Raw genomic sequence first — 72089 nt, forward strand, 5'->3', positions numbered from 1 at the left:
TGGGAAGAGTAGAGTGGATGGGGTTGTGGCGGAGCATCACATCTAGAGAGTGAGTGCCTATGGAGCCCCAGCCGTGCTGCTGGGGTGAGAGAAAAGCTCAATAGACCCCCCCTCACCCTCACTGCTGTACCCTGCAGCCCCAGCTCTTTGCCAAGCCTCAAGTACAAGGACTCGCATTCAACACCGTAAGGAAGGGGCTTGGTGAAAGTCAGGGCCTATTATTTTGCTCTTCTTTAGTTCCCTGTCCATTTATCCTCATTTATTTCATTTGACCAGTAGATGCAACAACTTCTTAGCTACTCTTGGGCAAGAAAAAAAAAACTACACCACAATTTGAAAATAGACAAGCATACCTCTAATTTGCTCATTTGAAAATAGACAAGCATACCTCTAATTTGCTCATTTGTTTTTGTTCAACCTGTTCCCTCCTCTTTTTTTACCTGAACTCTTCTAAACCCATTCACCTCTCTTTCTCTCTCTCTCTCGCTCCCTTTCTCACACTCACACACTCTCCCTCCCCCTGTTCTCTCCCCCTCCCCCTAGCTTGGCTTACTTGTTAACTCGGTCTCTCTCGCTGCCTATTGTCTCACATACAGTATGCCGGCTGGGAAGATGCTGCTGCTGCTCTCTCCGGCTGCGGCGCGACTCCGGCGGGGGCGCGGGCTGAAGACGGCCAGGATGCGGTGAGTGAGAAATTCAGCCTGATACTATATGACATGTGGACGCGGCAGACGAGGCAGCTGCATGGCGCTGAGAAACGGTCTGGTGGCGTGATGGCGTGGTGGCGTGATGGCGTGATGGCGTGCTCTAGGCTACAATGGGGATCCCCAACACACACACACACGGACTAGCATAGTGACGGAATCTGTAGCAGGAGTGGAGAGGTGTGTGTGTGTGCGTGTGTGTGGACAAGAGAGGAATGTGTAGTTTAGTGCACTCTGTCTCTCTGACTGTCCAAGCACTAACAATGTCAGGGTGGCAGGGACAAGTGCTCTGGTCTTTATAGTGACATCTGAATTGACCACATGCATGCACGCCGTTTGCCCTGTCTCCCCCATGTCCAATTAGGACAAAGAGTATAGAAGCAACAAGAGGCGAAACTCTGTTGCAGTTTTGACAACAATCGCTAGTTGGCGCTGCTGTCGCGCTTTCGCCATTTTGGACTGATCATGCCACTATGGCCGTTGACTTCAATCAGAACATGCCAACATAAACCAGCAAGATGGGTCACTATATTGTGCTCAATTTCGAACCACTAGTTCACTTTTAAACACTACAGGTCATATGTAAGAAAAAAAAATATTTGAATATCACACCGCTCAAATTAAACGGCAATAATATTATGTAGGGCTACATACAATACATGGGCTACAGATCATGTCCATTCACTGGGCAGAACAAGTTTGACAGAAAGACTTTACAATGGATTTTTAATCTACAACATGACAGAAAGTTTACTTTCCATCACTGTTCCCTCTGGACTGTAAGTCTACTTGAAAATACAGTAGGACTATGTTTAAACTGCAAATAAAATAGACGGCCATCACTTGTCAACTGGAATGACTAGAGAAGCTAACTAACTAGCATACATGACATACGTTGGATGAAAAGGTAAATAGGCTAATCTTACATAGCCTACCAACTTCATTTCTCGTAGAAATCGATCCATTTTCTTAACAGTAGGCTACTTTACAATCAGTGCCCCTGATCAGCTTCGTAAATCAAAGCACCAATTACCACCCCTTTCGTTCGGAAATGCTAAAACAACGATGTTTTTTAATACCTCAAAATAACATTTGATAAATGAACCTTACATTTTTCAGTAGCCATAGGTGTGTAGATTTGAACCAAATCTGGTTTGGTTCTTACCTGGGCCTGAAATATCCGATTTTGTTTACCACGCTCGGAGTTTAGTGCTGGGCTGGTGGGTGCCTATTTCCATCTGTCAAATCTGTTGGAAGCTAAATTATTATGAATAAATGTATAGCCTTACTCATCATATTTTGCATTTCTCAACACAATTTATGACAGTTGGGGAATTCAGGGTATGAGAAAAGGTTAGATATATTTTTTTTTATACTGTAAGAATCTTTTTAATCTGGACCGATATCATTAAGTTCTATGACAGTTGTGTTGCGTTCAGTCCAAGATGGCGGAGCTGCAGCTCGGTTATGGGTGCGTTTGTTGCAATGGGACGTTCTATTGAGTTTCGCCTCTTGTTACTTCTATACTGTTTGATTAGGATGCTAGGACTGGGAGAGGACTGGAGTATTCTAGAGTGGACTGGAGTATTCTAGAGTGGACTAAGGGGGATTCTGGGAGTGGACTGGAGTATTCTAGAGTGGACGAGCTGAGGATGGAAGGGTTCAGCCTACCTGGAAAAAAACACGTTTGTGTTAAATAAAGGCTCATTGCAGTTTTGATAAGAGTTACACAAAAGAAGCTTTGAGCTATCTCCTAACGGTAGGAAGAGGGCGGGGGGGGGGGGGCACCAAGGCTTTCAGTGCAATGCAGTGAGCGCTTATGATCTCGTGCTAATTATACATCTCTGGGTTTACAATGTTTACACATAATCCTACACAAGTGGACACCTGCTGTTTGATGATGAATAATACTCAGACTTGGTCTACTCCCCCCCCCCCCCTCTCTCTCCCCCCTGTGCACCTCTCTTTCTCTTTCTCCCCCCTGTGCACCTCTCTCTTTCTCTCTCTCTCTCCCCCCTGTGCACCTCTCTCTTTCTCTCTCTCTCTCGTTCACACATGAACATCTGGTATGTGGCACTTACTCAGCTGGGCTCCCGGTGGAGGAAGTTGGGGATTAGTCTAATCTTCATGCCGCCTGTGATTCACTTCTTTTGTTTGGACCAAGTGGAATATTTTTTGCTCTTAGAATTTATGCCCGGACATGCATGAGTGATCTGGCTGAGGGTTAGTACCCCAGTAGGGTTCTGTTGCCCCCAGACAGTCTGAAGCAGTGGATGGAGGCCTGATGGAGCAGAGGGCTGGCTCCTCTCCTCTGGTGAGCAGAGTTGTCCTGTCACTCAAAGGCGCTCTATGTTCCTCACCTGCCCAGGACCAGGAAGCCCTAGGGTCACGGGGGGAATTGTGGGTAGGGACCAGGGGGAATTGTGGGTAGGGACCAGGGTGAGCTAGGGAGGAGCTTGGTCCATGGCCAACCTAACACACTCATGTTCTAGACTACTTTACCAAATGCAGGGTAGGACCTTAGTCAGATAAGGCATTTTGTAGCAGGTTCACCATTGGCATGTTATCTCCACTGTGCCGATCGTGCTAATAGTCACACAAAGGATAATGACAAATTGTTTTGATTTTAAAGCCCATTACGTGGATCTAATAAATCTTGATTACATTTAATTATTGATACGTCTATTTTTATGTACAAAGGGTTTGGAACTAATGAGAGCTTGTGAAAATATTTCAGTGTTTATTGACGAAAATAACGAGCTCTGCTCCTGCGCTTGCTGCCGAAGCTGCCTGAACAAACCTGGCGTTCGGCTTTTCTCTTTCTGCTGCTGCGCTAAATCAAACACGCTGGAGCAAACATGCGCTAACAGCACTGAGAATGTCCATCTATCCAGCGCACAGACTCCAGCACACCGACTCGGCCACACCATCCATCTCTCTTGTTATTGTCTCAGGACGATAGATCAATATTTTGGTTTCTCAAAACAGAAGCGTCAGTACTGGTAGAGAGCATTGTGATTTATTTTCACACTTTCACACTCGGTTTTGCTTTTCCCACACTGATGCGAGCTGATCCAACCATAGATAGACCTAGATTACTACCTCATGTTTTGTCTACATCATTCCTTGTAGTTCTGGTTGATTTTCTATTATTTGCCAAAAGAAAAAGGGAGAGATATGGATTGCCAAATAGAAAAAAAAACATTTTAAAAATGCTTTAAAAAAACAACAACAAACATAATGACTTATCATCCAAATGGATCATATTTATGGCAACTAGTGACTGATCATTCAAATGGATCATATTTATGGCAACTAATGACTGATCATTCAAATGGATCATATTTATGGCAACTAATGACTGATCATTCAAATGGATCATATTTGTGGTTGGATGAGCATCCAAATCATATTTGTGGTTGGATGAGCATCCAAATGGATCATATTTGTGGTTGGATGAGCATCCAAATGGATCATATTTGTGGTTGGATGAGCATCCAAATGGATCATATTTGTGGTTGGATGAGGATTCCCTCGGGGCTCAGGCAGCCATCTGGAAATCCACTTGTGCAGTTTGAGCATGTTATGGTCATTTTACACCAGTACAATATCAATAGCCATATTCACAGATAGATGTGGACACACACACACAGCTCATCAGACCAGTGCTCAGACCAGAGACTGTAGAAAAGAGACGCAGACAGCACAGCAAGATGGAGGAGCAGCCTGCCGGCTGTGTTCTGTCATTTCCACAGAGTCAGCTGACACACAGGGATGGGGGGGGGGCATTGATTACGTAGACGGACACCTCTGGTAATGCAGACACACTGATTTTTATTTCAATAAAGACCTCCACGAAGAGTGGTCACAACATGTCATGCCAAAAGCAACAAAACTACTGCAAACAGTGAGGGATGGGAGCATGTGAACGCATCAGACCCCTGAGTGGAACGCATCAGACCCCTACTCCAGATAGACTGTGTGATTATAACGCATCAGACCCCTACTCCAGATAGACTGTGTGATTATAACGCATCAGACCCCTACTCCAGATAGACTGTGTGATTATAACGCATCAGACCCCTACTCCAGATAGACTGTGTGATTATAACGCATCAGACCCCTACTCCAGATAGACTGTGTGATTATAACGCATCAGACCCCTACTCCAGATAGACTGTGTGATTATAACGCATCAGACCCCTACTCCAGATAGACTGTGTGTGATTATAACGCATCAGACCCCTACTCCAGACAGACTGTGTGTGACTGGAACGCATCGGTCTGCAGCTTAATAACAGTGGCTGCTAAAGTCATGGCCAGGCATCGCCTAAGAGCCCCACTGGTGCCTTTGTGTTGGCAGGGGGGGAAATGGGGCTTTTGTAGTGAACCAATACCTGCTAGTCCCCCCTTTCGCTCTCATCTCTCTTTCCTCCTCTCCAGCCCTGTTACCGTTCAGCTAAATAAATAAATAAATAAATACATAAATAAATTGCAACAACAATGGAGAAGCATATAATTGTACAATAGAGTTCAATTTGGAGTTAAAGTGCATCCAGCGTCATCCACAGAGTTGTCCACATCTACACATGAACTCGTTTGATGAGGTAAAGTTCTACTTCATCTCCTATTGGGTTTGATGAGGTAAAGTTCTACTTCATCTCCTATTGGGTTTGATGAGGTAAAGTTCTACTTCATCTCCCTATTGTGTTTGATGAGGTAAAGTTCTACTTCATCTCCTATTGGGTTTGGCAAGTTTGATCTACCAACTCTGCACTGTTGTGATCTCTGCTTGTGGCATAAGATGCTGTAGGGGTCCACTCACTTTTAATATAATTTAAACCAATGCTCGCTAGCTATGCTTGTTAGCTATTCTCGTTAGCTACGTTCGTTAGCTATGCTCGTTAGCTATTTTTGTTAGCTATGTTCGTTAGCTATTCTTGTTATGCTCGTTAGCTATGCTCGTTATGCTCGTTAGCTATGCTCCTTTTGAATGAAGTGGATCTGTGGGAATTGTGCCAGGCCACAGTGAAGACAGTGAACTAACAAGATCCATTATATTCCAGGTGTATCATCCCTTCGAATAAAAAAAACTCATTTTCAAACCACAGTGAGTGTGATACAGTGTGTGTGTGTGGCAATCTCAGGCTGGTTGAGAAGTGTAGGCTTTTCACACCTTTAAGAGTTAATGCATCTACAGGAAGGCACAGGGAGCTCTGTCCCAAATGGAACAGTTCCTTGAGGCAAAGCCCACACAGCTCTCTGAAGTACTTCCCCCTGAGCTGTTAGTACAAAGATTCTGTTAATTACCCAAATCTGCCCTGTTCCCAGGGCACCGGTAACGATCACTGGGGTCATTCTCAAATCTTTTATCTAAAGATCAGAAAGTCAGGAAGAAGCCTGGCAATGAATAGAAACTCATGTTTACGTAATCCGTATGCCGTAGCCGTGGCAACCACAAGCCCTTTTCATCAACATCCTACCTTTTGCTTTTGCATAGTTACCAGTGTTTCATTAAAAGACTACTCCTTTAATGCTCAACACTACTCCTTTAATGCCTGTTGGGACTGAACGGCTTGCAGACGGATCTTTAGAGTTCAAAACCAAATAGAGCTCAGCGGTGCTTGGGGGGGGGGGGGGGGGGGGGGGGGGGTGGGCTATGGACGCTAAGGAGTTACTTAAAAAAGAATAATGAGATACAAACGCTTCATCCCTCACAGGCTTGGAAAAGCTGAATAATACTCATTCTTTTGTTTAATTATTCATGTTGATGTGAGTTTTTATCTTTTGCTCTGCCTGCAACTTTGCCCAAATGTTGTTTTTTTCTACCTTGTGGCTCCCGCAAAGAAAATGATCTAGTGCAGTAGACAAACGAAAAAGCATTTAGCTCTGTTGGTGTTTTGAGACAAGTCATCAAAATACGTGAGCGAGAAGGCAGTTGAGAGTATTTCTGCTCACTGGTGTTCTATGGCTTTCTATTCCTACGTGATGCTATCCAGACTCTCATGTAGGGTTGAAAGCCATTGGATGCTGTGTGAGACAAATCAACAAGCGCGCGAGAGAACGCAGCCACAAACAGAGAGGATCAAACAGCCAGAATGTATTTAAACATGCGCAGCAGCACCAGCGGGCCGAGCCCAGCTCCGTGGGGTAGCAGCGCATTTGAGGGGGAGTCTTCAAAGGTCTGAGAGATGAAGGCAGCAGTGACAAACTCATACAATTATGGCAGGATATCTGAAGGGGAGACACAGGAATGTGGTAAGCTGCTGCATTGTTGTGCAGGGGAGTTTAGCTGAAAAGGGGCCTGCTGGTAGCACACAGAACTCCCACTGTCGCACATGGGGAGGCTCTTCAATGGAGTTCAACCTGCTGTGTAGGAGAATCCCTAACAAAACTGACAGATAAATCTAAAATCCTGATTCTTTAAACAAAATGAGGACCTGTGCTGGCTGAGAACTAGGGGCAGCCGTGGTCTACTGGTTAGCGCTCTGGACTTGTAACCGGAGGGTTGCCGGTTCGAACCCCGACCAGTAGGAACGGCTGAAGTGCCCTTGAGCTAGGCACCTAACCCCTCACTGCTCCCCGAGCGCCACTGTAGCAGGCAGCTCACTACGCCGGGATTAGTGTTTTTCACCTCATTGTGTGTACACTGTGTGCTGAGTGTATTTCACTAATTCACGGATTGGGATAAATGCAGAGACCAAATTTCCCTCACGGGATCAAAAGAGTATATATACTTATACAGTACTCCTACTTAGCCAACAGGCCAATAGAATTGCCTTGCAAACACCAACACCAGAGATATGGATACATGCTGCCTTCGTCTGATGTATTGTAGGTTGCAGCAGGCAGCATCTTGCTGTAAAAGCTCTTCCTACGTATTGTAGGTTGCAGTGAGAGTATTCAGGATTGGAATGGAGGTAGCGTAGTGATTACAGAGCTGGGCTAGCATGCAGTAGCCTACAAAGTTGTGGGTTCAATTGCCGACTTACACCGTTGTGCCCTTGAGCAAGTTGCTCCGGGGACAGTGGCCCTTGTAATATAAATGACATGTGTAAGTCGCGTCTGCTAAATGAATACATGTGAATGTTGCTACTGGGGTGTTAATCGCTTCTTTACCTGAAGATCATCTAAATGAACTTGAGGATATCATATGATGTCTGCATAATGGCACGTTAATAATATACTTTTCCTGCATGGTTAATCCTTAAACGTTGCTGACAGTTACAAAACAACTTTAAATCAAGTCTATTCATGTCTGGGTCGGGCCATATGGCTCAGGGTCCAAATAGATCCATATTTCGCTTTTCACACTCAGGCAGAATAACTGTGCCTCTAGGGCTAAACAATGATCAATATGCTAACATTGCTAACATTTTCTCAGCTGACACAATGCTGAAAAGCCCTGCTTTGCTTTGTGTGATAAGGAGTGTCAAGAGGACTGACAGGCATTTCTTTTATAATGAGCAGAGCTTCACAACAACCTGCCTTGTTTTGAACTGATGTGGCCACAATCAGTCCTTCTCCTGACAGTCTACCACATGTTCCAGCACAATTTTCTTAAAATAAGACACTGTCGCTGTCTATGATTGTCATAGGCAAGTAACACAAAATACACACACACACACACACACACACACACACACACACACACACAAATAAACAATGTTTGCTTGTCTACATATCTGCCTCTAAAGGTAGAGCCAATTCTGCTCCTCCAGCCAGCTCAGCCCAGCGGCTTCTCTTTAGCGTGTACCCTGGGTTCCCCCAGCTCAATACTATTCCATTCATTTTCATTATTCATTATTCCATCAACAAGAACAGACCAGAACAGAACAGAACAACGTTCTCTTCATATAGTCCAGTAGTAATAGAGTTACAGCCGGAGCACATGAGGAACAAGCTGAATGTGTCAGGATCTGTTCAGAATACCTTTAGGAATGCCATACTAAAATAGGAATGACATGCTAAAATAGGAATGCCATGCTAAAATAGGAATGCTAAAATAGGAATGACATGCTAAAATAGGAATTACATGCTAAAATAGGAATGCCATGCTAAAATAGGAATTACATGCTAAAATAGGAATGCCATGCTAAAATAGGAATGACATACTAAAATAGGAATGACATGCTAAAATAGGAATGACATGCTAATGACATGCTAAAATAGGAATGCCATACTAAAATAGGAATGACATACTAAAATAGGAATGCCATGCTAAAATAGGAATTACATGCTAAAATAGGAATGCCATGCTAAAATAGACATGCCATGCTAAAATAGGAATGCTAAAATAGGAATGCCATGCTAAAATAGGAATGCTAAAATAGGAATGACATGCTAAAATAGGAATGCCATGCTAAAATAGGAATGACATGCTAATGACATGCTAAAATAGGAATGACATGCTAAAATAGGAATGCCATGCTAAAATAGGAATGACATGCTAAAATAGGAATGCCATGCTAAAATAGGAATGCTAAAATAGGAATGACATGCTAAAATAGGAATGCCATGCTAAAATAGGAATGACATGCTAATGACATGCTAAAATAGGAATGACATGCTAAAATAGGAATGCCATGCTAAAATAGGAATGACATGACATGCTAAAATAGGAATGCCATGCTAAAATAGGAATGCCATACTAAAATAGGAATGACATACTAAAATAGGAATGCCATGCTAAAATAGGAATGCCATGCTAAAATAGGAATGACATACTAAAATAGGAATGACATGCTAAAATAGGAATGCCATGCTAAAATAGGAATTACATGCTAAAATAGGAATGCCATGCTAAAATAGGAATTACATGCTAAAATAGGAATGCCATGCTAAAATAGGAATGCTAAAATAGGAATGCCATGCTAAAATAGGAATGACATGCTAAAATAGGAATTACATGCTAAAATAGGAATGCCATGCTAAAATAGGAATGCCATGCTAAAATAGGAATTACATGCTAAAATAGGAATGCCATGCTAAAATAGGAATGACATACTAAAAGTCCCTGTGAATCCCCCTTGTGCTCTCTGAGATATTCAAGATGGCTTCCAAAATGGCCGCCATTTGGAGATTTTTCCGTATCTCAGGCTTAAAACCTGATACAAATGCAATTAAAGGGTCAAAATATATGTTTTTAGGGTAAGTGAGTCAATTTCATCATTAGTTTCTTGAATAGAGACATTTCATAATAATAAATCACTTCAGTCATCATCAGAAATTGGTGTTGGTATGTTGGCATTGGTGCTGCATTTTTGCATGTTTGACCACTGCACTTTGTACGCAAGGCAGAGCAGTGTAGGCCACATGATACTCCACAGCCATCTGCTCTGCAGCCACAAGAGATCATGTTGAGCAGAGTGTCTGGAGCAATGGGGCGGTCAGTTTCAACTGGAGTCAAGATATCCTATATCCTAAGATATAAGTCGCTCACGACATGAGAGATTTGAACCTTCTAAGTTCACATATTTTTCATAGACACTAAGATGGTTTATAAACATGGTCAAATGTATACAGAAATGCCTGTAGCCTAAATATGCTTTAAAACTTGCCATCATAGTTATTCCTCTTTTGCCAAACTCTCTGAATTAACAAGGAATTCTTATTCAAAGTTAGCTTACGCTAGCTGTTTTTTGGGTCACTATACCATTTAAGCCCACCTTGGAAAAAGCAATTTTTTACACATATTTCACATTTAGAAAACATTTAGTTTGTATACTCAACATTTTTAATCCTTAAGCAGTGTATCTATCAGTAGGGCTACATGTATTGACTAACGGTTTACTCACTACGCTAACTAGCATAACTCATCTTTCTACATAAAGCCAAATGGCAACAAATGACAATGAACTACCTGTTTATACACAAAAAACAATAAACAATAATCTCCCAATTTACATAATATGAATCTACGTACTAAGTCAGTGGCTGAAAATAATTGAAAAGGCTCTATCTGAGGGGTTCAAAAACACCAAAGTTTTGAAGCGACTTTATCTGAGCCTCCTTGAGACTGCACAGATGTAAGCGAGCCTTATTCAATATTGACAAATTAAAGACATTGTGTGATTACACAAAATAATCAATAGCATTAGAGAGGCCCCTCTTTTTCTAAAAAATGGTGCCTGGGCTTAATGGGTACACTATGTGAATTTTGTGTTATTGTCACATTAATGACCTTGTAATCTTGGTTAACTTTAATTTTAGCAGTGTGTCAATGGTGAGTTTGGATTCCTTGTATGAGAAAACATATTATTATTATTATTGCATTTGTATTATGTTTTAAGCCTGAGATATGGAAAAATCTCCAAATAGTGGCAATTTTGGACGCCATCTTGAATATCTCAGAAAGCACAAGGGGGATTCACAGGGACTTTTAGTATGTTATTCCTAAAGGTATTCTGAACATATCCTGAAAAATTCAGCTTGTTACTAATTTGTTCCGGGTTTGACTCAATTTTGAGCTAATGCTCTTGGACTAATATGCAACAAATGTTTGGAATGAACTCCAAAACACCTTAAATCTAGAATCACTTCCACCTTTCAATACTTTTAAAAACCTTTTAAAGTCAACTCTGACTGAACAGTGTAATTGCTTTTAACTATGTGCCCTTTAAGTTGTATGTCTGCATTAGCTTAAGTTAAGTGTAATGTCTTGTTTGTGTTCTAGTACATATAGTGTACTCTCCCCTTTAACAGCATGTACCCCGTGTTACCCCCGTTAAACCCACTCTCCCCTTTAACAGCACCCAGCTACCCCAGTTAAACCCACTCTCCCCTTTAACAGCACCCAGCTGCCCCAGTTAAACCCACTCTCCCCTTTAAAGGAACACGCCACCCAATGTCAGTAGTAATATATGTTCTTACCTTAACTTTCACGAGTTGAGTCATACCTCTCCCGTGTCGGTACTGTACGTGCAATGAAACGCTCTGGTGCGCGGCGCGAATGTGTTAGCATGTTGCTATGCTAGCGGGCTCAGACGTAGCCATAGAGGGAGGAAGATAGCAGTAATTAAAAACATCCACGTTTTCCCTACTTAAATACAGTTGCACGAGTAGTTGATAAAAATGTGTAAGGTCACACAACATGAAACGTGGCGATTTTCTAAGCGAATAAAAAGGAGAACTACAATGTCTGGCGCAATAGCACTTGGGAGTACTTCGACCTAGCGTAGTAATATTAATTAACACCTAATTGTAGATCCTATCCACCACAGAGTTTAGAATCCATGCTTGATCGACCCCTCAGCCTCCCCCTCCCCTCTGAGCGAGAGAGAGAGAGAGGCACACACACTAGAGATGCGCGGATAGGCCGATATGTAATCATCCCACCTCTTGTAACTTTCTGCTCAAGTGCTTTTTAACACCATGTCTTATTCTCTACACCCGACTATCATATGCATTTGTCATGTATACAGACCTTACTGTCCTGTATTGACCCTAGGCAGATGGGTCAGGCCCTTGAGTCGTGGATCTGCTCGAGGAATCCATGCTTGATCGACCCCTCAGCCTCCCCCTCCCCTCTGAGCGAGAGAGAGAGAGAGAGGCACACACACTAGAGATGTGCGGATGGGCTATTATTTCAACCATAACTGCATAACTTATCATCCATCCGCCTTCCATCTGCACCAAAGTTTTTTGACCAATTTTCAAAACCGCACCCCCCAGCCATCCGCTGGTTGTTTTAATGTATATGGGTGATGCGGCGCTGCTGACGTGAGGCTAGAAAGCTCTTGCCTGTTCTTCCTAGAAAGACTGATCCAATGCAGCAAATATATTAAAAGGATAAAGTCCTACATTGGCTATGTTGTAGCCTATCCCCAGAATATCAGCAGCAAACTCAGTCTCTGTCTCGCAAAACAGTCTCCAAATAAAACGCACATCGGCCTGTTGCCTACAATTTTATCATTGTAATAAAAAACGCAATTTGGCACATAATTTCAACATGCTGCTATCTGGCCTACTAATTAATGCCTATTGTACTTTCCTTAATAAAATAACAAGTCATTCACATTATAGGCTACTTTACGCACTGTCATGTCAGGGTGACACTGACAAGCCTGTTCTGAAGACTCCCATTCATTTTGACTGCATGGGAAGAGAGTGTGTCTTTTTCAGACAGACAGGGCAATTCATTTTATACAAGCAGACCGATCGGACAAACTGTATGGCGCCTCGATATTAAAGAAACGCCGACTCCATTCATTCCGAAAGTCCACCGCACAACAGTGCAACGTGCATGTTCACATTTTTAGTAACAACCGCCAAACTTGCTTGCTTGCCTTACACATCTAAGTTTTCCGACTATTTTTCTTACCTTCTTTTTTCCGCTGTGGATGTTATTGAGCTTGTAGAAGTTTTAGCTCATACGTTCTGAACATCTCGCACTGCCATCGCCCGATGTCATTTCTGAGTCATGTCACTCCATAATCTGTCTCTTTTTTAAATGCCTATTCCCTGAATGGTATGCTACAATTACTATGTGTTTTATATATAATATCGAAACAAAATAACCCAGGCAGTCTCATCTACGAGATGTTTACACACACACACACACACACACACACATTCACCTCCGTAAATAGAACCAACTTGACGTTGACTTCAACCTGTGCTATATCCTAGATTCAATTTCAATTTATTGTGCTTACAGAGCGCCAAAACATTACACATGTATCATGGCGCTTTACAGAATGTAGGCAATCAGAGAAAGAAGGGAAGAAAGGAAGAAAAGGAAAGAAAGGAAGAAAAGACAGAGAGAGGCCCCTGGGTAACCGGGGTAACAGGGGCGAGGAAGAAACCTCGAGCAGATCCACGACTCAAGGGCCTGACCCATCTGCCTAGGGTCAATACAGGACAGTAAGGTCTGTATACATGACAAATGCATATGATAGTCGGGTGTAGAGAATAAGACATGGTGTTAAAAAGCACTTGAGCAGAAAGTTACAAGAGGTGGGATGATTACATATCGGCCTATCCGCGCATCTCTAGTGTGTGTGCCTCTCTCTCTCTCTCGCTCAGAGGGGAGGGGGAGGCTGAGGGGTCGATCAAGCATGGATTCTAAACTCTGTGGTGGATAGGATCTACAATTAGGTGTTAATTAATATTACTACGCTAGGTCGAAGTACTCCCAAGTGCTATTGCGCCAGACATTGTAGTTCTCCTTTTTATTCGCTTAGAAAATCGCCACGTTTCATGTTGTGTGACCTTACACATTTTTATCAACTACTCGTGCAACTGTATTTAAGTAGGGAAAACGTGGATGTTTTTAATTACTGCTATCTTCCTCCCTCTACTGCTCACGCTGCGTGCCAGAGCGTTTGAGTGCACGTACAGACACGGGAGAGGTATGACTCAACTCGTGAAAGTTAAGGCAAGAACATATATTAATACTGACATTGGGTGGCGTGTTCCTTTAACAGCATGTACCCTGTGTTACCCCAGTTAAACCCACTCTCCCCTTTAACAGCACCCAGCTGCCCCAGTTAAACCCACTCTCCCCTTTAACAGCATGTACCCCGTGTTACCCCAGTTAAACCCTATTTTGAGTTGTCGTTTGAAAAAAAGACGTCCTCACCCAAACGTTGCATTCTATGGAATTAGAATGCAATACTGGGGCAGCGTAATGAATTAGAATGCAATACTGTGGCAGCGTAATGTCCGCACAGCGTATTACTCTGCTGACTGACCAGCGCTTGATGTTCAGCATCTACTGCATCTCTGACTGCAAAAATGAAAAACAGCAGGAGAGCTCAAGTTTCCCCCCTTTTTGCCTCAACGTGGCCAGTTTCTCAGCGGCATGAGAAGAGCAGAGCGAAGCCGAGCGGGCCAGGAGGAGGATGAAGCGGAGGAGCTGACACTGTGGGCTCATGCACGCCACGGCGTACGCATATTGATGAGTGAACAAGAGCGCAGCGCGCTAATCTGGGCAGCAAGCGAAGCATTTCCAGAATGGAACCAATCACAGCACGTTCGCTTTTCCTTTGTAGCACCAGAAGATGCCCCCACGAGCCAGCCAGCGCAGAGAGCGTCCGCAGCCAGCGCAGAACAGAGAGCGTCTGCAGCCAGCGCAGAACAGAGAGCGTCTGCAGCCAGCGCAGAACAGAGAGCGTCTGCAGCCAGAGCAGAGCAGAGCAGAGAGCGTCTGCAGCCAGAGCAGAGCAGAGCAGAGAGCGTCCGCAGCCAGCGCAGAGCAGAGAGCGTCCGCAGCCAGAGCAGAGCAGAGCAGAGAGCGTCTGCAGCCAGAGCAGAACAGAGCAGAGCAGAGAGCGTCTGCAGCCAGAGCAGAGCAGAGCAGAGCAGAGAGCGTCTGCAGCCAGAGCAGAGCAGAGCAGAGCAGAGCAGAGAGCGTCTGCAGCCAGTGCAGAGCAGAGCAGAGCAGAGAGCGTCTGCAGCCAGCGCAGAGCAGAGCAGAGCAGAGAGCGTCTGCAGCCAGCGCAGAGCAGAGCAGAGCAGAGCAGAGCAGAGCAGAGAGCGTCTGCAGCCAGTGCAGAGCAGAGCAGAGAGCGTCTGCAGCCAGCGCAGCGCAGAGCAGAGCAGAGAGCGTCTGCAGCCAGTGCAGAGCAGAGCAGAGCAGAGAGCGTCTGCAGCCAGCGCAGCGCAGAGCAGAGCAGAGCAGAGCGTCCGCAGCCAGCGCAGAGCAGAGAGCGTCCGCAGCCAGAGCAGAGCAGAGCAGAGCAGAGCAGAGAGCGTCTGCAGCCAGCGCAGAGCAGAGCAGAGCAGAGAGCGTCTGCAGCCAGTGCAGAGCAGAGCAGAGAGCGTCTGCAGCCAGCGCAGAGCAGAGCAGAGCAGAGAGCGTCTGCAGCCAGTGCAGAGCAGAGCAGAGCAGAGAGCGTCTGCAGCCAGCGCAGCGCAGAGCAGAGCAGAGCAGAGCGTCCGCAGCCAGCGCAGAGCAGAGAGCGTCCGCAGCCAGCGCAGAGCAGAGAGCGTCCGCAGCCAGAGCAGAGCAGAGCAGAGCAGAGAGCGTCTGCAGCCAGCGCAGAGCAGAGCAGAGCAGAGAGCGTCTGCAGCCAGTGCAGAGCAGAGCAGAGAGCGTCTGCAGCCAGAGCAGAGAGCGTCTGCAGCCAGCGCAGAGCAGAGAGCGTCCGCAGCCAGAGCAGAGCAGAGCAGAGAGCGTCCGCAGCCAGAGCAGAGCAGAGCAGAGAGCGTCCGCAGCCAGAGCAGAGCAGAGCAGAGAGCGTCTGCAGCCAGAGCAGAGCAGAGCAGAGAGCGTCTGCAGCCAGAGCAGAGAGCGTCCGCAGCCAGCGCAGAGCAGAGCAGAGCAGCGCAGAGCAGAGAGCGTCCGCAGCCAGAGCAGAGAGCGTCTGCAGCCAGAGCAGAGCAGAGCAGAGCAGAGCAGAGAGCGTCCGCAGCCAGAGCAGAGAGCGTCCGCAGCCAGAGCAGAGAGCGTCCGCAGCCAGAGCAGAGAGCGTCCGCAGCCAGAGCAGAGAGCGTCCGCAGCCAGAGCAGAGCAGAGAGCGTCCGCAGCCAGCGCAGAGCAGAGAGCGTCCGCAGCCAGAGCAGAGCAGAGCAGAGAGCGTCTGCAGCCAGAGCAGAGCAGAGCAGAGCAGAGAGCGTCTGCAGCCAGAGCAGAGCAGAGCAGAGAGCGTCTGCAGCCAGAGCAGAGCAGAGCAGAGCAGAGCAGAGCAGAGAGCGTCTGCAGCCAGCGCAGAGCAGAGCAGAGAGCGTCTGCATCCAGAGCAGAGCAGAGCAGAGCAGAGAGCGTCTGCAGCCAGCGCAGAGCAGAGCAGAGCAGAGCAGAGAGCGTCTGCAGCCAGCGCAGAGCAGAGCAGAGCAGAGCAGAGAGCGTCTGCAGCCAGCGCAGAGCAGAGCAGAGCAGAGCAGAGAGCGTCTGCAGCCAGCGCAGAGCAGAGCAGAGAGCGTCTGCAGCCAGCGCAGAGCAGAGAGCGTCTTTACAGAATCTGCACTTCATGCGAGTATCTTTCTGTCTTTTGTGTAGTGGAAATATTGTAGGGATACTTTTAACTCCACTATGCTAAAAAGGTTCTTTTAACTCCACTATTCTAAGCTCCACTAAGAAGGTTCTTTTAACTCCACTATTCTAAGAAGGTTCCATTATTTGTTACTTTGAAACATAACTTTGAACTCAGTGATCCTTTTCAAAAATGTGATGGGCCGTGGGCACACACACACACACACACTGTTCTGTAGTGATGTAATCCAAGTGAAGATTGTGAATCTAAAATACTTTTTGTAAATTAGCAGAACATTAGCATCTGTCCAGGAATATCAATGTTGTTATATTTGGCTTTCACATTATTGAACTTTCGGTGCTGTTTGCTGTGACCCCACTTCTTAAAAGTGCACTATTGTCACATTTATTTTTGGATTTTGTCTCTGCAGGATCTTGCAAGGGTTTATTAAGATTGATTGAGATTTTTTAAAAATACAGTAGGCCTATATAAATCCCTGCATAAATTCCTACAAATTGTGATCCCACAAGGATCTTACAACTGGGTTCATCATGACGGGCCAAAAGTTATTGTAGTATTTCCCAACATCAATGCATGTAACACTGCAGTGTTTTTGAGTATAATCAGAGACGGGCTCTGGCATAGACATAATATACATAGACGCCGCATCGACCGCTGCTCCCTACTAGCGCTGACGAGATTTGGAGCCGCCATCTTGGACCGGTCATCCACTCCACTCAGTGTAATCTGTTTGGCCGGTGCAATGAGCTGTCAGCACACTTAATTAATCATATCTCACTGAATACCGAACAGATTTTCACGCGGTTTTTTTTGCTGCAAAGGTCATACATGTAGCTATGATACAGGCCACATTGTTCGAAAATACAAAATACAACCAATAGTACGGTAATGTTAAATCTTACTTGTGAAAAGTAAATCCCCCGAGTATGGTCCGCCGATTTGAGCAGGAACATGCTGCACAGTGCTGTCATCTTGTGTTTTCTGCTGCAACGCAATGAGGAGTATGACCGGTCCAAGATGGCGGCCGCATTTCTTGTTTCCAGCAGCCAATGCGGCGTCTATGTATATTATGTCTATGGGCTCTGGTATAATTAGTGTCTACACGGACCTGGTTGGGTGTGGCACCTGGTGAATCAGCACGTTACGTGTAGACACTAATTACATTCACACCTGGCTCCACAGGAGCAACTTTCGTGCAACTAGTCCATCTTATTTTGTGAGTATATGAAATGGGGTCCTAAAACTAACCCTGAAGCAGAATACCCTGAAAATGACGATTAAATCTAGAAAGGTCACGTATAAAATATTAACATGTAGGAAATATTTGCATATTGTTAAACTAGCTAAGTTTTTTTTTTTTAGCTAACGTTACCTTGACCCTTATCCAGAGGGAGATGCCAGTAAATAACTTCTCACTTACAAAATGCCTTAAATACATTAATCTCACCTTAAACACGTTTTACAATTTTACAACTTAAATAAAACAGGAATCGTTCGATTATCTGCCCCAAGCCAGCAATGTAGCTAGTATTGGCATTATCCAACGTTAACATTAGTTAGTGAAATTGGTTGGTTAGCTTTTGTGTTCGGCACGCCATCAAGTGGAATGTCTGAACATTGTGGAGAGAAAAATACATATTAAAATATAGGTATATCTCGTTTTGCAGTGGTTAGTTTTTTATATATATATATATATATATTGTGCAAGGGCAATCTCCCCTGTGCCTTCATAAAACAATCTATACCCAAACACAAACAGCCCTCATGCTGCTACAGCTGTCACGGCAGGCAGCTGCTTACTCCTAGCAGTAAGTTACCGTGAGTATTTTTAAATTTTGGGTGTCGGGCTGTGCTATGCCTCGTTGGTAGAGGCCAAGTTTGTCTCGTCATGCCGGTGTTTTTGGAGGATCCTTCTCAGTTCTCGAAAGAGAGGCTGAAGTCAGAATTAATTGCGCACAATATAGCTTTGCCTCCGGGTGAAAGTAAGAAACAGGAGTATTTGGAACTTTACCTGAAAAACGTCGACGCAAAAAACGCTGCAGATTTCTCCAGCGATGAGGAGGAAGACCAGCCTGCCCAGGTTGACGGCGTGAGTTTACGGTCACAAGTCAGTCTATGTCTAAATGTCTCTGTAACCGATTAACAATTGGTAATTTGTAATTAGCAAATAACTTGAGCTTACAGTTCGTCTTTACTGCCAAATTATTCTATCTGTCCTGGCAATTACGAGTTTACAAAGGCCCGAACCACATTTCATGTCTTTACAAAGCCAGATTTTATTTCCTTGTGCAACTTTAGTCCTTGGCATGGCTCCTCCAATTAACAAGTCATTGTGCATGCGCAAAGTACTACTTTTGTCATAAAAAATAATGCCCTAACTTATCATAATATGTAAAGCAATGTTATTGTTTTCTCCAAAGTGTAATTCCATTCAAAACCTTTAATATGTCATATAAAAGCACCAGACAGCATGAATGACATTGTATACCCAGCAAAGGGATTTGTAGTTATTTTTTGCCCTGTGAAATAACACGTATTCAGCGTCTCCCCCAGTCTCGGGCTAAGTGTAGCGCTGCAGCTGTTGCAGACCAGCAGTGCAACCGATACTCTCGGCCCTTCTGTCAGGTCAGAGCGGCTCGTCTCGTGCAGGCGGCAGGCGCTGCTGAACTGGGCCACTGGATTGGTGCCTCCCAAATGTGGGTCACCCCATAACATACCGCGAGGTGTGAGATTTAAAGTGTCAGCTATGCATGGCATAGTTACCGTACCTTTTAAACTAGGAATTTATTTCTAACAGTTTGCCCCTGTTAAGTAAACCATGGTTGGGGTTTACTTGTTTTAAAGCCATTTTGCTCCATTATGAGCTCTCGATGTCCTTGGTGGTTCTTGGCCAACAATCTGAATTGTCAAGACGTTCCTCTCGGGCTCACTGCCCCCGTAAACGGCTGCTTGATTGACTGTGCGCGCTGCCTTTCCCTCGTCCTTCTCTCAGCAGGAGCAGAGGCCAGAGGAGCCAGACATGTGGGACCTGACTGGCCTAACGGATGAGGACCTCAAAGCACGTCTGCTGCAGCATGGCTTCCAGGCCGGACCCATCACTGGTGAGCACCCTCGGCCAGCCAGAGCATGGACCACAGTGTCTCTCTCTCTCTCTCTCTCTCTCTCTCTCTCTCTCTCTCTCTCTCTCTCTCTCTCTCTCTCTCTCTCTCTCTCTTGCAGCCAGAGCATGGACCACAGTCTCTCTCTCTCTCTCTCTCTCTCCACTGCTCCCCGAGCGCCGCCGTTGTAGCAGGCAGCTCACTGCACCGGGAATAGTGTGTGCTTCACCTCACTGTGTGCTGTTTGTGTTTCACTAACGATTAACGATCATTAACAACGATTGGGTTAAATGCAGAGACCAAATTTCCCTCACGGGATCAAAAAAAGTATATATACTTATATATATATATATATATATATATATATATATATATATATATAGAGAGAGGAAGTGTGTGTGTGTGTGTGTATATATATATATATATATATATTACACACACTTCCTCTCTCTCTCTCTTGCAGCCAGAGCAGTGGACCACAGTGTCTCTCAAATTCAAATTCAACTTCAAATGTGCTTTATTGGCATGACTCAGAAAATAGTGTTGCCAAAGCAGTAACATGACAATACAAACAGATACAATATTTGTTTTAAGGGGGGTCAAAGAAAGGAAACTTATAATACTAAACTAAAAGAAAGAAAACTTATGTTTAAGAAAAATACTAACTAAATCCAAGTTTAAAGGAAACTTAAACATGTATTCTTAAATCTAAATCTAAAGGAAACTTATTTAAAAAAAAAAAAAAAAACTGTATCTAAAGTAATTTGCGATTTGTAACAGAAAGGAAACTTAGAAAACTTTAAAAACTTTAGAGTTATGTAAGATTAATCTCTCTCTCTCTCTCTCTCTCTCTCTCTCTCTCTCTCTCTCTCTCTCCCTTCTCACTTCCTCGCTTTCTCTCTCTCTTGCAGCCAAATCAGTGGACCAGTCTCTCTCTCTCTCTCTCTCTCTCTCTCTCTCCCTTCTCACTTCCTCGCTTTCTCTCTCTCTTGCAGCCAAATCAGTGGACCAGTCTCTCTCTCTCTCTCTCTCTCTCTCTCTCTCTCTCTCTCTCTCTCTCTCTCTCTCTCTCTCTCTCCTCGCTTTCTCTCTCTCTTGCAGCCAAATCAGTGGACCAGTCTCTCTCTCTCTCTCTCTCTCTCTCTCTCTCTCTCTCTCTCTCTCTCTCTCTCTCTCTCTCTCTCTCTCTCTCTCTCTCTCTCTTGCAGCCAGAGCAGTGGACCACAGCAACAGTGTCTCTCTCTCTCTTGCTTTCTCCCTTCCTCTCTTTCTCTCTCTCTCTTTAATTATATACAGTTCTGGAGAAAATTAAGAGACCACTGCCCATTTTTCTGATGTCTTCCTACGGTTGCTGAGTGACATTCGAATGAGTTGAACTGCATATCCAACTGCATATTTTGTATGTTTGTTTTTTCCAACTGAGTTGTTAGTTTTTCTGTTTTCTGTTGTCAGCTACGACGCGGTTGGTCTATGAGAAGAAGCTTAGGAGGCTAATGGAGCCGAAGACTCCGGCCCAGCTCGACGGCTCCGCAGACCAAGCCCTGTACTCCGACCGTGAGGAAGAGGAGCAGGGAGAGGAGGAGGAATTGCCTGGTATGATGGCACCTTTCTCTTGAGACCCTTTACATTGATTTGGCATTAATCATGTTTTTAATGTGTGATGGATATATATATATATATATATCTGTATTGCATGCTGATTTGTACAGGCCCAGAGACTGTCGCATGTGTGGAGAAGGACGCTGTTGGCAGTAAGGTCAGTGGAAGAGTTGATCTATCACGCAAGTCTGCCATCTGTTGGTAGAAGTCTGCCAGTAGTTCCAAAAATGTAGAATGACATGATGTTTGGTGGTCTTATATGCTTGGTAGCTCAGTGCTGTTTCCTTTGGTCAAAGATGGTGCTCTAGGAAACTGACATGTCCCTGTACGGCTCAGCTTTCAGTGAGCAGAGATTTCTGTGTTGCCCACAGCGCCATCTGGTGGTAGAAGGCAAACATAGTCTCCAGACACACTTCGATACACTCTGTTTGAAATGCATTTAAACACACTTACTGCCCCCCCCCCCACCCCCCCCACACACACACACACACACGCGCACACACACACACGACTGTGCTCCTCTGGAGCCTGGCAGATAATTGTATTGCATCTGTTATGCTGTTGCTATTTCCCACATTGGACAGATGGAGACTGCCAGTGTGGAAGACTGGTACCCTCAGTGTTTTATACCATCCAACAGACGGGTAAATATGTCATTACCAGGGAGTTTTTTTTATCACCGTATGTTCAAATGTGCGTCTACATGTTCTGTCTCACAAAACACGAGTGTGCCCAACTGGGAAGCAATGTTAAAAACACGAGTGTGCCCAACTGGGAAGTGGTGATTTGTTTTGATTGGTGATATTTAAGAAAAAGATTATTTTTCTTGCCAAAAATTCAGGAGAAAATGTTGAGTTTGAATTTGTCCCTAATGAATTTTCATAAGTTGTCCCTAATGAATATTCATATATGGTGGAAATGCTGGATGGTGTATCTCAGCTCTGAGATGTGCATGGGGGATTGCTGTTGCCCCCTGGGTGATGGCTGTTGCCCCCTGGGCTGGCTCAGTGCCACCACGTTGGGCTTCAGTCGTTAATATTCCATCCAGCTGGCTCTCTGAACGTGGGGGGTTTAGATAAGCCCTTGCTTACTCAAGCTGGCTCTCTGAACGTGGGGAGTTTAGATAAGCTCTTGCTTACTCAAGCTGGCTCTCTGAACGTGGGGAGTTTAGATAAGCCCTTGCTTACTCAAGCTGGCTCTCTGAACGTGGGGAGTTTAGATAAGCTCTTGCTTACTCAAGCTGGTTCTCTGAACGTGGGGAGTTTAGATAAGCTCTTGCTTACTCAAGCTGGTTCTCTGAACGTGGGGAGTTTAGATAAGCTCTTGCTTACTCAAGCTGGCTCTCTGAACGTGGGGGCCAATTGCTCTGGCAGTTAGCATGGCGCTAGCTGCGCTGTGATTTAAAACCATACTCTTTAAAACCGAGGTTTTGGAGTTTAACACGCAGCTGAGCACTAAGTTGAGCGTGATTGCTGTAACGACTCACATAGGATTAGCTGATTCCAAGTTAAACTCGGGTTAAACCAGAACTACTCTGATTTTGAATTTTAACCCAGCAGATGCAGTCTTAACTTTAATGGTGGACGCATTTCAGGATCTTGCGGGATCTGTTTTTATGATTGTTGCAGCTAAATAAAAGTTTTTTTATGTATAATTACCAGTAGTTCTTACCAGAGATCTCGCACACTGTCCATTCCGCATGCAATTATTCATTAGAACACTATAGAACACAACGTTTCGGTCTCAGACCTTCATAATTACCACCAAAAAACTTTGGAAATGTAAAGTCAATTTCTGAATCTGATTCTTCCATCACCTCATCCACTGTGTTAATAAAATTAAATCAGTCAATCAACGAGGAGCAAAAATTATATTGATCGCTGCACTTCACCCCGACTATATAGCTATGGCAAACGAGGAAGAGCAGAGAGTCATCTCCACGGCGTTGTACGTTCATGTATGCCTGGGGTGCTTGAAATAGTGGACTGCACCCACATTCCACTCATTTTCCATGGCACCATGCGTATTCCAGCCTTTACGAATCAACGTAAGGCTACATCCCCTGATATTTGGTCTGCCTAAACATAACAAATATACACTAAGGCAAAATGCATTTGTGCGGTGTACATAATTAATGTCACAACTGACTTTAACGCCTGTGAAACACTTTAATGTGTCAAATAGTGGAGCAGACGTTTTGCAATAATATTAGTAAGTAATAACATTATTTTTATAATATTACCGTTTCTATTCAGCTTTATTACACGGCTCTTCATAATGCTACAGAATGCTTTGGGCTTTGTGCTTCTGTTTCACGTCTTTCATATCACTACGCAAGAACTGGAACTTCATTCTAGTGTTAATTTCGTCAGACGAGACGAGAGGAAATATGTTCGTCAACGACCTTTTTTTTCATGACTAAGACGAGACGATGACGAGACGGCAGTAATGTCCTGAAACACTGACTAAGACTATCTTAAGATGCATTATTGTTGACGAAAAAAGACGAGACTAAAATGTTTTGCATGAAAAAAACTAAGATAAAATCTCTCTTCATTTTCGTCTACAAAATGAGAAGACCGAATATCTAGCTGTTACGTTTTCAAAATATTCCGAATGAGTTCATACGCAACAGCTTTCCTGTAGGCTAGTCTACGTGCTGTTGCTGCAACCCTGTGGCTGCAACACGAAACTACATGGAACAAGAACACTGGAGATTGCAAACAACTCATCTATATTATATTTTACCACGTCTGCTCGCGGGCCACTTGGGATAGCTTGCGGACCACCAGTGATCTCCGGACCACACTTTGAGAAACACTGGTCTACGAATATGACAGTGGTCCAGTCAAATCTTTTACTGTATATGGTCAAATCCCAGCCGAGCTATAACTGTAGCTCGACTTACCTGTGCATGTAAACATACTGACTGACAAAAAATCAGAATGAGTAATTATAACAGACGAGTAGCCCTGTGGACACACAATATTGTTGGAAAATTGAGATGTGTGAAACACTATTTGACTCAAATGGTAATCAGAAATAATTTGTTATAAAAAAAAGACTAAAATGTGTTGACTAAAACTGACTAAGACTAAGATACTTTTAGTTTTCTTTTTGACTAAAACTAGACTAAAATGACGAGACTTTTAGTCGACTAAAACTTGATTAACAAAAATGATATTTGAATGACTAAATATGACAAAGACTAAAAAGGACATTTCGTCACAAGACTAAGACTAAGACTAAATTAAAAATAGGTGACAAAATTAACACTATTCACAAGTGAAAGCAGACTGTTGATCAGCTCCGCTGCGCGTCGGGGTCCGGTTCGCCCTGTCGCGACTTATTTTCCCAATAATGACCGGCGTTCTACATTATCCCTTACCTTTAAACTGTCAAATGGTTTGCGATAACAACATGGGCATTCGCAATGTAATCTAGTAGCGAGATGGCCTGGCAGTGTGCATGATGCACACACATTTTCAACAGCAGCCTACGAACCACACCACAAAGGGCAAGCAACATAAGTCACCTGCGCAGTCCTCCACAATTTGGCAATCGACTGTGATGAGTCCCGTTTCCCTCAGCCACAAGGCCTTGGAGGACTTTCATAGGCTACTTCTGGCCTGATGCTGCTGATCTAGCAGGCAGGCAGTGCATTTCGCCAAGCCATTATTGCTAACCATTTCCGTTGACTGCATACAAGGGAATTTGCCTTTTATGTTTCGTATAGTACGATCTACTGTGCGTTCATTTATTTTACTGACAATCTGTTTTTTTGTCGATTTTAGTTAGGCATTTGCCTATTTAAGCAACTCCTATTTTGTAGCCTTTATTGTAGGCTACAATTTAAAAAGTGACTAAGCTAATGACAGAGCAATTGCCCCGGGGAGTTTAGATAAGCCCTTGTTTACTTTCTCAAGCTGGCTCTGTGAACGTGGGGAGTTTAGATAAGCCCTTGTTTACTTTCTCAAGCTGGCTCTCTGAACGTTAGATAAGCCCTTGTGAAAGCCCTTGGTTTAGATAAGCCCTTGTTTGCTTTTAGATAAGCCCTTGTTTACATAAGCCCTTGTGAAAGCCCTTGGTTTAGATAAGCCCTTGTTTGCTTTTAGATAAGCCCTTGTTTACATAAGCCCTTGTGAAAGCCCTTGGTTTAGATAAGCCCTTGTTTGCTTTTAGATAAGCCCTTGTTTACTTTCTCAAGCTGGCTCTGTGAACGTGGGGAGTTTAGATAAGCCCTTGTTTACTTTCTCAAGCTGGCTCTGTGAACGTGGGGAGTTTAAATAAGCCCTTGTTTAGATAAGCCCTTGTTTACTTTCTCAAGCTGGCTCTGTGAACGTGGGGAGTTTAAATAAGCCCTTGTTTAGATAAGCCCTTGTTTACTTTCTCAAGCTGGCTCTGTGAACGTGGGGAGTTTAAATAAGCCCTTGTTTAGATAAGCCCTTGTTTACTTTCTCAAGCTGGCTCTGTGAACGTGGGGAGTTTAAATAAGCCCTTGTTTAGATAAGCCCTTGCGAAAGCCCTTGGTTTAGATAAGCCCTTGTTTACTTTTAGATAAGCCCTTGTTTACTTTCTCAAGCTGGCTCTGTGAACGTGGGGAGTTTAAATAAGCCCTTGTTTAGATAAGCCCTTGCGAAAGCCCTTGGTTTAGATAAGCCCTTGTTTACTTTTAGATAAGCCCTTGTTTACTTTCTCAAGCTGGCTCTGTGAACGTGGGGAGTTTAGATAAGCCCTTGTTTACTTTCTCAAGCTGGCTCTCTGAACGTTAGATAAGCCCTTGTGAAAGCCCTTGGTTTAGATAAGCCCTTGTTTGCTTTTAGATAAGCCCTTGTTTACATAAGCCCTTGTGAAAGCCCTTGGTTTAGATAAGCCCTTGTTTGCTTTTAGATAAGCCCTTGTTTACATAAGCCCTTGTGAAAGCCCTTGGTTTAGATAAGCCCTTGTTTGCTTTTAGATAAGCCCTTGTTTACTTTCTCAAGCTGCTTCCCCCTTCTGTGGCTTTTAAACAGCTTTTCAACCATACGGCTGTTCAAACTGTTGCCGTAACTTGTGCCTGCTGCAGGTAAAGGGCCAAGACAAACCCACGAAGCCCACTCCAGCTCCCTCTGCGTTCTCCGTGACTGAACTGGTGGAGGAGGGGAGTTGTGTTCCTCTTGAAGAAATCTGGTGGTAGTCTTGGGGGGTATTCCATCAACCTTGCTAATGAAGGCGGCGCTTAACAGAAATAGCCTGGTTTGAACTAGCGTAGACTTTCACTTGGGGCTGAAGCCGTTCCATTAACTGAAGTTAGCGGCATCTTGGCCTCGTTTATTCTAAGCGAGGTTTAGTTCAGCTTCATCTCTGCTCATGCACGAGGTAGAACAGTAGACCAAAACAGTAGATTGACGAAAAGAGGATATATGTAGTAAAATTAAAACAATACTAGACGATTTCTGTTCGATTTGGCAAGCGCCATCTACAGGATTTTCATCGAAAGTCATCAAATTTAACATCGAGAGAAAAAAAAAGATAGTTGCCTACAGAAATGGGAGAATAATGAAAGCATAGGCCTACATTTAAAACAACAATGCTAATGGTTTGAAATAAATTGGAAGTTTGATTAGCTTCACTCTATACAGTCATACAGTCTATGCTTGAACAAAACGGGTGAATGAATAAATAGTAGGAATAAACTAAAACAACTTTGGCATATGGACATTCAAAACTATCTTTAGCCTATGTTCTTAGATTACTGTAAAAGAGTTCACTCCAAATTATTATCTAGGTGTAGGTGGTCATAAAATAAATTAGTATCAACATAATAGTATTGTCTTCCATCCCAAAGTGTCCCAAAGTGTTTGAAATATAATTATCTGAAATGCAATATGGCTTTCAATTTGTCATTTATGCCTAGTATTTAATCTGTGTAGCACACAGTTGATTTGACATTCATGAACAATCGTCGACACATGAAGCAGTCTTAATTATTAGCTGCCTATAGGCCTGCAGGCTACAGAATTATCCTTTGGCTTGCATCAGATATAATAGCCCCCTGGCAAAGCATATTACTGTCAATGAACAGCCTACCAAATGTGCATGACCCTTTATCAACAGTATATGTCTTTCATTAAAGAGTATAACTAAAAATGTCATTATCAAGGTGATAAGCTATGTAGCCTTAATACTCGTATGGGAAGCGAACCTGTGAACACGCAAGAATATAAGTCCTTTGTTGTGTCGTCTCGCTGCACGTTACGCCACCACAGAACGTAAATGATGCAGAGTAGCAAGATCCCTAGAACCACACGCACGTGAAGTTAAAACATTTTAAGTCGCATAATCTTCATAAATTCTTTGGAGCAAGTGGATGTGTAAATCCATGCTTGGTGACACTGTCGGAAAAAACATTTCTAGGCCTACTTCTATTTTTGAAGTTGTAGGCTACAGGTGACGAGAGCACAGGTTGATGGAACCATCTTTTTGGACTCGTTTTCCGACTGATTGTTTTTTTTTGCAACACAGCTTAATTAAGTGTGCTTGCATATTGGATTGAACAGAAAGCGAAACTAAATTTTCACAGGTCACAAATTTGGTCCGAACGCCACGAAACTTGACGTACATTATCCTTGGACCAAACCTCACAAAAGTTACCGGAAGGATTTTTGATTTTCGAAAGCGTTTTCCCGTCACAGCCAAACGAAATCGGCGGCGAGGCTCCGAAACAGGAAGTCGTCCATATCTCAGGAACACAGTCACATATCGATACCAAATTTTGTATATGAACTGGGGACTCCAGTGTGAGGGTGCATAAGCTAAAAAAAAAAAGAAATATTCCAAAAGTTTCCATCATTTGGCAAACCACCCACATGTATTTGGTAACTATCACCTTTCACCTTTACACTTGCACTTCTATCACAATGCCTTCCAAGTATGCACAATGTCTCTGGGCAGCCACAATGTCTCCGGGCAGCCTTGCCCAATCATGAAATCCTTGCTCTGCCATGGGATAGTATGGACTTACGAACTGAAATAGCAAGGAGAACAGTAGCTATATATAGCTTATATAATAGAGTTGTTTTCACATTGACGGTATTCAAATTAAATTTTTCCTTATTGTTAAATGTCATGATGGGAGAGTAATATTAAAAATGTTACAAGTATGCAAATGCATATGTTTACGGGAAATTAGGTTTTACTGGGTTGTTTTGTTGTAAAGACATGCAAGGCATTCTGGGCTGTAATGAACAGTGGTCGGCAGCACTCCATAGGCTACGTATTAATATGAATAGGTGTTTCTGTAAACTGTGTTTCTGTAGGGACAATAAACAGCTATCTCTGTTACAAAAACGAGCTGGTAATCGCTCATTGAAGAGGGAACTATGATAAAAAGATTGTTTTCCTAAAAGCATGGAGTTGACGAAAGAATAAGCAAGCAATGTCACGTTAATGTTAAATACATCTGAACGCTAGGTGGCAACGTTGTATTACATTTTACTAAATACGGTGGCATACGGAGCTTCATAAGTAAGGAAGATGCAAATATGTAATTTATCATGGGAAATTATTGGAAATGTTATTTCTTGTATATTCTAATTGCAAACCACACACATCCATTCGTAATCACACGTACACTTTTAATACCTTGAAAAGACTCTCATTTTGTTTATTTGATGTTGCCTAGCAACTGGAACTGACTTCAGGGCAAAGATTCTAGAACAGAGCTTCAGAGAGACACATTTTGAGTTTGTGGCCAAGTACCTAAAATATCTAGCCTGGGTGTTCCCATGCTGCCTTGGCGCGATTTGAATCACGCTGCTAAGGCAGCCTGGAGACCATGGAGCAAATTTTCGCCTGAGATAGGGAACCAATCACAGAACAGGGGGGAAAGCAAGACGATGATGAGCTATGCACAGACGCATTTGATAGACATCCGTGGCACCCAATAAACGGATCTGGGCATTTTTTTCAAATACGAGAAAATGAACGTTTGGTTCCCAGACCACGTCTCATTGAGAAGTGATGGCGCTAGCCAGGCTATAAAATATCGGTTTCCATGTGTATGTGCTGGATGGTGTGCGTCCTTTATGAAAGTAAGTGTTTTATACAGTTACAGATATAATGAGTCATATGGTAGTGGTCAACATAAATGTGCCCCTTCTGTTATTAGAATGCTAAGCGGAGAAGCATGCTAAGCAGAGATTTAACATTATTCATTTTTTGTGTGGCTAGAAGCTAGGGAGGAGATGTTGCTGTATGGGATTTATGTTGCTTAGCGTGATGCCATGGTCATTTGATATGAGATGCTTGTACTCGTAACTTTAGGACTCCTATTTTTTTTTTACTAAGAGTAATTCAGGAAGCATTTTAGCCCTAAAAGTAGCGCCTGAGTCTGTGACGGCTTAAAAGAAGTCGCGAAGACTCCTAACTCACTAAGACCGAACAATTTTTTGTGGTGGCATTTCACGTCGCGATGTTTTGAAATGCGTCTGCAGGAGCTAACAATCAGCAAGGCATATGGAGCAAGGCATATGGTGACAGATTAATTTAATAATGTTGCTGCGTGGATCACGGTAAGTGTGAATGAAGTGGCCACTTCTTAATGGGACTCGCTGTATGGAAGTAGGCTAAGTAAAATAGAGATGCTTCAAATAAGATAAGGTTAGGATATGCCCGCTTGACAACGGCAGAGATAGAACTGGCCTTTGGCCATAGCAACCATCCATTTAGAACGACTGGCCTTCATAGCAACCAAAGATCTTAGCTGTGATTCATGTAGCCTACAGTATGCATTCAATGTGATGCAAAGTATAGAAAGGTGATGAAATATACAGTGACAGGTCAAGAAATATAGTGCAATGTAGACAGTAGTATACAGTTGATTTACAGAAAGTGGTTTAGAGTAATATGAATTAAATATAAATATGTGCAGTGTATTAGCAGTTACCTCATACAATAGTATTCTATAGTAGAATAATGTATGTAGATGTAGCAGTAACAGTATAATAGTAGAAATAATAATATAGATATATGTATTAACAGAATATAATAAAACAGAATAAATATGGATATTCAATATGACAAATATATAGCAGATATGTACATAACATACGGAAACATAAAAACAAGTGGGAGCAGAAAACCCTGGTTGAAGCGGACTTTTTCTCTTTTTTGTCCAGTGTGGGAACAGTGTCATTGTAGTGCAGAAACAACATTATAAGAGTAGCAAGAATAAGTCTATGTGCAGGATGAATAGTATAAAGATCAGTAGAATAACTATGTATAAATGTAATTACAGTAGGCCTATATACATTTGTAAATAAATAGAAAACTATGGGTGAGAGGGATAAAAAAAAAAAAAAAAAAAAATTAATCGTAAAAGTAAATTGCATTCAATTAAACTGCAATTAAAAATCTTTCCAGTAGGCTTTAATGTCACGCAAAAAGTACAACCAAAGCTGAGCTTGATCAACTAGAACATCTAAAGAACCAGAACTTGAGTGTAGTTTTTTGCTGGGTCCCAGGCCATGTTGGTCTGAGGGGAAATGAGAAAGCAGACAGTGCTGCTAAGCAAGCCCTCAATGAAGAAGTCACAGAATGTCAAATCCCTGCCCCAGACCTTAAACCTATACTGAACTCTTACATCTCAGATAAGTGGCAATCTGAATGGGATTAATGTACTAACAACAAGCAAGGAATGTGAATTTTGGCACATTTTCATGATCCACTGGGTCGTTATGGGCCACACAAAATACGATGTTGCTAAAATTACTCCTATTGTGGCTATTAGAGACATGCGTTCATGAGTATCCAGCTACAATCAATGAGTTAAGTAAAATACATTCACACACACAAAAAAAACATCACTAATGTTGTGGACATATTCTGAGATACATCAATAGGCTCTCAAAACAACCCCAAACAGACATAAGGTCTTTATAGAGCAAATCCATATAGATTATTTGTCAAATAAACCAGTAAAACAGAATAAAACAGATAAAACAGAACAGGATGGAATATATAACAGTCACACTCATAGCTCATATTTTTAAAATAAATCGGTGAAAAAGTATCCTGACAAACAAGCAGCATTTTAATGCCTTAGTCATATTTCATAATTTAAATTTTTCAATCATAATTTTTCTGTAGGTTACCTGATTTTGAGAGGTGCAAGACGTGTGACATTATTTATTTTTGCAGCCAATCACTGCTGTTGTTTTATTTTATTGATTTGATTTTAGTCATAGAAGCTAAATTCAAAGGCAGGCCACAGGTAAAATCCAACGAACCGCATTCACCCCGCAAGGCAATAGTTGAATAGAGCTTTTGAGGTATTACCACTGCTCCAACACTGAAAGGCACTGTTAGAATGCTTGGATCAAGCCAGGTTCAGCATAGCGTATTTCACTGTCTGCTCACGTTGGTGACCGGACCAGGGCAAGCACACTTTCGCAGTTCCCGCCGGAAATGCAGTCTAGTTTAGCTTGAAAGTTAACTTGCTACGGAGCAGGTTAGTTCTGTGGCATAAATTCCCATGGTTACCAAGCTGGGATTCACGTTAACCTCATTAATGGAACGGAATTCTCACTAAAATTAGCGGGACTTATCGAAATAAGCCAGGTTTGGCCTTTAGCGAGGTTGATGGAATACCCCCTTGGTCTCAAAGTGAGTTGTGTGGTGTTTGGTTAAAGTGTGGTAGCACTGTGGTGTTGGGTTGAAGTGTGGTAGCACTCAGGTGTTGGGTTGAAGTGTGGTTGGTAGCACTCAGGTGTTGGGTTGAAGTGTGGTAGCACGCACTCAGGTGTTGGGTTGAAGTGTGGTAGCACGCACTCAGGTGTTGGGTTGAAGTGTGATAGCACTCAGGTGTTGGGTTGAAGTGTGGTAGCACGCACTTAGGTGTTGGGTTGAAGTGTGATAGCACTCAGGTGTTGGGTTGAAGTGTGGTAGCACGCACTTAGGTGTTGGGTTGAAGTGTGGTAGCACTGTGGTGTTGGGTTGAAGTGTGGTAGCACTGTGGTTTTGGGTTGAAGTGTGGTAGCACGCACTCAGGTGTTGGGTTGAAGTGTGGTAGCACTCAGGTGTTGGGTTAAAGTGTGGTAGCACTGTGGTGTTGGGTTGAGTTTGGGTTTGGAGTGTGGTAGCACGCACTCAGGTGTTGGGTTTGGAGTGGTCATTATATCCTTTGCTATTCCCTAGGAAGTGTATTTGGCTCCTGATAACAATGCTCTTTATGCCTCAATGCCTCTTTACCTACTGTAGATTGAGAAGAAGCGCTATTTTACCCCAAAGACCCAGCCAGCGTTGGTGCATAATTGGAACGGTGATGAGCCAGCGTCGGTGCATAATTGGAACAGTGATTGGAGACCAGAGTCATGTGGAAGGCGGGTCAGTGGTGTTGTGAAATCAGACTGCCCACCAGCACAGGCGTCCTGTTGATTGGATTTGTGTGGGCTGGCAGTGACTTTACATTACATTAAAAGCGACTAACAACATGGTAAACAGTTTACGTTTTAGAGCAATTCTCAACAATTTTAGGACAATTTAAAAAACATTAGAGTACAGTAAGAATAAGTGCATCAGTGAGTGCTGTTTTTAACAGTTACGTGTCAGTTTAAGACGGCTGGTGAGTGCTAGGATCAGCAAGACTTGTTGTAAGTGTTGCTATGAGAGGAGATGTTCTCTAAAGAGCTGGGTCTTCAGGAGTTTTTTGAAAATGGAGAGGGATGTCCCTGCCCTTGTAGGAACTGGCAGTGTGTTCCACCAACGAGGAACAACAGATGAGAAAAGTTTGGATTGGCCTGAGCGTTCCGGTGGTAGAGCTAGACGTCGTTCGTCTGAGGAGCGCAGCAGTCTGGAGGTAGCGTATGTCTGTATGAGGGCATTCAAGTAGGTGGGAGCAGAACCGGAGACTACTTTGTAGTAGTGTTGCATGGTGTATCGATACTAAAAAGGTATCACGATGCCTTCACGCAAAAAACGATACGATTTCCGACGTTTTTAGAATCGATACTTTATTAAAATTAACGTACTGTGTCTGCGTGAACTGCTGCTCTCACTGCTCCTTGCACGCATCTAGGCTAGTGGGCGTGTCAAGCAGGCAGCTCTGAGTGAGTGAGTGCGCAGCCAACGTCAACATACAGTAGTTCTTTGCCGACCGTCCTCGGCCTTGTGGATAAAACAAAAGGTGAAGTGAAATCTGCAACTATTTCGGATACATCGCGAATAGTGAAGGCAAGCCATCAGGTACACAGAGGCCCGTTTGTGAAATATGTTTCAAAGTCATTTAAAAGCAGTAGACTACGCATGGAACTTGGCTAAACACCTCGCAGACATATCCCAAGTTCTTCTCTTCTGTTTTAGTCTAGCCTAAGTGAAACGAGTATGGTTCTCTGGGATAAAGCGAACCTTCCTTCATCAATTAATTTTGACGAGACATAACGAGCTGTAATCATAGGGTGCTAACGTGATGAAAGCGCAATGTTCACGCCAGAATAACATTACCATAACTTGTAAACAATCTATTTCATGTTCGGTCAGTACTACTGGTAATATTTGTCATGGCATGTAGACTGCAAATTGTTCAATAAGTATTGCCCAGATGTAGGAAAGGCTACCCGAAATGCGCTAATTAAAGCCCACAGCATATAATACCACCAAAGCATGTTGAGTCCTATTAATAATAGCGGCTTATTGTTACGTGGTAGCAAATCATGTTATCAAAGAAATAGACGTAGGCTAATGTAGGAATGCACACAGACATATTGCAACAGGTAATGGTGTAGGCCTATCTGACGAAGACCTGAGTGGTTGGAATGTCGTACTTGTACACTGGGCGCAAAGAAGACTATCCTCACATTTTTCCCTTTGCAACTGTCAAAGAAATCCCATGAACACGGGAAGGCCTAGGGAAGCCTATACTGTACATCAGATGGCCTAAAGATTAGGCCCCTCTGCATAGCATTCAGTGATTTGCATGCAGTAATTTCAACACTGACCTTGATCTAGCCTAGTTTGGCTATTTAAAGCTACTTTATTGGCAAAACACAACACAATGTAAACAAACTATAACAAAAAATAAAGGACTTAATCACACAAAGTAGGCCTACTATTTTACTGACTATAAAAATAATAATTATGTTGGAAGTTTAGAACCCAGAATTGACCTGCACACTACAAAAGTGCACCGAATTCAACACAAATGACTCAATACACTTGGGGGAGGTATGAATCCTTTCTTTTCCAGATATCTTAGGATTTCGCCATAGAATCGTTTCAGTATCGAGCATCGTGATATTTATGGCAGGTATCGTATCGAAGTCATAATTTTGGTATCGTGACAACACTACTTTGTAGGCAAGCGTTAGAGCCTTGAATTTGATGCGGGCCGCCATAGGTAGCCAGTGTAGCTGGATGAGCAGCGGGGTAACATGTGCCCTTTTGGGTTGGTTGTAGACCAGCGCGCCGCAGCATTCTGGATCATCTGAAGGGGTTTCACTGCGCAGGCTGGGAGACCTGTCAGGAGGGCGTTGCAGTAGTCGAGTCGTGAGATGACTATCGCCTGAACCAGAAGTTGGGTAGCAATGAAGGGAGGCGGACTGGTGCTATACATAAACAACAGATGGAGCAATCCCGGACATGTTACAGTGAAGGAGACTGTATGCTGTAAGGATGTGGAGTTACTAGCGGTCAGTCTACGACCATACTACATGCCGAGGAAGTTCTCGCACGCCATTGTTGTTTGTGTGTACGTGCCGCCTCAAGCCCTCCCGGACACAACGTGTGACGTCATTCACTCTACAGTCGCTAGGCTCCAAACTCAGCACAGTGATGCCCTCTTTGCGATCTCTGGTGACTTCAACCACATTACACTGGATTCCACCCCCACAAACTTTAACAGTTTGTTGACTGCCCATCTAGGAAAAACAGGACAATAGATCTCATGTATGCAAACGTGAGGGATGCTTACAGTGCCACCCCCCTTCCCCCACTGGGGAAGTCGGACCATAACCTCATTCACCTTCAGCCAATGTACAAGCCAAAAGTTCAAAGGCTACCAGTTGCCACGCGCACCTTCAGGAAGTGGACACCGGAAGCGGATGAGGCTTTGAGAGACCGCTTTGAGTCCACTGACTGGAGTGTACTACTGAATGGAGAGGACTTAGAGGAGGTCACACATTGCACTACTGACTATCTGAACTTCTGTATGGACATTGTTGTTCCCACAAGGACTGTACGCTGCTATCCAAATTACAAGCCTTGGATAACCAGTAATGTCAAGACCCTTCTCAATAGGAAAAAGATGGCGTTTAAGGAGGGGGACATGGCAGAGCTGAGGCGAGTACAGGGGGAACTCAAGAATAAGCTGAAAGAGGCTAAGGAGGACTACAGAAGGAAGATTGAACAGAAGCTGCAAGATAACAACATGAAGGAGGTGTGGGACTGTATGAAATCTATCACTAGCCTTAAGAAGAGCAGCAGCTCTGTGGAGGGAGACCTGGACAGGGCGAACCAGCTGAACCACTTTTACAACAGGTTCAATTGCCCATCCCCCAGCCTCCACCCCACCTCATTACCAGTGCAACACTCACCCCCCACCATCACTGGATATTGCACCCCTCCCCCACATGGCGACCACGAACAACGAGGTGACAACGACCTCAGTCAACAGCCATCAGACACACAGACCCCAGATGCTGCCCGCCTCCCCTCCCCACCTCCATCATCACTGCTGATCAGGCTATCGCACCTCTCCCCCACATGGTGACCACGAGTAGTGCGGCAACAATGGCTTCAGCCAATGGCCATCAGTCTCTAGCCACACGACAACCCTCACAGAAGCTCCTCCTCCTCCTCACCCTCCACTCCCCTCTTCCTCCCATCATTTCAGCGGACTAAGTAAGTTATCTTTTAAAAAAACTTCATCCTCGTAAGGCAGCCGGGCCTGACCGACTGTGTCCAAGGCTGCTCAAGGCCTGTGCTGCTGAACTGGGGGAGCCACTGAAGCACATCTTCAACTGGACAGAGCAGGCTGTACTTCCTGAGGAGGCTGCGGTCCTTCAATGTGTGCAGCAAGCTCCTCAGGATGTTCTATCAGTCTGTTGTGGCCAGCGCCCTCTTCTATACAGTGGTATGCTGGGGAGGAAGCACAAAGAAGAAGGATGCTGGATGACTTGACAGGCTGGTAAGGAAGGCTGGCTCTGTAGTGGGAGCTGAACTGGAGTGCATCACTTCAATATCTGACAAAAGGACCCTAAACAAACTGATCAACATCTTGGACAATGAATGTCATCTGCTCTACAGCACTATCAAAAACCAAAAGAGCTTGATCAGCTGGAGACTTCACTCACTGCCATGCACAACTGAAAGGCTGAGGAAGTCATTTGTTCCTAGGGCCATTGAACCGTTCAATGCCTCACTAAAGGGAAGAGGAGAGAGACTTCTCTGCTTAGTCTGTCTGCCTCTCCACCCTCTCCATGTCCATGTTTTTTGAGTACTGACTGCCCACTACTGCTTACTACTGTTTTACTAATGTACACAGCCTAATGTTTTCACTACTGTTTTACTGCTACACTGTTTTTCATGCTATATTAGCACACATGATCAATGGCTGCGGTCAGGCTTCTGATACAATACTGAATGAATGAATGGCTATAACTATACTTTACTCTCCTATTTGTCTATATTATTTATGCTGGTCTCTAGACCTTACTCTTGCACTGTTGGACTAATGTTGGACTACTTTTTGCACCTTCACCATGACACTCACTCCCTGTAGCACCTCACCAGTCCCAGCCCTGTCACTACAAGCGTCTTTTGCTTGATCACCCTCAAGCACATTGGACTTTCTTAATTTAATTTATATAGTGTATTTAGTTTAGTTAGTTTTCTTATCTTTCTTATCTTCTACTGTCTTTATTGTACAGTGGAGTTTAGTTATATGTTTATACTTATACTTATGTTTACCATTTCTGCTGTAAGTGCATGTTGTGTATTATGTCTGTATGCTACTGAGACCCTTGAATTTCCCCTTGAGGATCAATAAAGTATCTATCTATCTATCTATCTATCTATCATCTTGAGTTAAGTAAGTCCTGATTTTCCATATGTTGTAGAGTGCGAAACGGCATGACCGGGCGACTGAGGCAACATGATCTGAGAAGTTTAGTTGGTTGTCGAGAACAACTCCTAGATTTCTTGCAGTCCTGGTAGGTGAAACAGACAGGGAGTCAAATTTGATGTTGATGTCGCGGTGTATGGTAGGTTTAGCTGGGAGGACCAGTAGTTCAGTCTTTGAGAGGTTCAGCTGGAGGTGGTGTGCCTTCATCCATGTAGCTATGTCTGAGAGGCAATCCGAGATCCGTGCTGAAACCAAGGGGTCATCAGGTGGAAAGGACAGATCGAGCTGTGTGTCGTCTGCATAGCAGTGGTATGAGAAGCCATGCGAACGGATAATCTGTCCCAAGGAGGTGGTGTAGATGGCAAAGAGAAGGGGGCCCAGCACTGAGCCCTAGGGGACCCCTGTGGTGAGATGGTGAGGTGCAGATAGCTGACCAAGCCATGATACGTTAAACGAGCGTCCTGTGAGGTAGGATTCAAACCAGGAGAGAGCAGAACCGGAGATTCCCATGTTAGCGAGTATAGAGAGAAGGATGCGGTGATTAACCGTGTCAAAGGCAGCCGATAAGTCAAGCAGAATGAGTACTAATGACCGAGCAGTCGCCCTGGCTTCTTTTAAGGCTTCTGTTACAGACAGCAGAGCCGTTTCGGTAGAGTGGCCACTTTTGAACCCAGACTGATTTGGATCCAGAAGGTTGTTCTGTGAAAGGAAGTCAGAGACCTGTTTGGAGACTGCTCGTTCAATGCCTTTGGATAGGAAGGGCAGGAGTGAAACAGGGCGGTAGTTCTCGACTTGAGCAGGGTTGAGAGAAGCTTTCTTAAGTAACGGTGTTACCCGGGCCATTTTGAACGCTTTTGGAAATGTGCCGGAGGTTAGCGAGGCATTGATCACGTGTGATGGCGGGTGCGATGGTCGGGCTGATGGACTGAAGTAGGCTCGTAGGTATAGGGTCCAGCGAGCATGTGGTAGGACGGCTGCATGTCAGGAGTCTAGAAACTTCACTCTCGGAGAGCGGCGTGAATGCTGAAAAAGATGATCCAGCAGTCCCTAGAGGTTGTAGGAGTGCAGTATCTGAGTCAGATGCGTTGAGTGGACATGTAGAGAATTGACTGCTGATTGCCGCCACTTTGTTTGTAAAAAATGAGGCGAGGGTATCTGCAGTAAGGCTGGATGGAGGAGGAGGCAGCTGAGGGTTGAGTAGCGATTTGAAGGTTGAGAAGTTTTCGAGTGTCTGTAGCGCTGTTGATTTTGTCATTGTAGAAAGCCGTCTTAGCAGCAGTGATGCTGGCTGAGAAGGAGGTCAGGAGTGTCTGGTAGTTTTTGAGGTCATCAGTTAGTTTGGATTTGTGCCATTTCCTCTCCGCGGCTCTGAGTTTGGTGCGCTGCGATCGGAGGGTATCATTTAGCCATGGATGAGAGTGTTTGGATCGAGCTGGCCTTGTGGTAAGAGGGCACAGTTCGTCTAGACACAAGCTCAGTGTGGAGCAGAGCGAGTCTGTGGCCTCATTAACCTCCAGAGAGGAGAAGGTGTTGAGTGGAGGTAGACCGGAGGCAACCACAGAGGAAAAGTGCGTTGGAGACAGGTTCCGGATGTTGCGGCGGAACGTGACCATCGGCTGAGGAGCCGGAGGCTGTTCTGTCAGGCTGACATTGAATTGGATGAAGAAGTGGTCAGAAAGATGGAGAGGCGTCACCATGAGGGTGTCTGTGCTGCAGTTCCGAGTGAAGATCAAGTCAAGCTCTTTGCCAGCTTTGTGAGTCGGTGGGCTTTGAACCAGTTTGAGGTCAAAGGAGTGGATCAGGGCCAAAAAGTCCGCTGAGCCTGGGGCATCTAAGTGGATGTTCATATCGCCGAGAACAAGAAGTGGACAGTCATGCTCAGGGATGGAGGACAGCAGAGTGTCAAGTTCGTCCATAAAGTCGCCTAGTTGGCCTGGAGGGTGGTAGATGACCAGCACGTGGAGTTTTGCTGGGGCAATCACTGTGATGGCATGGAATTCGAATGAGACATATTTGTTTGAAGGCAGTAGCGGGGTGAATTTCCATTTGTTGGAGATCAGCAGGCCCGTCCCACCTCCTCGTCCAGATGGGCGAGGGGTGTGGGATAGTGTAAGGTTAGTGGAGAGTGCAGCCGGGGTGGCAGTGTTCTCTGGTTTGATCCAAGTCTCAGTGAGAGCAAGGAGTTCCAACAAAAGGTGGTTGGCATGGCCAGCTATCAAGTCCGTTTTGTTGACTGCGGATTGACAGTTCCACAAGCCCATGGAGAAGGAGGTTTCTGTAGGTGAGGACCGTTTAAGTTGCTGGAGGTTAAGGCGATTTCTGCCCCTTTTGGCATGATGCTGTTTTCTGCGATGGCCGGTGATAACAGATATGGTGGAATGGCACATTTTTGCCTTTGTCGGCGCCTGTGCTCGGTGAACTTGCACAGGTAAACTTGCTCGTCTTGACCGCGTCCGTCTTACACGAGTACGGCTGAAACGAGGGCTGACGCTGACGCTTCAGCAACAGCCTCTATTGTTATGCTGACAGGAATTGCAAGTACACCGCCCTCTGACGTTCGCACAGCTTAGATTGTTCAAAAGGGTGTTGCTGTCAACTGAAAGTCCGCTCGCTCACACCGACCGAAACTCGCAGTTTCAAGTAGCCTCCTCCCTCAGCTGTTCCCAAACGCCCAGAGTCCAATTCTAAACACTTGGAGAGGATTGGCCAGTAGTAGCCTATGTGTTCTTCCTTTCTCTCTCCCAACTCACTGCAGTTGTTGTCACTTTATGGGGTGGGTTTGGTTTGGTTGTGCAACATGTCCTCATGCCTGTACAGGTGCTGGGTAAACATGTCCTCATGCCTGTACAGGTGCTGGATAAACATGTCCTCATGCCTGTACAGGTGCTGGGTAAACATGTCCTCATGCCTGTACAGGTGCTGGATAAACATGTCCTCATGCCTGTACAGGTGCTGGGTAAACATGTCCTCATGCCTGTACAGGTGCTGGGTAAACATGTCCACATGCCTGTACAGGTGCTGGATAAACATGTCCTCATGCCTGTACAGGTGCTGGGTGAACATGTCCTCATGCCTCTACAGGTGCTGGGTAAACATGTTCTCATGCCTCTACAGGTGCTGGGTAAACATGTTCTCATGCCTCCTCTACAGATGCTCATGTTCTCATGCCTTTACAGGTGCTGGATAAATTCACGATGACGGGCCATTCCCTCCTCTACTCTCCACCCATGTCCGAGTTCCGGCATCAGATGACCGTACTTGTTTTGTTCCTAATTGATCCTATTAAATACTCCTGTTTCCTACTGACTTCTCTGTTTTCTGGGATAAGTATGTTGGACGAGGGACTCACCTTCTTTAGTCCTCGGTGTGGTCGTCTGGGCTTTCAGGTCACCTGATCTGCATCGGCTCCTCCTCTCCACTCACATCACAACGATGCGCTCCACTCACTCACACTGGAGTTGAAATGGGTTTAGCTCTGGGAAAGTGGAGTTAGATAGGTTTAGCTCTGGGAAGTGGTAGGGTGGAGTTGAAATGGGTTTAGCTCTGGAAAATGGAATTGAAATGGGTTTAGCTCTGGGAAAGTGGTAGGGAAATCAAAGGGGTTCTTTTGTTTGCTACACTCCGTTAGGCACTCAATTTAACACTTGCTGGAGCTTTCCAGAGAGTTGTAGGTAAAGTTATTTTTCTTTACTGTGGCATCAATTCTAACTGTGACATCAACTTGGAACTGTGCTAAGACATGTTGGGTGATGGGTTAAGACATGTTGGGTGATTGGTTAAGACGTGTTGGAACTGTGATGGGTTAAGACATGTTGGGTGATGGGTTAAGAGAGAACTTCCATTCAGAGCTTCCATTCAGTCCTGTTGGAGAGGAAGTTGCTAAACTCCAACTTCAGAACTTCAATCACAGAGAAGCCTTTCAAGCTTGCGTGTGTGTGTGTGTGCGTGCGTGCGTGTATATATGTGTGTGTGTGTGCGTGCGTGTATATATGTGTTTGTGTGCGTGTGTATATATGTGTGTGTGTGTGTGTGTATGCACGTGTATATATATGTGTGTGTGTGTGTGTGTGTGCGCGTGTGTGTGTGTGTATATGTATGTATATGTATATGTGTGTGTATATATATATATATATATATATATATATATATATATATATATATATATATATATATATTATGTGTGTGTGTGTGTGTGTGTGTTCTTTCTTTCTTCATGGATTCCTAAGCCTTAGTATGTATTAGTGGAGTGACCTCGATGGTAATCTGCTGTGTGCTGAAGCTCATATGCTGCTGGGTCATGGGGTAGAATTCCTCAATGGATGAAGCTGGGGGTTAAAAAAACTGAACTGCTGTTGTACAATGATTTTTATTTTTTTAACCGTTTTGTCCAACTCTGGCTCTGTTCCTCCTGATGGTCTCTGTGAAGCTCACGCCTGCTGGCTCTGTTCCTCCTGATGAGTCTCTGTGAAGCTCACTGGCCAGTTGTTCTGTTTGCTGTGTCCTCTGTGAAGCTCACTGGCCAGTTGTTCTGTTTGCTGTGTCCTCTGCAGTGTCAAGTGCCCGTGACTGATGTCCTCATGGAAATCTTCCCAGAGATGGAGAAGACCCCAACTGGCATCTCGTAAGTGAAGCCTGCACACCAAAACATCAGCATCTAATCAGACTGAACACGATGAATAAAACATCAGCATCCATCCATAAATCAGACTGAACACAATGAATCCTAAAACATCAGCATCCAATCAGACTGAACACGATGAATCCTAAAACATCATCATCCAATCACAAATCAGACTGAACACGATTAATAAAACATCAGCATTCAATCACAAATCAGACTGAACACGATGAAGTAGCTGTCAGGAAGGAACCCAAAAACGAGTCCAGACAAGATATCTGAACATTTGTTCACAGAAATCCCCCCCGAGCCTCAATTAGCTTCTTAAATTTGGAGCTAGTTCTAGTTCTCCTTTTAGCATTGCTGGGTCAGCCTCTGCCATTTGTTGGTCCTAAATTGTTGCTGAAACAGCTTTTTACCCCACTTGTTTTACACACAACTTAATGCTGCATCTACACTTTCTCTCTCTCTCTCTCTCTCTCTCTCTCTCTACCCCCCTCTCTCTATCCCCCTCTTGCTCTCTCTGTCTACCCCCTCTCTCTATCCCCCCTCTCTCTCTCTCTCTACCCCCCCTCTCTATCCCCCTCTCTCTCTCTACCCCCCTCTCTCTATCCCCCTCTCGCTATCCCCCTCTCGCTCTCTCTGTCTACCCCCTCTCTCTATCCCCCCTCTCTCTCTCTCTACCCCCCCCTCTCTATCCCCCTCTCTCTCTCTCTCTCTCTCTCTCTCTCTCTCTCTCTTTCAATTTCAATTTCAATGGAGCTTTATTGGCATTACTCAATGAAGCAGTGTTGCCAAAGCAAACATATAACAAAACAACACAGATACAATATCTGTTTAAAAAAAAAAATAAAATAAAAAAATTATAATAATAACAAAATGATAATAATTAAAAAGAGAAAATAATAAATGAAATGTATAATGATATAGTATTACTATATACTGTATATTTATCAATGTGCTATCATGGGTATTGGTTATTGATATAAAGCAAAGCATTTCACAATATGGGTCACTCACTTCCTCGATTTATGACATGTTAACAGGTACTGCGCAGCGAGTTTTAAACAACTTGTATGCTCTCCCAACAAGTATGGGAGCTTGTCTTCATTTTCTAATAGTTCAAACTGAGGTATAATTTGGCTGAATTGAAGGAAATATTGGTTCCTGACTGTGTTGAATTTACTGCATTCAGTGAGGAAGTGTTTTTCATCTTCTACTACTCCCTCACTGCACTGCAAACACAACCTTTCTTCCCTAGGAAGCCAGGTTTGCCTGTGTCTTCCCATTTCTAAGGCCAGAGAGTGTTCACTTAATCTATAGGATGTTAGTAATTTTCTTTGTTTGTACTCGGTAATTTCTTTTAGATAAGATGCAAATTCATAATTGGTTTTGATTTTTTTGGAAACATTTCAATTTGTTGGATTGTTCAATATTGTTTAGCCAATATTTGTAATATTCTTCTTTTGTTAATTTTTCGATATGTTTTAACTTTGCCTGAGACATGTCAGGTGTATTCAAATTCAAATTGTGTTTTGATATAAGATAATCAAAAGGATCTCTCTCTGGGTGGGTTCTCCTCTGTAGAAGGGCACTGTGATTATATTCCTCTGGTTTTGAGGACAGTACATGGTGATAGAATTTGCATGCTCTTTTTTGAATATCAACTAATAGTGGATATCTTCCAAGTTCTGCTCTGCATGCAATATTTGTTGCATTCCTGTGTACCCCCAAGATGTTCTTACAGAATTCCAGGTGTAGTGTTTCTGCTGGGCTTTTGTCCCATAGCTCATAATTATCTTGATGTTTTATGCCCCAAATTTCACTGCCATATAAGATAATGGGCTTGATAACCGAATCAAAAATCTTTTGCCACAATTTGATAGGGGTGTTGTATTGGTATAGAGATTTTCTTATGCAATAATATGTTCTCCGTGCTTTGTCAACCAGGTCTTTAATAGCCAGATTAAAATTGCCCGTGGAGGAAATATTTAGGCCCAAATAGTTATAGCTTGTCACTTGGGAAAGTCTGCTTTCACCAAGGGTGAAATTATATTTATTGTCTGTTGAACGTGTCTTTTTTTGAAATATCATTATTTTAGTTTTTCTTTATTTATGGGGAGGTTCCAAATTTCAGAGTAATTTTCCAGGATTGACAGACTCTCTTTTAGCCCCTCCTCAGTTGGGGACAGAAGTAGGAGGTCATCCGCAAACAGGAGACATTTAATGTCTCTACCCCCAATTGTGACTCCTGATAGTTTGGATTTAGCTATGTCTGATGTTAGATCATTGATGTATAAATTGAAGAGTATAGGACTAAGACTACAACCTTGCCGAACACCTTTGGCTTGTTTAAAGTATGACGTTCTTTTATCATCGATTTTGACACAACATCTGTTGTTTTTGTATATATCTTTTATAAGGTCATAGATTCTCCCCCCTATCCCATTTTCTATCAGTTTAAGTAAGAGTCCATCATGCCAGACTGAATCGAAGGCCTTCTTGAAGTCTACAAAGCATCCAAAAAGTTTTCCTCTGTTGGTGTTCTGTACATATTTTTCAATTAATGTCTGTAATGTATGTGGTCAGTTGTTCTGTGTTTTGGCATGAACCCGATCTGAGAGTTACTTAGAACCCTATTTTCCTGTAAGAATTCTAACATTCTGTTATTTATGATGCTACAGAAAAGCTTTCCTAAGTTGCTGCTTACAGCAATGCCTCTGTAGTTGTTTGGATCTAGTTTATCTCCGTTTTTGTAGATTGGTACGATTTGATTTTCTTTCCATGGCCGTGGGAAATGACCAACAGCTAGAACTAGATTGAAAAGTTTGAGAATGGCTTGTTTCAGTATTGGGCTGCTGTACTTAATCATTTCATTATGTATCCCATCGCACCCACATGCCTTTTTGTTTTTTAGGGTTTTTATTTTTTCGTTTAGTTCAGCTAGTGATAAAGGGGTGTCTAGATTGTTCAATTCATTTTTTACTTTTGATTCCAATTCTTGTAATTTATCAGTCAATTGTGTTTGGAGTGGATTTAGTTTATCTTCACTGTAGAGTTGCCCAAAATGGTCTGTCCAGATGTTTGCATCACATAGGGGGATCTGTTTAGTGTTTTTGGTGATCTCAAGTTTGTTCCATAACTCCCAAAATGAATTTTGATCGACAGCATCTTCTATATCTTGTAGCTTTTTATTCATGTATGTGCCTTTTTTCTGTCTTAGTAATGATTTGTATTTGGTAAGAGTTTGTTGGTATAGTAACCGTGTGCTTATATTTGTTTGTTCCTTATGTTTCTTATTTGATAGTGTTCTTAACTGTTTCCTTAATGTTTGACATTCTTTGTCAAACCACTCGTTCTTTTTAGTTTTAGATTTCTTTTTCTTGTATTTTTTCTTTACTTTTAGTATTTTCCTGGCCACTAAATTAAAAATTTCAGAAATCTTTTCTGTCGCTAGATTTATGCCTTCTCTATCCTCTTGAAATTTTGTGAACAAAAATGTGTATATAAGGTTTTCAATTTCGGTACTATTAAGTTCAGTCTCATATTGAAGCACACTGTCAGTTCCCCATCGAAATTGAGTTGGCAGGGGATAGAGTTTAGTTTCATGTTTTTGGGATGTTTCTTGTTTTACTCTCGTTTTTAAACTCAGAGTGATGTGGCTGTGGTCTGACAGGGCTTAAAATTCATTTTTCAAAATGGGGGGGAATTCCCCCCTTAGGTTATTCATGTAGGGGGGATTTACACAATTTCGGGGGGAGGGGGGGTCGATTCTGATATCAAGTCAAGAATTGCGATTTCAATACTTCCATACTTTTAAAAAAAAAAGTGTTTGATTTTGGGGCCCCCACCACCCTGACGTCATCAGTAATATATACTGTAGTGGGATCATTCACAACAGTGGACATCCTAGATTCTGCTTGACTCTCTCCACACACACAAACACACACTGAAAATGATAGCTTATGTGATATGTTTCTATCATATATTTTTGAATTCATATAGAGTGTATTTATTTAATAATGCATTTTTTAAAGTATAGCATTTTACTAGTAATTACTACTAGCTAAACATATTTAGTAATTTGAATGCCTCATATTGACGTTTAACCTATAACACTTAGGCATATCTTTAATGTGGTGTGTAGGTCCAATTGAGTGCACATTGGTGATGAGTAGGTGTAATTGAGTGCCTGTCACTTTAAGAAAATACCTGAGAGTAATTCTATGGAGTAATTAGCCCCTCTTCAACCTGACGGTTTTAGGCTGTAGTCGCTAGTGAATAAAAGTTGTGCATAGTGCGGTATGTGTATGCAAATCATTATGTTTTCTATGTCATTAGATACAATAAATGTTGACATGTCGAAGACAATCTTTCTGGGATCAAGTGTTGACGTGACCTGAGCTAGCAGGATAGTTACCAAGGAGCTCTTTCCAGATGTAAAAGTTTGCCATGGTAGCGTAGCCTATTTGCGTAAGGGCAAAGTGGTTCTCTCTCTCTCTCCGTGTGTGTGTGTGTCTGCATGAGGCTATGTTCAATTCAACTCGGTAGTTGATCAGTCCGGTCAATAGCACCGCATTCACGCCACTTAATGATTAGGCTATATTAACGTCATCAGACAGGCTGTAAAAGTGTATGCGGGAATTTCTCGCATTATGATGGCTAGAGTTGCGGGACTTGAACAAATTATGCGCAATACCCGCAATCCCGCAGTGAAATTTAAGCCCTGGTCTTAGAGTGGAATTTGAGGCATAACCATAAAATAATTAATGTAGCTTGGATCAATATCTGTTATTGCATAGTCTACAACACTACTACCAAGATGTGAGCAGTAGGTGTACCTACCCAGAGAGTCACCTTTGATTCTACCATTAGTGATGGTGAGACCCAGGCTTTTACAAAGCTGAAGCAGCTGTTTGCCATTTTTGTTAACTATATTATCAGCACTCTGACGTGATCTTTCAAATTTGTTTTCATTTATTTGAGCTTCAGTGATATATGCATAGCCATTTGGGTTTATATAATCTTTTTCTGTACCTGTTCTTGCATTCATGTCTCCCATTAGCAAAACTGATCCTTCAGATTGGAATTGTATGATTTCTGAATGCAGAATTTCAAAGGTTTCTTCAGAGTAGTAGGGTGATTCATATGGGGGTATATAGATGGCGCACAGATAGATGTCAAAATCTGAGAAAGTGAGCTCCTTTTTTAACTTAATCCCCCCCCCCCCCCCCCCCACACACACACACAATGCATTTTCTTCTCATTAAGTAAGTCTAGATTAACAGAAAAGTACTATTAAATGAAACTTAAGGCAATCTTAATCCCCCCCCCCCCCCCCCTCCCCAACACCAACCCACCCACACCATACACACAGTCTGACATGTCACACTTACAGGCACTCGCACATACACACATACACACATACACATAGATATACCTGGACATGAACATTTATCTACATGGGTGTTTGCAAATATATACACACACACACACACACACACACACACACACACACACACACACACATACAGGTCCCTATCTGGCAGACATGGAGCCTGGGCATGTTAATTGTTCACAAATAAATTTTAGCATTTCTTCAATATTGCTTAACTCGGTTACTCTAACTTCTCTACCTACTACAGTTGTTCGGCTTTCTGTCTGTACTTCGGGTGTATTAGTCATCTCTTTAACTGGATGTTTCTGTTTTCTGTTCAAAGCAGTGTCTTTCATGTATGTGCAAGCGATCATACAGATGCTCCCTTGTGATTTGAGTGTGGTGGGCTATTTGTACATTTGGCATACATGCACATGCCTTGCCGATTTCTTTGTTTATGGAGTTGATGGTTCTGTCTGGAATGTCCTTTCGTGGTAGAAGTGTTGATATGATGATCTTTGAGCTTGGATATAGGTTGGTTGCCATCTTGGCTAAATTGGTCAAGGCTTTTGCCACATCTGTGTTGTGGTTGCCAAGGTCATTAGTCCCTGTGTGAACAATTATATGGGAGGGCTTGTCCAGCCTACCCTCTCTCAGCAGCTTTACAACCGACTGGACAGTAGGACACCACATTTTCCTTACTGACCTTTCAGGAAACAGCCTCCTTGGATTTAGGTGGTTGCCATTTGAGTCACAGAGGATAATGATGTCCTTTTCCTTTTCTCTGCTGATTCCACATCTGGTGTCAATGTTGCTGTTGCTGCTGGCTGCATGTCTGTTGTTGTTGTTGTTGTTGTAGCTGTTGGAAGAGTGACTGTTGCAGTTCAAAGTGGGACTGTTGATGCTGTTGATGTTGTAGTTGGATCTGATGTTGCCTGCGATGAGTGAACTTGGTCTTCGTAAGCTTTCCTCTCTGCCACAATCCTTTTCGTCTATCAGACTTTGGGTATGCTGTGATGGTGTAGACGAAGAGGCATTGTCCATCTGTGAGGTCACATGTTGTTTCTGTGCTCTGCTTGAGGTGTTGCTAGTGAGAGAGTTGTACGACCTTAGCTCGGTCCTCATCTCCTCCAGTTGACTCTCCAGAGCCTGTGTATGTTGTTCTCTCTTGGACAGTTCTTGCTTCACACTTGTCAACTCTCGCCTCATCTCCTTGTTGGCCTCCTCCAGCTGCCTCATAGCAGTGCATAGCTGTTGAAGCTGCACATTGGGGTTGCTGATCTGGATGACTTGCTCTTGGAGCTGGCAGATGTTGTTGGTAGTTTCTTCTTTAAATATGAAGTAGTCCTGTTCCAGCAGAGATAAGTTGTCTTGTAGTGCTCTTATTCTGGGAGAAGGGGGAGCCTTTGGTTGGTATAGGGGTGTGTTGAGGCAGGATTCATCAATTCTCACTTTGATGGCATCTGGCTTTTCATCGATTTGGTCTTTTCTCTCAGGATTTTCCAGGACCTTTTGGACCTCTCTCTTCAATAGTCCAAATTTAGCCTGAAATTCACTGAGACCAGCTTCTGGTCCTTGGATCAGAACTGTGCCATTGTGGTATATGTTGATGGTCAGCCTTGCCCCCTGTTCATTTTCAATGGACAGTTGCCTGCCTTTACAGATACCTCCCTTTCTAATGCAGTTCATTTCAGTCAAAAGTGTGCAGTGCCAAGCATCTGTGTTTTTAGTGAAAAACAGCAGGTTGCAGCAAACTCTTTTATTCTCTGGGCCACTGTAGTCTAGGAGAAGGGTCTCAGGGTGGTCTCTCAATAGTGCTTCCTTCATTTTTAAAAAATGCCTCTGCTTTGGGCTCATTTTTCTTCAAAGAAGCATCCATTATGATGTCATCAACAGCCATAACTGACATTTACTGTTGATTAGCTTGTTTAGCACTTTAGCTTTGTCTTCTCATTCAATTTCCACTGTCTTGTCAAGTAGTACAGAGGTCCTACCTTCACAGATTTTTGCCTCTGTTGGTTACTTCAATGTCTTCAATTGTAGAATTTGGAATTTGGGAGCAAAACATACATTTTCTGGCAAAAAAGCCAAAGTTGTCTCAGCAGCTCATTTTTCTGCTGCCTGTTGTCTCCAGAATTCTAGAACACTCCACCCCCCCTCTCTCAATTCAATTCAATTCAATTGACCGATCCCAAGCCCCTCCTCCCATTGTCAGTCCCATAGTTACTGTTGCTAAGTCGGACAAGTTTGCAGGAAAGTGTGCGAGAACGCGTGTTCAACATGGGGACGCAGCACCCCCATTTAGCCGAGTGCAACAGTGTATGCTGGATTTCTGGGGGTCAAGTAATCTTGATATATTCAAAAAACAGAGGTCAGAAAGGCCTTCAGTATGCAGATGGACACATTCACAATGTCTGCTGTTATCAACGAGGTGGAACACCACAAATTGAGGACAAACAAATCCGGTGTCATGGATCTTAATGGGATGCATGTTAACTGGGGATAAACAATTAGCACGTTATCACGAGCAGGTAGTTTACCTTATTTGCTGCAGATGTGACTGATTCAATAAACAGGTCTGTGCAAAAATATGGTGTTGATGTGTCCATAACAAAATCTAACCATATTTCGAGGATTAATAGAAGACGGGACCAAGTGCTGCAGATCCAAGTTCCCACGCAACTTGGGAGAGTGACTAGCCAAGCAGCTCATGTTGGGGAGGTGGAGAGATAGCTTCTCTTCGGTAGGCCGATAGCCTACTTATTATTTTGAATGGCTGCTTTAGAAGGAAGAGTTTAAATAAACGTGATACAAGTGTATTGAAAAGAAAACCACTCAGAGTTCAAACCCATGCCTATCACGTTTGACATATCTGCAGTTTGCAGACGTGATTTGTCTTGCACTAGACTTGCCCGCTTATGCTATAATTAATTTAAACGTGGGCAATGTAGTAGCCTTTGTCTAATATGGGCGATTTCGAGACTGCTTAGTTTTGAATCTGCACATGATTCGATCTTTAGAAGACATTGGCTATCTCTCGTTCAGCCATCAATAATGCATCGCAGTATAGGCTATTATTGCGTTTGTTGAAAAAATGATCATTAGCTTATTTCTGTGAACAGTCTTCTATCCCAAGTTAAACATGGCAAGGTAGCAAAGCTGAAAGTATTCTTGTTGTGTGTAAGGCGATACGTGATTGAAGGTGTATTCTTTTGCGCGTCTTCCAATCGTATGAATATGCGAGTTCAGTTCCTGCAAGGTAGGTATAATTTTTTGCGTAGGCTTATGTTGTCGTTTCATCAGTGGAAACCAGATTTAGTTATGTTTTTGTGTGTAGCCTAGTTATGAACACAAATAAAGGGAACATTTTCGTACACACTCAGATTTCTTTACTGAAAAGTAGCAGCCTATCCAAAGTTATGCAAAGGTTGTTATGCAAAGTTAGGCCTAGGTTAGTGTGTGTTAACGTTTCACACGGTCAGGATATCGGATGTCACTTCTACAAGTATCCCAGGCTTATCTTTGAACCTTTTTGAGCTCTTTAGTTATTTAGTTACTTAAGCTACTCGCAAAAGAAGCATTATAGCATTCGCATAACTGGCGTATTGTCATACCGAATGGCCACTAGAAATTTCAAAATTGACCGAGGTTGACCGAGGTCCTCCGAAGTCCTCATTGTGACATAGCAAAAGGGGGCGGGGCTTGGGATCGGTCAATTGAGCTTTATTGGCATGACAAAAAATACAATTTGTATTGCCAAAGCATACATGTACGTAGTGTGTAAAGACATAAAACAAAACATCATACATTACTGCAACGGCAGTGTGTGTGTGTGTGTGTGTGTGTGTGTGTGTGTGTGTGTGTATTTGAGCTTTTGTGTGCTTCACTGATGAAGTGACTCCCTTTGTTTATGGCAATTCTCTCTCTCGCTCTCTCTACCCCCCCTCTCTATCCCTCTCTCTCTCTACCCCCCCCCCTCTCTCTCTACCCCCCCTCTCTCTCTCTCTCTCTCTCTCTACCCCCCCTCTCTATCCCCCCCCCTCTCTCTCTCTCTACCCCCCCCCTCTCTCTCTCTCCACCCCCCCCTCTCTATCTCTACCCCCCCCTCTCTCTCTCCACCCCCCTCTCTATCCCCCCCTCTCTCTCTCTCTCTCTACCTCTCTCTCTCTATCCCCCCCTCTCTCTCTCTATCCCCCCCCCCTCTCTCTCTCTCCACCCCCCTCTCTATCCCCCCCTCTCCATCTCTCTCTAACCCCTCTCTCTACCCCCCCCCTCTCTCTCTCCACCCCCCCTCTCTATCCCCCCCCCCCTCTCTCTCTCTCTACCCCCCCTCTCTCTCTCTCCACCCCCCCCTCTCTCTCCACCCCCCCTCTCTCTCCCCCCCCCCTCTCTCTCTATCCCCCCCCTCTCCATCTCTCTCTAACCCCTCTCTCTACCCCCCCCTCTCTCTCTCCACCCCCCCTCTCTATCCCCCCCCCCCTCTCTCTCTCTCCACCCCCCCTCTCTATCCCCCCCCCCCCTCTCTCTCTCCCCCCCTCTCTCTCTATCCCCCCCCTCTCCATCTCTCTCTAACCCCTCTCTCTATCCCCCCTCTCTCTCTCTCTCTCTCTCTCTCCCCTCTCTCTCTATCCCCCTCTCCCCCCAGAGCAACCCGGCGCAGGCCGATAAAGGGGGCAGCAGGGCGGCCGGTGCAGTTTAAGTACCCCGACACCCCACTGAGCCCCAACTCTGCTGACCAGCGGGAGGTGCAGCGGCGGCAGGTTCCGCTGTGGGTCCAGCTGCTGATCTTCGCGCTGGTGTCGTTGCTGCTGTACCTCGCCTACGCGGCCACGGAGGAGTCGCTGGAGAGCCCGCTGACGCTACTGCTGGACGGCGTCACCCAGGCGGCCGCGGCGCTCCAAGAGGAGGTGGCGGCGCCCAGCGTGGACGATGCTCCCGTGATGGCCGATGCTGCGGCGCCCCCTCTCTTGGGGGAGTAGAGGGACCTGACCTCCACCGCTCCCCGTCTGTTTTATAGTCTGTCGAGTTTTTGTTACTTGTTAATGTTTTTTGATATGTTCAAATTTTATTATTGTTGATGTTGATTATTGTCCTTAATAAAGTCTTTGCAAAAAGTATCTGTGTATCCGTTTTTAATGTTTGTGTAATGAATGAGCGCACTATGTTGTCATTTGCATGTCGCTTTAGACAAAAGCGTCTGCCAAATCCCGTCATAGCCTAGTAATGTCAAGGTAGGACTACGTTTTGACAAGCATACAAATTAGAGGGGATGCATCCCCTCTATTGAAATCTGTTCTTCCTAGGCTTCTTCTTCTTCTTCTTCTAACGCACTTAATGCAGCTTCAACCGTTAAACGTAGAAACTTCATTCAAACTTTGTCACATAGATCTTACGTAGGACACCCGGGCAATGTATTTTTCAACTTTGTAACTTTTATACTTTTTAAACTATTAATTAAAAACTACTCAATTTCCCCATAGACTTAACATTAGGCTGATGACATCATAATAGAGCACTTAAGCAACTAGAAAACGCAATTCCAGGGAATTACTAGTGCATGAAAATGCAAAACACATGGTGTGAAATATACTGTTAAAACAGATGATGTGCTAATTGGCAACCAACATGATGAGGTTTCATATAGTTGGAATTACTGAACTAGGTAGATGAGGTTTAATATAGTTGGAATAACTGAACAGTTAAATAGGTGGATAGTTTAAAAGGTTAAGTTATTTTCTAGGTAGATGAGGTTTAATATAGTTGGAATGACTGAACAGTTTAATAGGTGGATAGTTTAAATGGTTAAATTATTTAATAGGGAATTATTGTAGCGAGGACTTTTATTTTGAAACAGTTGTGGAGAGAGAAAACAGTTGAACAGAATGTGTAGTCTTAATAGAATGATTATGAAACAGTTGAAGGCAGAGGATACAGTTGATGGGAGTCATAGTTGACTGACAGTTACAACAGTTGAACAGTTGATAACAGTTGAACAGTTTAAAAGTTGGATAGTTTAAAGGGACTTTTAATTTGAAACAGTTGTGGGCACAGGAAGCAGTTGAACAGGATCTGCAGTCTTAATACAGCCATATTGTATGCTTAAAGCCTGAGACAGTGGCTCCAGGTGGCCTGAACACCTGGCATAGGATTCTAATTGCTATTGTGATGTCATAATCTAATGTTAAGTCAATGGGGACATTTTAGTAGTTTTTAATTAATAGTTTAAAAAGTATAAAAGTTACAAAGTTGAAAAATACATAGCTGAAGTCACATAAGTAAGACCTACGCAACGCAGTTTGAATGAAGTTAAACGGTTGAAGCTGTATTAAACGCACAAAAAGCGTTTAAATAATAATAATAATACTAGAAAAGCATTTCCTGAAGGAAATACAGTGCATGAAAATGCAAAAAATATGATGTAAAATATCATACAGAGTAAAAACAAACTATATTGGTTGCTAGGTAGATGAGGTTTAATATAGTTGGAATGACTGAACAGTTAAATAGGTGGATAGTTTATATAGTTGAATGATTTGCTTAGTAGATAAGGTTTAATATAGTTGGAATGATTGAACGGTTAAATAGGTGGATAATTTAAATGGTTAAATTATTTAGGTAGATAATTGACAATAACTGACAGTTGGAATGGCTCTAATGTTTGCTAGCAGTTATGCTAACTATGTTATCAAAGATAATAATGTTAACCAAGTTACTTAACTTAGTTGTTTTCATTTTTAGTAATTATGCTAACTAGCATGTTAGCAATGCTAACTATGTTAACCATGTGACCTAGCTAATCATTTTTAGTAGGTATGCTAACTATGTTAACTAGCATGCTAACATGTTAAGTATGCTAACCATGTGACTTAGCTAACTTAGCTAATCATTTTTAATAGCTTTGTTAAAAATGCTAACTAGTATGTTAACATGCTAACTATGTTAACCATGTTATATAGTTAACTTAGCTAATCATTTTTAGTAGTTTTACTAAAAATGCTAACTAGCATGCTGGCATGTTAACTATGCTAACCATGTTACTTAGCTAATCATTTTTAGCAGTTATGCTAACTAGCATGCTAACATGCTAACCATGTTACTTAGCTAACTTAGCTAATTGTTTTTAGCAGTTTTGCTAAAAATGCTAACTAGCATGCTAACTATGCTAACCATGTTACTTAGCTAACTAGCTACAGTGGGTAGGAGTCATAGTTGATGACAAGTAACAGTTACAATGGCTTAACAGTTAAAAAGTTCAGTATTGTTTTAACAGTAAAATATTGTAGTGAGGACTTTTATTTTGAAACAGTTTTTGGCAGAGGAAGCAGTTGAACAGGATGTGTAGTCTTAATAGGGCCAGTTTGTATGCTTAAAGCCTGAGAATGGCAGTTGGGACAGGTGGCCTGAACACCTGCCATAGGATTCTAATTGCTTAACGGCTCTATTGTGATGTCATCAGCCCATGTTAAGTCTATGGGGAAATTTTGAACAGTTTTTAATTAATAGTTTAAAAAGTATAAAAGTTACAAAGCTGAAAAATACATAGCACCCATGTCCTAAGTAAGACCTACGTAACATAGTTTGAATGAAGTTTCTACGTTAAACGGTTGAATATGCTATTAAATTATTTGCTAGGTAGATGAGTTTTAATATAGTTGGAATGACTGAACTAGGTAGATGAGGTTTAATATAGTTGGAATGACTGAACAGTTAAATAGGTGGATAGTTTAAATGGTTAAATTATTTGCTAGGTAGATGAGTTTTAATATAGTTGGAATGACTGAACTAGGTAGATGAGGTTTAATATAGTTGGAATGACTGAACAGTTAAATAGGTGGATGGTTTAAAAGGTTAAATTATTTGCTAGGTAGATGATGTTTAATATAGTTGGAATGACTGAACTAGGTAGATGAGGTTTAATATAGTTGGAATGACTGAACAGTTAAATAGGTGGATAGTTTAAAAGGTTAAATTATTTGCTAGGTAGATGAGGTTTAATATAGTTGGAATGACTGAACAGTTAAATAGGTGGATAGTTTAATTGGTTAAATTATTTGCTAGGTAGATGAGTTTTAATATAGTTGGAATGACTGAACTAGGTAGACGAGGTTTAATATAGTTGGAATGACTGAACAGTTAAATAGGTGGATGGTTTAAAAGGTTAAATTATTTGCTAGGTAGATGATGTTTAATATAGTTGGAATGACTGAACTAGGTAGATGAGGTTTAATATAGTTGGAATGACTGAACAGTTAAATAGGTGGATAGTTTAAAAGGTTAAATTATTTGCTAGGTAGATGAGGTTTAATATAGTTGGAATGACTGAACTAGGTAGACTAGGTAGATGATAACTAGGTAGATGAGGTTTAATATAGTTGGAATGACTCAACAGTTAAATAGGTGGATAGTTTAATTGGTTAAATTATTTGCTAGGTAGATGAGGTTTAATATAGTTGGAATGACTGAACAGTTAAATAGGTGGATAGTTTAATTGGTTAAATTATTTGCTAGGTAGATGAATTTTAATATAGTTGGAATGACTGAACTAGGTAGACGAGGTTTAATATAGTTGGAATGACTGAACAGTTAAATAGGTGGATGGTTTAAAAGGTTAAATTATTTACTAGGTAGATGAGGTTTAATATAGTTGGAATGACTGAACTAGGTAGACAAGGTTTAATATAGTTGGAATGACTGAACAGTTAAATAGGTGGATAGTTTAAAAGGTTAAACTATTTGCTAGATAGATGAGGTTTAATATAGTTGGAATGACTGAACAGTTTCTCAGGCTTATAGCATAGAATGAGACTGTATGCTTAAAGCCTGAGAAACTGACAGTTGATGCAGGTGGCCTGACCACCTGGCACAATATTCTAATTGCTATGATGTCATAAAGCCTGAGAAACTCACAGTTGATCCAGGTGGCCTGGCCAGAGCCATATATGGTGATCCAGGTGGCCTGAACACCTGGCATTGGTTTCTAATTGCTATTGTGATGTCATAATCTAATGTTAAGTCAATGGGGACATTTTTGTAGTTTTTAATTAATAGTTTAAAAAGTATAAAAGTTACAAAGTTGAAAAATACATAGCTGAAGTCACATAAGTAAGACCTACGCAACGCAGTTCGAATTAAGTTTCTACGTTAAACAGTTGAAGCTGTATTAAACACACAAAAAGCGTTAGAAGAAGAAGAATAAGAAGAAGAATTCGGATAACAGTAGAGTGCATTTTCATGCACTCTAACTAGAAAAGCATTTCCTGAAGGAAATACAGTGCATGAAAATGCAAAAATATGATGTAAAATATCATACAGAGTAAAAACAAACTATATTGGTTGCTAGGTAGATGAGGTTTAATATAGTTGGAATGACTGAACAGTTAAATAAGTGGATAGTTTAAATGGTTAAATTATTTAGGTAGATAGTTGACGATAACTGACACTTAGAATGGATCTAATGTTTGCTAGCAGTTATGCTAACTATGTTAACAAAGATAATAATGTTAACCAAGTTACTATGCTAACTAGCATGCTAACAATGTTAAAATGTAAGTATGCTAACCATGTGACTTAGCTAATCATTTTTAGCAGTTATGCTAACTATGCTAACTAGCATGTTAACTATGCTAATCATGTTACTTAGCTAACTTAGCTAATCATTTTTAGCAGTTATGCTAACTATGCTAACTAGCATGCTAACTATGCTAACCATGTTACTTAGTTGACTTAGCTAATCATTTTAAGCAGTTTTGTTAAAAATGCTAAATAACATGTTAACATGCTAGCATGCTAACTATGCTAACCATGTGACTTAGCTAACTTAGCTAATCATTTTTAGCAGTTTTGTTTAAAATGCTAGCTAGCATGCTAACTATGCTAACCATGTGACTTAGCTAATCATTTTAAGCAGTTTTGCTAAAAATGCTAACTAGCATGCTAACATGTTAACTTGGCTAACCATGTGACTTAGCTAACTTAGCTGATCATTTTTAGCAGTTTTGCTAAAAATGCTAATTAACATGCTAACTATGCTAACCATGTTACTTAGCTAACTAGCTACAGTGGGTAGTTTGTATCAACTGCTTTCTGCTAACCTAGGCCAACTCTCTGTGTCTCTCCATTCTACAAGGATATAAGGCACATTTCATCCAACTTTCTATCCATTCATCCTCTTCAAACCATTCACTCATCCACCCATTAAAATATCCATCAACATCCATTAAACAATCTGCCTATCAACATCCATTACACTTTCTGTCTATCAACATCCATTACACTATCTATCGTAACACCCCCAATTATCACCACTTTTGTTCAGAAATTCTAAAACAACGATGTTTTTTAACACTTCAAAATAACATTTACTAAATGAAACTTACATTTTTCAGTAGCCATAGTTGTGTAGATTTGAACAAAATCTGGTTTGGTTCTTAACGGGAGCATTTACTGCCTGAAATATCCGATTTTGTTTACCACGCTCGGAGTTATAGTGCTGGCCTGATGGGTCACCTATTTACACCGTTTCAACGGCACATGGATGGTTAGACCGAGAATTCTCGTCGTGAAATTAAAATTCCACTGGAGCTCCAAGCGGTTGTGTACACGCAGCCTTACAACACTGTTTACAGCTCCTCGAGTCACGGTAAAATGTCATTTTTGGTACATAGCTAATTTAGATACACCTATGTTGTGGGTGGTTGCGTTTCTATAGGAGTCCGCTGTCTTGGTTTGTATAGAAATGGATATTAAGTGACACATACACGCAAGACGGTGGAAATACGGGACCGGTGGAAATAGGGGGAGTTACGATACATTTTTTAAAACTATATACTCTGTCTCAGGCTTTAAGCATACAATATGGCTCTATTAAGTCTACCGAAACCTAGAGATTGGCATAGGTGTTATTTCAGTTAGCCTATTAGCTAGTTTGATGCTCATTGAGCTCAATGCAAATCAAACCAGCTAATAGGCTAACTGAAATAACACCCATGCCAATCTCTAGGTATGGTGAAGGGTATGTGATGACGTGGGGCTATTTTAATTCCAAAGGCCAAGGTAACTTTATCAGGATGCACAGTATTCTGGATCCATGAAATAACTGGCCTTTAAAAATAAAAATCTGCCTGTCTCTATGGGAATTTAACATAGGGGTGGGAATACTTATGACAACTGTAATTTAAGGAAGAACATTTATTTATTTATGATACATTATTCATTCACTAAGAAAATTGGTGTCCTTAAAGGTTAGATATTTCCTCATTTTTCACTTAAGGCATTAAGATCAATTTCCAAAAGATGATTTTATATTCCTCTTTTCAGTCAACTTTAGCATGGGTGCCAATACTTTTGGCCATCACTGTTAAGTGGCAAACACGCTTGCCTTTATTGGCCTGTGGCACAATTGAACTGCGGAACGAAAGGTTTCCCCGATCAGGAAATACTCCTTAATACGCAACTTTGTGTAGGCTTAACAGAGGTAGCCTAAATATCGTGCCTATGACGATGACGGCTTTAAAAAAAAACATTTATTTTACTTGTCTTGCTGGATTGAAGGCAGAATGTGGGATGTTGCGCAAATAGATGAATGAGAGTCGGGAGATTCCGTTAACAAAAAGTTTGGCTAACATTTTCTCCATTATTATCGTAAAATATGTCTCCATGCAGGGCTGGTTCTAACCTAGGCTAGGCTACTATATTTGGGTGGGCTGGTAGAAATTTTGGGTGGGCAACATAGCAAAGCTGTCAAATTGGATCAAAACTAACATGAACACAAAACAAACACAAAACAATCAGTACTACCTAGCTTGAGTTGCTGCAGCCAACAGCCAGGGATAGGCAGTATGTCTGATACATGTATGTAAAATACAAAATAGTATGTTTTGTGTATGTCATTTTTTATTTCATTTAGTTGGAAAAAAATGGCATCATATTTTGTATCAAAATACTTTATAGGTTTGTAGTTTAAAAATGGTGCCAAATTCTTTTGGTAAAACCAATAACCTACTTTTGGTGATGTGATTATAAAAGTGCAAAACAATGAATGCAGCACTGGTGCTCACTTGTAATTTGCCAAGACTTGTTGTGATTAGATATATTGAGATTCAGGCAGATAAGTTTCTTGAGAACTTTAGTCATCCAATTCAAACACATGGAAGTCATCCAATTCAAACACATGGAACCGGTTATGTGGTTGCCCTGCAAAAAGTTGCACCATGTGCAACGTGCACAATGTTTGCTCACATACAGTACACAATACACTCCTTCATACCAACCTCAAGTTTCTTGAGAACTTTAAAGTTCTCAAGAAACTGATGATTAATCATCTAATCGGAAGACATGGAACCGGTTATGGTTGCCCTGCAACAAGTTACCCCACGTGAAAATGTAATTAATAATTTGCCCAGACTTGTTGTGATCATAATATTGAGATTCAGGAAGATGAAATTGCTCACATACACAATACACTCCTTCATACCAACCTCAAGAGTTTCTTGAGAAAATAAACAAATAGACAAAAAGCAGGTCCAATTAATGTAACAGCTACAAAAATAGATGGCCATAGAGTGGGGGAAATGTCTTGGATGAGTATATTTTGTATATCTTCATTTACAGTAATATAATAAAATTGATTATATTTTAATGTCCCCATGATGGAATTTGTTTTAGAACAGCATAGCCCAGTGACAGACAACTTAGATAATTAACTTTAATATGTTTGTATTACATTTTATTCAAATACAAAGACATTTTATGTAAGAGTAAGGTATTTGTGTTTTTTTGTCCTTCAATTTATGAGTATGGTGTTTGCATCTGGTTTCCCTAATGTATTTGTACTAATTTCACATCTTGAGCCTGTTTCTGTTTATCTGGATGTTTTGCCTCATGCCACCCTTGAATTAATCAGTGCCTTACTAGTGCCACCCTTGTTAAAAATGTTTAGAATCGCCACTGTCTCACGGCACACTAGTGTGCCCCGGCACAACTATTAAACCTCATCTACCTAGCAACCAATAGAGCAACCATGTAAAATACTCTAGTAACAGCCTAGCAACCACTTCCACAGTTACAACCTAGCAACCAATGAGTTTAACCTAGCAACCAGCATAGCAACCACCACAGCTAACCTAGCAACAGCCTAGAAAACACCTCAAGTACCCTAGCAACAGACTAGCAACCATGTCAAATACCCAAGCAACAGCCTAGCAACCACTTCCACTGTTACAACCTAGCAACCAATGAGTCTAACCTAGGAACCAGAATAGCAACCACCTCAAGTACCCTAGCAACAGCCTATCAACCATGTCAGATACCCTAGCAACAGCCTAGCAACCATGTCAAATATCCTAGCAACCACCATAGCAACCAACACGATTACCTAAGCAACCAGCATAGCAACCACTTAATTTGGCATAACAACCAACATATGTACCCTAGCAACACTATTGCAACTATATCTGCATTATTTGTTTTTACTCTATATGATATTTTACATCATATTTTTTGCATTTTCATGCACTGTATTTCCTTCAGGAAATGCTTTTCTAGTTACAGTGCATGATAAAATGCACTGTACTGTTATTCCAAGGCATTTTATTATTACAGTGCATGAAAATGCACTGTACTGTTATTCCAAGGCATTTTATTACAGTGCATGAAAATGCACTGTACTGTTCTTCCTAGGCTTCTTCTTATTCTTATGCTTCTTCTTCTAACGCGTTTAATGCAGCTTCAACCGTTTAACGTAGAAACTTCATTCAAACTATGTTACGTAGGTCTTACTTAGGACATGGGTGCTATGTATTTTTCAGCTTTGTAACTTTTATACTTTTTAAACTATTAATTAAAAACTGTTCAAAATTTCCCCATAGACTTAACATGGGCTGATGACATCACAATAGAGCCGTTAAGCAATTAGAATCCTATGGCAGGTGTTCGGGCCACCTGGACCAACTGCCAGTCTCAGGCTTTAAGCATACAAACTGGCCCTATTAAGACTACACATCCTGTTCAACTGCTTCCTCTGCCAAAAACTGTTTCAAAATAAAAGTCCTCACTATAATATTTTACTGTTAAACAATTTAACCCTTTAAACTACTGAACTTTTTAACTGTTCAGCCATTGTAACTGTTACTTGTCATCAACTATGACTCCTAACCACTGTAGCTAGTTAGCTAAGTTAGCTAAGTAGCATGGTTAGCATAGTTAGCATGCTAGCATGTTAACATGCTAATTAGCATTTTTAGCAAAACTGCTAAAAATGATTAGCTAAGTTAGCTAAGTAACATGGTTAGCATAGTTAGCATGCTAGCATGTTAGCATGCTAGTTAGCATTTTTAGCAAAACTGCTAAAAATGATTAGCTAAGTTAGCTAAGTAACGTGGTTCACATAGTTAGCATGCTAGCATGTTAGCATGCTAGTTAGCATAGTTAGCAAAACTGTTTAACATGATTAGCTAAGTTAGCTAAGTAACATGGTTAGCATAGTTAGCATGCTAACATGTTAGCATGCTAGTTAACATTTTTAACAAAACTGCTAAAAATGATTAGCTAAGTTAGCTAAGTCACATGGTTAGCATGCTAACATGCTAGTTAGCAGTTTTAGCAAAACTGCTTAAAATGATGAGCTAAGTCAGCTAAGTAACATGGTTAACATACTTAGCATTTTAACATTGTTAGCATGCTAGTTAGCATAGTAACTTGGTTAACATTATTATCTTTGTTAACATAGTTAGCATAACTGCTAGCAAACATTAGAGCCATTCCAAGTGTCAGTTATCGTCAACTATCTACCTAAATAATTTAACCATTTAAACTATCCACTTATTTAACCGTTCAATCATTCCAACTATATTACACCTTATCTACCAAGTAAATCATTTACCTATATAAACTATCCACCTATTTAACTGTTCAGTCATGCCAACTATATTAAACCTCATCTACCTAGCAACCAATATAGTTTGTTTTTACTCTGTATGATATTTTACATCATATTTTTTGCATTTTCATGCACTGTATTTCCTTCAGGAAATGCTTTTCTAGTTACAGTGCATGAAAATGCACTGTACTGTTCTTCCAAGGCATTTTATTATTATTCTTCTTCTAACGCACTTAATGCAGCTTCAACCGTTTAACGTAGAAACTTCATTCAAACTATGTTACGTAGGTCTTACTTAGGACATGGGTGCTTTGTATTTTTCATCTTTGTAACTTTTATACTTTTTAAACTATTAATTAAAAACTAATCAAAATTTCCCCATAGACTTAACATGGGCTGATGACATCACAATAGAGCCGTTAAGCAATTAGAATCCTATGGCAGGTGTTCGGGCCACCTGGATCAACTGCCAGTCTCAGGCTTTAAGCATACAAACTGGCCCTATTAAGACTACACATCCTGTTCAACTGCTTCCTCTCCCAAAAACGGTTTCAAAATAAAAGTCCTCACTACAATATTTCACTGTTAAACAATTTAACCCTTTAAACTACTGAACTTTTTAACTGTTCAGCCATTGTAACTGTTACTTGTCATCAACTATGACTCCTACCCACTGTAGCTAGTAAGCTAAGTTAGCTAAGTAACATGGTTAGCATGCTAGCATGTTAGCATGCTAGTTAGCATTTTTAGCAAAACTGCTAAAAACGATTAGCTAAGTTAGCTAAGTCATATGGTTAGCATAGTTAGCATGCTAGCATGTTAGCATGCTAGTTAGCATTTTTAGCAAAACTGCTTAAAATGATTAGCTAAGTTAGCTAAGTCATATGGGTAGCATAGTTAGCATGCTAGCATGTTAGCATGCTAGTTAGCATTTTTAGCAAAACTGCTTAAAATGATTAGCTAAGTTAGCTAAGTCACATGGTTAGCATGCTAGCATGTTAGCATGCTAGTTAGCATTTTTAGCAAAACTGCTTAAAATGATTAGATAAGTTAGCTAAGTCACATGGTTAACATACTTAGCATTTTAACATTGTTAGCATGTTAGTTAGCATAGTAACTTGGTTAACATTATTATCTTTGTTAACATAGTTAGCATAACTGCTAGCAAACATTAGAGCCATTCCAAGTGTCAGTTATCGTCAACTATCTACCTAAATAATTTAACCATTTAAACTATCCACCTATTTAACTGTTCAGTCATTCCAACTATATTAAACCTCATCTACTTAGCAACCAATATAGTTTGTTTTTACTCTGTATGATATTTTACATCATATTTTTGCATTTTCATGCACTGTATTTCCTTCAGGAAATGCTTTTCTAGTTATTATTCTTCTTCTAACGCACTTAATGCAGCTTCAACCGTTTAACGTAGAAACTTCATTCAAACTATGTTACGTAGGTCTTACTTAGGACATGGGTGCTATGTATTTTTCATCTTTGTAACTTTTATACTTTTTAAACTATTAATTAAAAACTAATCAAAATTTCCCCATAGACTTAACATGGGCTGATGACATCACAATAGAGCCGTTAAGCAATTAGAATCCTATGGCAGGTGTTCCGGCCACCTGCATCAACTGCCAGTCTCAGGCTTTAAGCATACAAACTGGCCCTATTAAGACTACACATCCTGTTCAACTGCTTCCGCTGCCAAAAACCGTTTCAAAAAAGTCCTCATTACAATATTTCACTGTTAAACAATTTAACCCTTTAAACTACTGAACTTTTTAACTGTTCAGCCATTGTAACTGTTACTTGTCATCAACTATGACTCCTACCCACTGAAGCAAGTTAGCATGGTTAGCATAGTTAGCATATTAGCATGCTAGCATGTTAGCATTTTTAGCAAAACTGTTAAAAATGATTTTTTAAGTTAGTTAAGTAACGTGGTTAGCATAGTTAGCATGCTAGCGTGTTAGCATGCTAGTTAGCATTTTTAGCAAAACTGCTAAAAATGATTAGGTAAGTTAGCTAAGTAACATGGTTAGCATAGTTAGCATGCTAGTTAGCATTTTTAGCAAAATTGCTAAAAATGATTAGCTAAGTAAGCTAAGTAACATGGTTAACATAGTTAGCATGCTAGCATGCTAATTAACATTTTTAGCAAAAAAACTTGGTTAACATTATTATCTTTGATAACATAGTAGCATAACTGCTAGCAAACATTAGGGCCATTCCAACTGCCAGTTATCGTCAATTATCTACCTAAATAATTTAACTATTTAAATGATCCACCTATTTAACCGTTCAATCATTCCAACTATATTAAACCTTATCTACCAAGCAAATCATTTAACTATATAAACTATCCACCTATTTAACTGTTCAGTTATTCCAACTATATTAAACCTCATCTACCTAGTTCAGTCATTTGAACTATATTAAACCTCATCATGTTGGTTGCCAATTAGCACATCATCTTTTTTAACAATATATTTCACACCATATGTTTTGCATTTTCATGCACTGGTAATTCCCTGGAATTGCGTTTTCTAGTTATTATTCTTCTTCTAACGCACTTAATGCAGCTTCAACCGTTTAACGTAGAAACTTCATTCAAACTATGTTACGTAGGTCTTACTTGGGACATGGGTGCTATGTATTTTTCAGCTTTGTAACTTTTATACTTTTTAAACTATTAATTAAAAACTAATCAAAATTTCCCCATAGACTTAACATGGGCTGATGACATCACAATAGAGCCGTTAAGCAATTAGAATCCTATGGCAGGTGTTCGGGCCACCTGGATCAACTGCCAGTCTCAGGCTTTAAGCATACAAACTGGCCCTATTAAGACTACACATCCTGTTCAACTGCTTCCTCTGCCAAAAACTGTTTCAAAATAAAAGTCCTCACTACAATATTTCACTGTTAAACAATTTAACCCTTTAAACTACTGAACTTTTTAACTGTTTAGCCATTGTAACTGTTACTTGTCATCAACTATGACTCCTACCCACTGTAGCTAGTTAGCTAAGTTAGCTAAGTCACATGGTTAGCATAGTTAGCATGCTAGCATGTTAGCATGCTAGTTAGCATTTTTAGCAAAACTGCTTAAAATGATTAGCTAAGTTAGCTAAGTCACATGGTTAGCATGCTAGCATGTTAGTATGCTAGTTAGCATTTTTAGCAAAACTGCTTAAAATGATTAGCTAAGTTAGCTAAGTCAAATGGTTAACATAGTTAGCATGTTAGTTAGCATTTTTAGCAAAACTGCTAAAAACGAATAGCTAAGTCAGCTAAGTAACGTGGTTAACATAGTTAGCATGCTAGCATATTAGCTTGCTAATTAGCCTTTTTAGCAAAACTGCTAAAAACGATTAGCTAAGTTAACTAAGTAACGTGGTTAGCATGCTAGCATGTTAGTTAGCATAGTAACTTTGTTAACATTATTATCTTTGTTAACATAGTTAGCATAACTGCTAGCAAACATTAGAGCCATTCCAACTGTCAGTTATTGTCAACTATCTACCTAAATAATTTAACCATTTAAACTATCCACCTATTTAACTGTTGAGTCATTCCAACTATATTAAACCTCATCTACCTAGCAACCAATATAGTTTGTTTTTACTCTGTATGATATTTTCATCATATTTTTGCATTTTCATGCACTGTATTTCCTTCAGGAAATGCTTTTCTAGTTCTTATTATTCTTCTTCTTCTAACGCACTTAATGCAGCTTCAACCGTTTAACGTAGAAACTTCATTCAAACTATATTACGTAGGTCTTACTTAGGACATGGGTGCTATGTATTTTTCAGCTTTGTAACTTTTATACTTTTTAAACTATTAATTAAAAACTATCAAAATTTCCCCATTGACTTTACATTATGATTATGACATCACAATACGGCCGTTAAGCAATTAGAATCCTATGGCAGGTGTTCGGGCCACCTGGACCAACTGCCAGTCTCAGGCTTTAAGCATACAAACTGCTTAAAACGATTAGCTAAGTTAGCTAAGTCACATGGTTAGCATAGTTAGCATGCTAGCATGTTAGCATGCTAGTTAGCATTTTTAGCAAAACTGCTAAAAATGATTAGCTAAGTTAGCTAAGTCACATGGTTAGCATAGTTAGCATGCTAGTTAGCATTTTTAGCAAAACTGCTAAAAATGATTAGCTAAGTTACATGGTTAGCATAGTTAGCATGCTAGTTAGCATTTTAAGCAAAACTGCTTAAAATGATTAGCTAAGTCAGCTAAGTAACATGGTTAACATACTTAGCATTTTAACATTGTTAGCATGCTAGTTAGCATAGTAACTTGGTTAACATTATTATCTTTGTTAACATAGTTAGCATAACTGCTAGCAAACATTAGAGCCATTCCAAGTGTCAGTTATCGTCAACTATCTACCTAAATAATTTAACCATTTAAAGTATCCACTTATTTAACCGTTCAATCATTCCACCTATATTAAACCTTATCTACCAAGTAAATCATTTACCTATATAAACTATCCACCTATTTAACTGTTCAGTCATTCCAACTATATTAAACCTCATCTACCTAGCAACCAATATAGTTTGTTTTTACTCTGTATGATATTTGACATCATATTGTTTGCATTTTCATGCACTGTATTTCCTTCAGGGAATGCTTTTCTAGTTCTTATTCTTCTTCTAACGCTTTTTGTGCGTTTAATACAGCTTCAACCGTTTAACTTAGAAACTTCATTCAAACTGCGTTGCGTAGGTCTTACTTATGTGACTTCAGCTATGTATTTTTCAACTTTGTAACTTTTATACTTTTTAAACTATTAATTAAAAACTACTAAAATGTCCCCATTGACTTAACATTAGATTATGACATCACAATAGCAATTAGAATCCTATGCCAGGTGTTCAGGCCACCTGGATCACCATATCAAAGTCAAAGTCAAAGTCAGCTTTATTGTCAATTTCTTCACATGTTCCAGACATACAAAGAGATCGAAATTACGTTTCTCACTATCCCACGGTGAAGACAAGACATATTTTTCCAATTTAAGTCCACAGACAAACATAACATTCAAGTAAACAAAAAAGTAAGTAAATAAGTAAATAAGAGGGCACATATAATAATGAAAAAATAAGAGCAGCAAAGTTTAGTTGAAATTGTGCATAGACAGTCAATAAAATACTAGTGCAAAGTCAGGCCAAATAAAAGGCTTGGGTAGTTCTGTTTGACCTAAGTAATAAAGAAAGTGGCATAGTGGTGCAAGTTATGTAAGAGCAGCAGAAGTGTTGTGTTTTCAGGACAACAACACCAAGTTGTAAAGTGTACAAGTGTGCAAGTGTGCAAGTGGAGTAGTGCAGGCGGCCATTGTGGGTCCAATGTCCAGGATGTTATGTAGCTGAGGGTGGAGGGGGGAGAGGAGGGAGAGAGTTCAGCATCCTTACGGCTTGGTGTATGAAGCTGTTGGTGAGTCTGGTAGTGCGGGAGCGCAGGCTTCTGTACCTCTTCCCAGAGGGCAGTAGATCAAACAGATTGTGAGCGGGGTGACTTGCATCACTCACAATTTTGGTCGCCTTGCGGGTGAGGTGGGTGGTGTAAATGTCCTTCAGGGAGGGGAGTGAAGCACCAATGATCCTTCCAGCTGTGTTCACTATGCGCTGCAGGGCTTTCCTGTTGTATTCAGTGCAGCTTCCGCCCCACACAGCGATACAGCTGGAGAGGATGCTCTCAATGGTGCCTCGGTAGAATGTGGTCATGATGGCTGGTGGAGCACTTGCTCGCCTGAGTTTCCGCAGGAAGTACAGGCGGCGCTGAGCTCTCTTCGCCAGTGATGCAGTGTTGGTGGTCCAGGAGAGGTCTTCGCTGATGTGCACCCCCAGGAATTTGGTGCTGCTCGCTCTCTCCACCACAGCACCGTCGATGGTCAGTGGCAGGTGTTGGGTGTGACCTCTCCGGAAGTCAACAACAATCTCTTTGGTCTTGCTGACGTTCAGCAGGAGGTTGTTGTCCCTGCACCATGTGGTCAGATGGTCGACCTCCAACCTGTATTGAGTCTCGTCGCCCTTGGTGATGAGACCCACCAGAGTTGTGTCGTCAGCAAATTTCACTATGTGATTGTTGCTGTAGGTTGCAGTGCAGTCATGCGTCAGCAGGGTGAAGAGCAGCGGACTGAGCACACAGCCTTGGGGGGCCCCTGTGCTCAGTGTGATGCTGCTTGAGGTATTGTTGCCAACACATACTACTTGGGGCCTCTGACAGAGGAAGTCCAGTAGCCAGTTGCAGAGGTAGGTACTGAGTCCCAGTTTGTCAAGTTTGCAGATGAGTTGTTGTGGTATTATGGTGTTGAATGCAGAACTGAAGTCTATAAACAGCAATCTCACATATGAGTCTCTTTTTTCCAGGTGGGTGAGGGCTGGGTGGAGGGCAGAGCAGATTGCATCCTCTGTAGACCGCTTGGCTCGGTATGCAAACTGGAAGGGGTCCAGGGTGGGGGGGAGAATGGCTTTGATATGTGACATGACAAGCCGCTCAAAGCACTTCATGATGATGGGTGTCAGTGCCACAGGGCGGTAGTCATTGAAGCAGGATGGAGCAGTTTTCTTCGGCACAGGTATGATGGTGGCAGCTTTGAAACATGATGGGACGATGGCTTGCTTCAGGGAAGTGTTAAAGATGTCTGTGAAGACATCCTTAAGCTCCCCTGCGCAGTCCTTCAGCGCACGACCTGGGATGTTGTCTGGACCTGTTGCCTTACGGGTGTTGATAGCAGCAAGTGTCCTCTTCACGCTGTCGGCAGAGAGGCACAGGGGCTATGGCTCTGGCCAGGCCACCTGGATCAACTGTGAGTTTCTCAGGCTTTATGACATCATAGCAATATTGTGCCAGGTGGCCAGGCCACCTGCATCAACTGTCAGTTACTCAGGCTTTAAGCATACAGTCTCATTCTATGCTATAAGCCTGAGAAACTGTTCAGTCATTCCAACTATATTAAACCTCATCTAACTAGCAAATAATTTAACCTTTTAAACTATCCACCTATTTAACTGTTCAGTCATTCCAACTATATTAAACCTCATCTACCTAGTTCAGTCATCTACCTAGCAAATAATTAAACCTTTTAAACTATCCACCTATTTAACTGTTCAGTCATTCCAACTATATTAAACCTCATCTACCTAGTTCAGTCATCTACCTAGCAAATAATTAAACCTTTTAAACTATCCACCTATTTAACTGTTCAGTCATTCCAACTATATTAAACCTCGTCTACCTAGTTCAGTCATTCCAACTATATTAAACATCATCTACCTACCAAATAATTTAACCTTTTAAACCATCCACCTATTTAACTGTTCAGTCATTCCAACTATATTAAACCTCATCTACCTAGTTCAGTCATTCCAACTATATTAAACATCATCTACCTAGCAAATAATTTAACCTTTTAAACCATCCACCTATTTTAACTGTTCAGTCATTCCAACTATATTAAACCTAGTCTACCTAGTTCAGTCATTCCAACTATATTAAAACTCATCTACCTAGCAAATAATTTAACCATTTAAACTATCCACCTATTTAACTGTTCAGTCATTCCAACTATATTAAACCTCATCTACCTAGCAAATAATTTAACCTTTTAAACTATCCACCTATTTAACTGTTCAGTCATTCCAACTATATTAAACATCATCTACCTAGCAAATAATTTAAACTTTTAAACCATTCACCTATTTTAACTGTTCAGTCATTCCAACTATATTAAACCTCGTCTACCTAGTTCAGTCATTCCAACTATATTAAAACTCATCTACCTAGCAAATAATTTAACCATTTAAACTATCCACCTATTTAACTGTTCAGTCATTCCAACTATATTAAACCTCATCTACTTAGCAAATAATTTAACCTTTTAAACTATCCACCTATTTAACTGTTCAGTCATTCCAACTATATTAAACATCATCTACCTAGCAAATAATTTAAACTTTTAAACCATTCACCTATTTTAACTGTTCAGTCATTCCAACTATATTAAACCTCGTCTACCTAGTTCAGTCATTCCAACTATATTAAAACTCATCTACCTAGCAAATAATTTAACCATTTAAACTATCCACCTATTTAACTGTTCAGTCATTCCAACTATATTAAACCTCATCTATCTAGCAAATAATTTAACCTTTTCAAAATAAAAGTCCTCACTAGCTAGTTAGCTAGTTAGCATCATTAACATTGTTAGCATTTTAGCAAAACTGCTAAAAATGATTAGCTAAGTTAGCTGAGTCACATGGTTAGCATAGTTAGCATTGTTAACATAGTTAGCATGTTAACATTTTTAGTAAAACTGCTAAAAATGACTAGCTAAGTTAGCTAAGTCACATGGTTAGCATAGTTAACATTGTTAGCATTTTTTCCAAAACTGCTAGAAAACATGAGCTAAGTTAACTAAGCAACTTGGTCAAAATAATTAGCTTTGTTATCATAACTGCTAGCAAACATTAGAGTCATTCCAACTGTCAGTTATCGTCAACGATCTACCTATATAGAGCCTTTAAACTTTTTGTCTACCAACACGCATTAAACTATCAGTATGTCAACAACCTTTAAACTATCTACATATAACTTTTAAACTTTCAACATTCATTAAACTATCTGTCTATTAACAACTGTTAAACTATCAACATTCAACTTTTAAACTGTCTACATCTAAACTATCAACTTTTTATTAAGCTATGCTATATCTGTCCTAGCTTCATTTTCATGCACTCGTAATTCCCTGGAATTACATTCTCTAGTTATTATTATTTTTCTTTTTACCTTTTTGTGCGCGCTATTCAGCCCAAACCGCTTAACGTACAAATTTGGTTCAAACACCGTTCCGTAGATCTTCCAAGGCTTTACCATCCTATCCGTTTTTCATTTTTGAGAAGTTTATACTTTTTGAGATATTTGTAATTAAAAGTGTGTTTTTCCCCCATAGACTTGAATGGGGGCTGTGATGTCATAATAGAGCCAGCTGCGCTCGTTAAGTAGTTCTCAGAGCAGTTCCCAGGCTAATCAGAACACTGGCACAGGTGTCACCGGTGAGGAATTCTGTCTCAGCCTCTAAGCATACAATCTAGCTCTACCTGAAGTACACATCCTGTTAAAGTGTTTCCTGTGTGTCAAAATAAAAGTCCCAGCCATATCTCATGCATTCAGCATTATATCTCCAATACGGCTTGACGTACATGCTTCAAATTTGGTACGAGTGTTTTTATGGACTCAAAGATGAAGTGAGTTGATGTTGGAGGTTGAAGGTCAAATGTCAAGGTCAAAAACACCTTGAGTGTTATATCTCAAGAATGCCATGTCACACAAAATTCAAATTTGGTTACTCCAAAAGCACCTTTGCAGGTATCACAATTGCCCTACCAACTAGCTAGCAGCAAGCTCAACAGCCCCACCAACACCCTAACCAGCAGATTGCATCCCCTCGTGTAATTCCTCGGAATTGCATTTCTAGTTCACCTTGTTCTTGCCCCATCTGAAAGGACTTCTCTACTTTTGCTGCCTCCATCCTTACTGTACTTGTTGTGTAAAAAAACGTTGTATATGATGGCACTGAAGTCTTAAGTTGGTGAATTGGCTAACAGTGTTAGTTGGTAACCAAATAGTGCATTCTCTGCATTCTCTCTCCTGCTGATTTGCGTTCAGTAGCCAAGTGCGTAATATTGCAAACGTTGAAAAAATAAATGTGTTTATTGTAGCCTACAGAATATAAATAGCCTATCATACT

The 72089-nt window shown here is 41.7% G+C and overlaps 1 protein-coding gene across 8 annotated transcripts; it reads left to right on the plus strand.

The window, feature by feature from the left end:
* The first annotated feature begins 17742 nt into the window (after positions 1–17742).
* lemd1 (LEM domain containing 1) lies at positions 17743–52532 on the plus strand. 8 transcript variants are annotated; one of them, XM_042099505.1, is made up of 10 exons: positions 17743–17858; positions 19635–19743; positions 21193–21333; positions 21450–21496; positions 21924–21983; positions 26405–26479; positions 32578–32703; positions 40612–40689; positions 41986–42056; positions 52076–52532. In XM_042099505.1, the coding sequence occupies exons 2-10, from the start codon at positions 19662–19664 to the stop codon at positions 52407–52409; spliced, it is 1014 nt and encodes a 337-aa protein (XP_041955439.1). In that variant the 5' UTR covers positions 17743–17858; positions 19635–19661; the 3' UTR covers positions 52410–52532. The 8 variants fall into 8 exon arrangements, with proteins under 8 accessions (XP_041955439.1, XP_041955440.1, XP_041955437.1 ...); XM_042099506.1 differs by having other exon boundaries at positions 17759–17858; positions 19638–19743; XM_042099503.1 differs by lacking the exon at positions 17743–17858 and adding an exon at positions 17875–17933.
* The last annotated feature ends 19557 nt before the right edge of the window (positions 52533–72089 follow it).

The sequence above is a fragment of the Alosa sapidissima genome, chromosome 7 (assembly GCF_018492685.1).
Source record: "Alosa sapidissima isolate fAloSap1 chromosome 7, fAloSap1.pri, whole genome shotgun sequence".
NCBI lineage: Eukaryota > Metazoa > Chordata > Actinopteri > Clupeiformes > Clupeidae > Alosa > Alosa sapidissima.

Excerpts from the sequence above, each read along its gene's own strand:
- lemd1 (XM_042099501.1), top strand. The coding sequence starts at position 18,531 with ATGCCGGTGTTTTTGGAGGATCCTTCTCAGTTCTCGAAAGAGAGGCTG. Across the intron at positions 18,732-19,634 it reads AGCCTGCCCAGGTTGACGGC|CAGGAGCAGAGGCCAGAGGA; the intron begins GTGAGTTTACGG and ends TCCTTCTCTCAG. Across the intron at positions 40,690-41,985 it reads AGTTCCGGCATCAGATGACC|TGTCAAGTGCCCGTGACTGA; the intron begins GTACTTGTTTTG and ends TGTCCTCTGCAG.